General features: G+C 40.3%; 4 protein-coding genes across 5 annotated transcripts; 3 read left to right on the plus strand and 1 right to left on the minus strand.

The window, feature by feature from the left end:
• Positions 1-33,655: 33,655 nt before the first annotated feature.
• On the minus strand, positions 33,656-47,007 carry LOC121970288 (F-box protein At1g78280-like). Its single transcript, XM_042520895.1, has 16 exons — positions 46,784-47,007; positions 46,250-46,357; positions 46,055-46,107; positions 45,810-45,952; positions 44,461-44,658; positions 44,182-44,381; positions 42,004-42,103; positions 41,334-41,924; positions 41,061-41,183; positions 40,760-40,840; positions 40,370-40,674; positions 40,043-40,276; positions 38,667-38,751; positions 38,353-38,572; positions 37,208-37,388; positions 33,656-33,997 (listed from the first exon to the last, which is right to left on the minus strand). Exons 1-16 carry the CDS (start codon positions 46,915-46,917, stop codon positions 33,859-33,861), a joined length of 2,895 nt encoding a protein of 964 aa, XP_042376829.1. The 5' UTR covers positions 46,918-47,007; the 3' UTR covers positions 33,656-33,858.
• Positions 47,008-47,128: 121 nt separating this feature from the next.
• Positions 47,129-50,654, plus strand: LOC121970290 (polyadenylate-binding protein 3-like). Of its 2 annotated transcripts, none has more exons than XM_042520896.1 (6): positions 47,129-47,376; positions 47,445-47,547; positions 47,867-47,937; positions 49,919-50,110; positions 50,199-50,326; positions 50,418-50,654. In XM_042520896.1, the coding sequence occupies exons 1-6, from the start codon at positions 47,275-47,277 to the stop codon at positions 50,461-50,463; spliced, it is 642 nt and encodes a 213-aa protein (XP_042376830.1). In that variant the 5' UTR covers positions 47,129-47,274; the 3' UTR covers positions 50,464-50,654. The 2 variants fall into 2 exon arrangements, with proteins under 2 accessions (XP_042376830.1, XP_042376831.1); XM_042520897.1 differs by lacking the exon at positions 47,129-47,376 and adding an exon at positions 48,844-49,371 and having other exon boundaries at positions 47,476-47,547.
• Positions 50,655-52,959: 2,305 nt separating this feature from the next.
• On the plus strand, positions 52,960-54,161 carry LOC121973470 (copper-transporting ATPase PAA1, chloroplastic-like). The gene is made up of 3 exons (XM_042524890.1): positions 52,960-53,416; positions 53,499-53,552; positions 53,731-54,161. Exons 1-3 carry the CDS (start codon positions 53,000-53,002, stop codon positions 53,890-53,892), a joined length of 633 nt encoding a protein of 210 aa, XP_042380824.1. The 5' UTR covers positions 52,960-52,999; the 3' UTR covers positions 53,893-54,161.
• Positions 54,162-60,689: 6,528 nt separating this feature from the next.
• LOC121973472 (NDR1/HIN1-like protein 13) lies at positions 60,690-61,753 on the plus strand. Its single transcript, XM_042524891.1, has one exon. It carries the CDS (start codon positions 61,008-61,010, stop codon positions 61,716-61,718), a length of 711 nt encoding a protein of 236 aa, XP_042380825.1. The 5' UTR covers positions 60,690-61,007; the 3' UTR covers positions 61,719-61,753.
• The last annotated feature ends 9,965 nt before the right edge of the window (positions 61,754-71,718 follow it).

Here is a 71,718-nt window from a genome sequence, read left to right on the forward strand (position 1 = left end):
TCGGGAGGTCAAAATCAATTTCTCCTCTAGGTCCCTGTCGTAGCCTCATTAATGCCTCAAGTCCACTTATGAAAAGCCCTTCTTAGTATCCAAGAGGGGGCCGACCCATGGCTTGGTGACCAAGCCATAAGGGCCGACCAATTCCTTCTCAAAGGGGTCGACCCTTTGCTTGGTGTCCAAGCAAAGAGGGGTCGACCACAATAATTCATAATAGGAGGGGTGTTTTGAATTTTTAAAATATTCTCTTTGTAGATATCTACAAGTTTTAAAAGAGAGATTTTAAATTTAAAACTTTCCTTATTTGAATTAGGTCACATGGTTTAAAAGAGAGTTTTAAAAATTTTAAAACTTTCCTTATTTAACCATCCTCATGGTTTTTTAAAAGAGAGTTTTAAATTTAAAACTTTCCTTTTTTGTAACCATGTTAAAAAAGGAAATTTTAGAAGAGAAGTTTTAAATTTTAAAACTTGGTTTTAATTTTTAAAAACTTTCCTTTTTTAACATCCACTTTATGTAATTAAAAGAGAGCTTATAATAAACTTGTTTGTAGGACTATTTAAGGTAAGTTCTTTTTATACTGACTTAATAAAAGAACAAGACCTTAGTTATTATGGAAGTGTGTGATCTTAATCCTAATATAATAACAAGCACATATATATAGTATTTATTTCATTTACTTATCAAAAGATGAGATTTAGCTTGATAAATCAATAGGCCCGATAAGTTGGGAAATGATATTACTTATAGTGTGTGTTGTTGATTATAGAAGGAAACTGTGTCCTAGTCATCTAGGTTGAGAATGCCCCCAAGAGGAGCTCATAAGGATTGTCATGTTAAATCCTGCAGGTGGACTTAGTCCGACACGACAATGAGGTTGAGTGGTACTACTCTTGGACTAAGACATTAATTAAAATGAGTTGTCAGTAACTCAATTAATTAGTGGACATTCGATATCTTAAACATAGGGAGACTAACACACTCATGATGAGAAGGAGCCCATAATGTAATTTGGGATTGGTGCGGTAGTGCAATAATAACTCTCTAGTGGAATGAGTTATTGTTGATAAACTTGAGTTGTGTGTTCGGGGCGAACACGGGATACTCAAGCTCGTCGGGAAGCCAAAATCAATTTCTCCTCTAGGTTCCTGTCGTAGCCTCATTAATGCCTCAAGTCCACTTATGAAAAGCCCTTTTTAGTATCCAAGAGGGGGCCGGCCCATGGCTTGGTGACCAAGCCATAAGGGCCGACCAATTCCTTCTCAAAGGTATAACTAGTAATTGTTTTCCGCATCATGTTAGTTATTTTTCTTTGTATAAATTCCAAACACAAGAGACATTAGATTCTAGTTTTTCGAATTTGTAATTCGAGTTGTGTTTTTTTGTTTTTCGAATTTGTGATTCGATTGTTCTTTTCGGTTAAACCTAATGTTATTTTAGGAAATTAAATATTGAATTTCTATTAAAGGGTTTGTTGAGGCAGTGGTGGATGATCTCATTCCCAAGAAGGCCTACTGCCTCGCCATGTTTGACCTGGGAGCCGATTTTAGAAATAAATATTTAATTAACTTTATAACATAGGTTGATTTGGATCAATAGTGTTAAGTTTCGCTTGCGATCCAAATCTAAACTATTAAGAACAGATAAGTTAAATTTAGAATCAATAATGTTAAGTTCCATTTGCGATTCCTAATTTAACTTCTAAAGAACACAATAGGTTGTTTAGGAAAGGTTCGACACTTGTACAAAATTTTTGTACAGTGGAACCGGTACGATCTTCCTAGGACCAACCAACAATAATCAATTTCCTAGTCTTTTCTGAGCTTTTCATAGATTGTAAGAGGCTTCTCCGCCTATACGAAGGAGAAATTTCTAGTGGAGCTTTGCAACCGCCTTAGATTAACAACCACCTAGGTTGTAACCAAGTTAAACCTGTTAGTCTCTTTTAATTGTATTAGTTATTCATTTGAGTTTATAATTATTGTGATAGTGCTACTAATCTTAGTTGGAAAAACAGAGAAAGATTTTATTTTTTTTAACAGACGCTACGCCAACAAGTGGTATTAGAGCTCAACCGCCTCAGAAGGACTAACCGCCGACTGAAGCATCAAGATCAAGACGATGGTCGGTACAAGCATTCACCCACCAAAGTTCGAGGGAGACTTCACACAATAGAAACTCAAGATGGAGGTATTCTTCAAAACAGATTTTGAAATTCTATTAATAATGAAATATGGTTTTATAGTGTCAAAAGACAAAGAAAAATATCAGTGAACGAAGAAGGAACAAGCAGACTTCGTGGTGAATGGTAAAGTAGAATTCCATCTGCTCAACGTTCTTTCGCCCCAGGAGGTCAATCGAATCGGCAGTTGTGACTCCGCCAAAGACCTCTGGGAGAAGTTTCTAGAACTTCACGAATGCACCTCAGAAGCAAAGTTAGCAAGGTGAAACATTCTCCGAACCCAGCTAACAAACTGGAGGATGAACAATGGAGAAAAGGTAGTGCAACTCCAAGCACGAATCAAGGAACTGATTACTCAGTTAAACAATCTCGGAGAATCGGTAACAAATCGAGATTCAATCTGGTATACGCTCAACGCCTTCCCGAGAACTTTAGAATGGGCATCCATAGTTGATGCATACTATATCTCTAAGGATCTTGAGGTAAGTACGCTAGAGAATTTGTTTTCCACTTTCGAACTTCATGAATCTTGAATTGCAGATCCTAAAGAAATAGAAAAAACAAATCTCAATGTTTCCCTAAAAGCAAAGACGGAAGATCAAGACTCCAAAGCATTCATCGATGAAGTCGAAGAGGCTTATATGGTAAGAAAGTTCAATAAATTTATTAAATCTAATAAATTTAAATCGCAGATGAGAAAGCATCTTCAAAATAGAAGGGTCGCTCGATGCTACAATTGCAACGAAGAAGGGTACATCAAAGATGACTGCCCAAAACTGAAGAACAAAGATAAGGAAAAGAATAAGAAGTCAGCTCGCCCCAAACATAATCTCAAAGCCACGTGGGATGAGTCGTTGTCCTCCAAATTTGAAATCCAAGCGTACGCCGGACTAGCCCTAACGACAATTAATCAAGAAGAAGATGAGAACAGCTCAGAGATGAGCATAGATGAAGGGGGAGAATCATCAGAAGAAAGCAGTGATGAAGGTGTTGGTGCAATATTCCCTAGGTCAAGGTTGACCTGGTTAACCAAGCCTGAGTCTTGGTTTGGGTTTCGATGTTTGACAATATATTAGGTTTAGATGATATGGACAATGCAGGTGCAGTTGTTAATTTGGGGAGATTGTTGATACAATTCTCGTTTGGTCAAAGTTGACCAGTTAAGATTGTGAAGGAAAGTCAAGTAGGTCAAGGGTGACTGAATACTTGACTGAAAGTCCTGGTGAGTGAAGTCAGGCAGAAGGAAGTCCCGGTGAGTGAAGCCAGGCAGAAGAAAGTCCTAGTGAGTGAAGCTAGGCAGAAGGAAAATCCTAGTGAGTGAAGCTAGGTGAAAGTCCTGGTGAGTGAAGCTAGGCAGGAGGAAAATCCTGGTAAGTGAAGCCAGGTGAAAGACCTAGTGAGTGAAGCTAGGCAATTGGGAAAATCCTGGTGAGTGAAGCCAGGTGAAAGACCTAGTGAGTGAAGCTAGGCAATTGGGAAAGTCCTGGTGAGTGAAGCCAGGCAGGAGAAGTCCAGATGGGTCAAGGTTGACCAGACATCTGGTGAGAGTCCAAGTAGGTCAAAGGAATTGACCGGATACTTGGCACGAGGAAGAAAAGTCCAAGTAGGTCAGAGGGATTGACCGGATACTTGGCAAGAAGAGAAAAGTCCAAGTGGGTCAAAGGGATTGACCAGACACTTGGTGAGAGAGTCCTAGCTGGTCAAGGGTGACAGGATGCTAGGTCTTATGTACCAACAAGTCATGGTTGACTAGATGTTGGTTTAGGAGGCTTGGGACTTGGTCTTGGGCAAAAACCAAGAGTTGGATCGATCAGTGGATCGATCAGTGGATCGATCCAGGCTTTTCCCCAGCGAACAGAGAGCCTCTGGATCGATCAGTGGATCGATCCAGAGGTCCCAATCGATCAGCCGATCGATTGGGATGCTACTGGTTCGCGCGATAAGCGCTGGATCGATCCGTGGATCGATCCAGGCATTTTCCCAGAGCACAGAGACGCTCTGGATCGATCCGTGGATCGATCCAAAGCCTCCCCGATCGATTGGGAGCTTTCGAATCGATCAGGATCCGACCGTTGCATCGTATTTGAGCTGCAAGCGTGCGATGGCTGCGGCACAACTTCACCGATTCATCTCATATCACTTCAGCGCTTCCACAGCTTCTCCACAAAGATCAGATCGCCAGTTCTTGAAGGTTCTTGGAGGTTTTCCAAGTCAAGAGGTGGATCTACAGCTAAAGAAGAAAGCTAGGGTTAGGGTTTCTATACTCATTGTAAGCTTTTGCTTGTATTTGTGTATCCTTTCCCTTTCTTCTTGTAGTGTGAACTTGTAGGGCTTCTCTGCCTTCGGTAGTTACCGAAAAGGAGTGTTTATTAGTGGAGGTGTGTGTGCGTACGTGGATCCTTGGACTAGTCACCTCTTGTGAGGTGGATACCAAGTAAATGCTCTTGTTAGCATTGCGTATTTTGTTTCTTTGTATTTCTGCTGCACATCCTTGAAGAAACAAGCAACGAAGAGCACACGAAGATCGCCACGAGCTATTCACCCCCCTCACCTCTAGCTACTTTTCGGTCCCAACAAGTGGTATCAGAGCGAGGTTGCTCTTCACCGGAATCATCGCCGGAAGGGGCAAACAAAACAAGCAAAGCTAGAGGGTGAAGAAGTTGAAGCAAATTCATCAAAAGTCAAAGATTTCAAGAAGCTCAACTTCAAGATGCAATTCTAAGATGGACTTGGATTTGACACAAGAGTGGCTCCACCATACACATCCACAAGCTTCGATTCTTGGAAATCAAGAATCGAAAATTTTCTTATGATGGAGATAGAGCAATGATTTGCTCTAATGGAAGGCTTCAAAGCTCCAACAAACTCCAAGGGCAAGCTTCTCAAGAAAAGCAAATGGAGCTTGGAGTAAATTCAAAGGAGCGAGGCAAATGATAAAGTGACCAAGCTTTTGGTCAACTTATTGCCTAGCCACATTTTGGCTCAAATCGGAGAATTCAACGATGCCAAGGAGCTTTGGAGCAAATTGACAACAATCCATGAAGAACCCTCCACTGTACCGAATCAAGAGGAATCCAAAGAGGGCGACTCATTGGAGCAAGATCAAGAGGAGGACTCCAAAGTTGAGAGATGCTCAACTTCCGAAGAAGAGGAAGTCCAAGAAGCTTCATCCTCAAAGGAGTGCAATCAAAAGAGCAAGGAAGGAGCATATTCCTTGTTTCATGTACAAGAGGATGAAGAAGAAGGTGAAGCCTCCACCTCTAGGATTGAGGGGGAGCAATCTTCATTGACACCGGATCAAGAGCAAGAAGAATCCTCCAGATCCGGGTCAAGAGAAGATGAGGATGAAGAAGCTTCCACCTCCGCAAGTCAAGCAAAATCGAATGGAGGAATATCTTCGGATCAAGAGGAAGCTTCTACCTCCGGATCAAAAGGAGAAGATGCCACCCCTACAAGCAAAGGTATAACAATTTCAATTACTAATAAAAATCATATTATATGCTTTGAATGTAGGGAAAAAGGGCATTACAAAAGTAAATGCCCTAAATTGGCCAAGAAGAAGGGCCAAGTGGCACAAAAGGGCAAGGAGAAGCCCAAGGAGGCCATCCCCAATACAAAGAAGAGCAAGGAGCACATTGTGTGTTTCTCTTGCAATCAAAAGGGGCATTACCGAAGTCAATGCCCTAAGGGGAAGAAGAAGGTGGTCAAGGCTCTTGGAGGAAGCTCAACTCAAGGGGAAGCCTCCAAGGTAAAAAAGAAGGTATCTTTTATTGAGCCTACCCCTTTAAATTATGGTAAAGAGCATGATAGTACTAACTTATATCATTTTAGTGCTATTTACCATGAAAATAGGAGGCATGATAAAATTAAGGAAAATCATATAGCTTATCATGCTAAAACCTCTCAACCTAGGGCTAGAAATGTAGATAAAAAACTAGGCAAGAACACTAAGGTCAATAACTATAAGCCTAGAAAAAAAAATGCTCATGGATTTAATGGAAAACCAAAAACTAAGGACTTAGTGATGGAAAATCAAGTCTTGAGGTCAAGACTTGACAAACTAGAAAAGACCCTAAAAAGGATGGAAAATATCCTTAAAGGGCAAAATGAGCAAAATCTAGGTTTAGGACAACAAGGGTCATCCAAGGGCCATAGAGGTTTGGGATACAAACCTAAAATCAAAAAGGATGTACCTACTTACCATAGGGTTCTATGTAGCTATGGAACCAACCCTAAGTCTAGAAGTCAAGTCAAGGATACAAGAGAAGTCATCCCTAGAAGTATCTTTGCAACAACAAATGTGACTAAGACTTCTAAGAAGTCTAAGAAAGTCACTAACAAGGTCACAAGGGAGGCTATCCCTAGAGTTGACCTAGAAAAAGTGACCAAGGCTTCTAAGAAGCCAAACAAGGTCACTAGGAAGGTATCTAGGGAAGTTATCCCTAGTGAATACCTAGAGCATCCAAGGAGCACCAATAGGTTTTGGGTTCCTAGGAGCATCTTCTCTACCCCATAAAAGGGTTAGAGAGTATCAACTCTAAGAAGAAGGGTAGTTAACCCAACTTTGAAGAAATTGACACTCAAGGAGCATTTTCAAGGTTATTATTAACCTTTGAAAATGAAATGGATTTATGTTTACTCTTGGGAAGAGTAAAATGTGTCACAATTTGATAAATTGGATGATATTTTAAGTGACACAAATTGGGAGAATCATAGGAACTGCCAAGTTGGGATTTTGGTATGTTCTTAGGAAATTTAAGGTCAATCTAAGCCTTAATTTAAAGTGCTACCCTTGTGGAAAAATGAAATTTGCCAATATTTGAGGAATACACTTAATTTCAATTGGCAAAAATTAATCAAGAGAATTAGAAATGCCAATATAGGTTTTGGCATTTTCTTAAAGCACTTTTGGGCAATCTAGGTTTAATTTTTAAGTTAGCTAAGATTAAGGATACTTAGATAGGTAATCTAGGCAATTTTATTTATGCTAAACCTTGCCATGTTATGTTTGCCCATCACATGCCATAACACCATATTTAGTTTTATATTTTTCATTCATGACTTATTATGAAAAATACAAAAATACCATGTCATGTCATACATACATCATGTAATTATAGGAATCTTTCTTTTGAAAGCTATTTCATTTTGATGTATGTCATAACATTATCATGTATTATGTTTAATTCCTTAAAAGCAAGGACAAATGGTATTTATCAACAAGTGTTTTCAACAAGTGTTGTCAACAAGTGGTATTAACAAGTAACATCCTAAGTGGATGTTCAATATCCACAAAATGCCTAGATAGATATGCATGATCCCTAGATTAGGACAAAACCAAACGTTATATCTCACAAAGACCAATAAGATGACTTGTATGTGTTTTAGTGCATATTAGATACAAGTGAGATGTTAGGATGATGAACAAAACTCAAGATGTTGATTTAGTGCATTCTTTTGAGTTTTAAGTTCATCAAAACATATAGCTATGTGCTTTCCCATCATTGGGAAAGCTAATGTACAAGTAATGTGTATTAAGCCCAAGGAATATGGTGGGATATTGGTTTTGAAAATATTTTTAAAATAATTTTTGGAAAACCTTGGTGAAGGCTATCTTTTGAGAGTAATCACCATTGAATAGTTAGACACAAACTTGAAGAAAACACTAAAGCTTTTGCAAGGTTTCAAGTTTGTGTCAATCTTTGAAAATATGAAGTATTTTCTTAGAAAACTATTTTTCCTTGATAGTATATATCCTAAATAATGTCTACACAAATTTTTACGATTTTTGGAATTTTGTAGATTTTTCTAGGGGCTTCTGAAATTCACAGAAAGTGAATTTCAGCAACTATCAGACCTCAATCGATCACCCGATCGATTGAAGGGTCTCAATCGATCGGGCGATCGATTGAGAGCAAGCTTCCCGTGAACAGAAGCTTTCTGGATCGATCCATCGATCGATCCAGCCCTCCTGAATCGATCAGTGGATCGATTCAGCAAGGTTCAATCGATTGGAACCCAACTCCAATCGATCCAAGTTGCTGATTTTGGCTGGGAAGGCCTGATTTCAGCATCTTTGAACCTATTTTATTCTAGGTAACCATTCCAAACCCCTGAAAATATATTTGTATACATAAAAAGGGTGTTTTCATGTGGAAAACAAGGATGGATTGGTTAAGGAAGGCTAAGTTGAAGTTTAGGTTGAGGTTTGTTTCAAATTTTGAATATTTGAACCTCAAAACTTCTAAAATTGGGTTTCCTAAAGTTTTAGGGATTCCAAGTCATTGTTGGTGCAATGACAGAACTTACCACCATGTCTTCAGGGGGAGAGACTCTTTAAATACATGACAATTATTTTTCATGAACCTTGGAAGGTGTTTAACCTTCCGTCAAGAACATGCTCAAGGTTGAGCGTTTGAACCTTAATGGGGAGTGAATATCCTCATTGTGCAAGTGGTTTCAAGTGGATAATGCTCAAGGATGGGCATTTGCCTACATTGGGGGAGAATGTAGGGTTAAGGATAATGAAGGGTATGTGATCTTCATTATCGTGTTGATCACAACGAGTGAAGTTGTGAACAACGATGAGTAACTCTTCAGGGGGAGAGTTTTCAACAAGTGAATTTGTTGATATGTGCCCAAAATGGGGCATGGTTTGATGTGTGCCAATAGGGGGAGAATGAAAGGGAGTAAGTTAGGATTTCATTACCTAGAGGGAGTTTGTCCTCTTAGGGGGAGAATGAAGGGCTTAACTTATGGATTCATATATTGGCATGAAGGGAGTTGAGGCTATGGGAGTAGCCTAATTTCCTAACTTAACAAGAGGTATTGTCAAACATCAAAAAGAGGGAGATTGTTGGTGCAATATTCCCTAGGTCAAGGTTGACCTGGTTAACCAAGCCTGAGTCTTGGTTTGGGTTTCGATGTTTGACAATATATTGGGTTTAGATGATATGGACAATGCAGGTGCAGTTGTTCATTTGGGGAGATTGTTGATACAATTCCCGTTTGGTCAAAGTTGACTAGTTAAGATTGTGAAGGAAAGTCAAGTAGGTCAAGTTTGACTGAATACTTGACTGAAAGTCCTGGTGAGTGAAGCCAGGCAGAAGGAAGTCCTGGTGAGTGAAGCCAGGCAGAAGAAAGTTCTAGTGAGTGAAGCTAGGCAGAAGGAAAATCTTAGTGAGTGAAGCTAGGTGAAAGTCCTGGTGAGTGAAGCTAGGTAGGAGAAAAATCCTAGTGAGTGAAGCCAGGTGAAAGACCTAGTGAGTGAAGCTAGGCAATTGGGAAAATCCTGGTGAGTGAAACCAGGTGAAAGACCTAGTGAGTGAAGCTAGGCAATTGGGAAAGTCCTGGTGAGTGAAGCCAGGCAGGAGAAGTCCAGATGGGTCAAGGTTGACCAGACATCTGGTGAGAGTCCAAGTAGGTCAAAGGAATTGACCGGATTCTTGGAACGAGGAAGAAAAGTCCAAGTAGGTCAGAGGGATTGACCGGATACTTGGCAAGAAGAGAAAAGTCCAAGTGGGTCAAAGGGATTGACCAGACACTTGGTGAGAGAGTTCTAGCTGGTCAAGGGTGACCGGATGCTAGGTCTTATGTACCAACAAGTCATGGTTGACTAGATGTTGGTTTAGGAGGCTTGGGACTTGGTTTTGGGCAAAAACCAAGAGTTGGATCGATCAGTGGATCGATCAGTGGATCGATCCAGGCTTTTCCCCAGCGAACAGAGAGCCTCTGGATCGATCAGTGGATCGATCCAGAGGTCCCAATCGATCAGCCGATCGATTGGGACGCTACTGGTTCGCGCGATAAGCGCTGGATCGATCCGTGGATCAGAGGCGCTCTGGATCGATCCGTGGATCGATCCAAAGCCTCCCCGATCGATTGGGAGCTTTCGAATCGATCGAGATCCGACCGTTGCATCGTATTTGAGTTGCAGGCGTGCGATGGCTGCGGCACAACTTCACCGATTCATCTCATATCACTTCAGCGCTTCCACAGCTTCTCCACAAAGATCAGATCGCCAGTTCTTGAAGGTTCTTGGAGGTTTTCCAAGTCAAGAGGCGGATCTACAGCTAAAGAAGAAAGCTAGGGTTAGGGTTTCTATACTCATTGTAAGCTTTTGCTTATATTTGTGTATCCTTTCCCTTTCTTCTTGTAGTGTGAACTTGTAGGGCTTCTCCGCCTTCGGTAGTTACCGAAAAGGAGTATTTATTAGTGGAGGTGTGTGTGCGTGCGTGGATCCTTGGACTAGTCACCTCTTGTGAGGTGGATACCAAGTAAATCCTCTTGTTAGCGTTGTGTATTTTGTTTCTTTGTATTTCCGCTGCACATCCTTGAAGAAACAAGCAACGAAGAGCACACGAAGATCGCTACGAGCTATTCACCCCCCCCCCCTCTAGCTACTTTTCGGTCCCAACAGAAGGGGGAGCATCAGAAATTGAGGTATGTGAGGTACGCGCTTTATCTCCCAAGCAGTTCTTTAATTTTATTAAAATTCTTACTAAAGATCTAGTGAAATTAGAAAAGGAAAATGCTGAGTTAAAATTGAACTTAGTAAAGACATGCCCTCTAGAATTGTATGATAATCTAAAATTAGAAAATGAAAAATAGAAAATAGAAATTGAAAAATTGAAAAATTACCATGCATGCTTGAAACCAAATAACTTTCAAAAATCAAAACTTAGAATTTACGGTAGACTAAATTGGTATATTAGACATCACTAGGGACAAATAAGGAGAGTTCCAAAAAATATCTCCCCCCCCCCCCCCCTCCCAATTTTTAGTTAATCCAGTAGGAAGGAACCTATATTAGGTTCCAAAATCATACTTAGATTAAAATATTTTTTTTATAAGGCTTTCAGAAAAGTTAAATGTTTAAATTCTTTAAAAAACTTTGTCTAGAAGTGGTTGATGATCCAATAATCAAGAAGGTCTAGTACCTTGCTACAACCTGAAAGCCGATTATTGAATTAAATATTTAATTGACAAACTGATAAGCATGTTGATCCTGTCCGAATGCTGAATCAATGGACGCTGGGCACGTGGCGCTCTCCGAACTGATGACGTGGATCTCCGACCGGTCGTAGGGATCTCCGACGAACCTGCAAGGAAGTCGGGTCGGGAAGGAGTTCCCAGCGACGACCCTCCGACGCTCAAGTCAGGCAAGAGGAAACTATGAAGTGGCTTCGAATATCAGAGAATGCGTACCTCCGGCGAAGTGTGAGGACCCTTATATAGAGCTGTGAAGAGGCTTATGCACACATACCGAGGTGAATACGTGTCCTCTTACCATACCTCAGTATGGGCCTGTCAGAGGAGCTTGCCTGACACCATACTACTACAGTTCGAGCACCTCTCTGATGGCACGGCAGAACCTTTCTGTCGTAAGGTTCAGCGTATGACTTGGTCGCTGTTCCCGCGCCGAGCGTCCGGCCGCTCGGCGGGCACATCGCGCCCGACCAGACGTAGGTGATGGTTTGACCGGGAAGATTCCCTGTCATGTGCTCGGCTAACTGTTCACAGCATTGCCGCTCTAGGCCTTGGTCCGAGCAGGCTGCCCACTCGGCCTGACTACCCTATTCCCTATGAGCGTCGGAAACCCGAGTCCCCGTCAGGTTGTCTTTGATTCCGCTTAGACCCCGTTCGGCCGGTCGGTCCCCCTTTTCCGGTCGGCCGTTTGACCTTTGACCTCGACATGACGTTGACTTCCCTCAAAGGGGGTCCCGCGTCCGTACCGCCGGATCACTTGCCTCCCTTCAAGTCTAGTCGAAGGATGCGATTAGTCCGACTGACTGGACCATCAGTCACCCCGAGCGGCGTTTATATGCAACTACCCTCTGCTCGGCCCCCACGGGGGTAGCTATAACGTCAGTCAACGCCAACATTCCTCGGATCTCTTCGAAGTTTGCGTCAATCTCCATCATTAAGGTCGAGCACGCGCTCATTAAATGCGCTCCAGTAGCTGCATGCCATGTGGCGATGCTGCCGTCATCGTACGGCGGCGGCGTGGTGTCCGACGGGATTGAGGCGGTTTGAAATGGATGGTGCGATGCGTGCTCCGGTTCTCGCGACCTGCATCCGACGGTGGAGGCCGCTCGGGCTCAACCTTATAAAGCCTTCGCTTTCTTCCTTCGCCGCATTTCTGCTTCCGCGTGCCCAGAAGCTTCCTTCGGCGTTCCAGTGCTCCGGCGGCTTCGATTCTCCTTTTTCCAGCGATTCAGTGTTCTTCTTCGATCCTCATTCTTCTCTGTAAGGCTCTTCTTCTTTATTTCTTTGTTAGCCTTGTGTTTCTTGTCGTGTTTTCGTCCTCTGGTCGCTGTCTTGTTCCTCCTCTTCTTCCCTCTGTCATTGACCTTTTTTTCGCCTTTCGCTTGCTCTGTCATTCGGACAATGGCCAGTTCTTCTCAGCCTTAAGACCAAGCCCTCGACCCATGGTATACTACCATGGAGCCGCGCTTCGATCGGCGCGACGCCGATATTCTGATGGACTCTTTCGAAATTCCCTCTGATTTTGAAATTATCCTACCCTCCCCCTCCGCTCGGCCACACAAGCCGCCGCGCGGAGCTTTCTGCGTTTTCCGTTACCAGTTCGTAGTCGGTCTGCGCTTTCCAATCCATCTCTTCATCGTTGAAGTTTGCAACTTTTTCGGCATTCCGCTCGGAAGCCTAGTCCCTAACACTTTCCGCCTTCTATGTGGCGTCGTCGTCTTGTTCAAAATCCACAATATCTCCCTCCGACCGGAGGTTTTCTATTATTTTTATTACCCTAAACAGTCCGAGATGGGCACATACATGTTCCAGGCTCGGCTCGGTTTAGTTTTCTTCAATAAACTGCCCTCTTCTAATAAACATTGGAAAGAGTTCTACTTCTACTTTCGTCTTCCCGAGCAGGCCGCTTTCCGAACCCACTGGCAGGTCGGACCACCAATCTCCCCAGAGCTCAAAAGTTTGACATCAATAAGTTCCTGCCTGAAGGGGTGATGTACATATTCGGCCTGAGTCCGATCAGGACCCCCCTTCCGAGCGGCTTCGGTAAGAATTTTACTTGCGCATTTGTTTTAATTGCTAACTGATTTTCTCCTTTTTCCTTTGCAGCGGACATCGTCATGGAGTCCGTGATGGCCGGCATTTTGAAAAGGAAAGCGGCGGCGCTCGAGGCCGCGGTTGCCAAAGAGATGGAGGCGCTTGGTATTGAGCCGGTCGGCTCACACGAAGAAGAGAGCGACACTAATGCGGGGGAGTCGGCCGCTCAGGCTTCTCTCCCGGAGCCGACGGTTGGCATAACTTCCAGCCGAGGGCCTTCCGCTCGGGAGGAAGGCTCCGCTCAAGAGGAGGAGCGCCCTCTTCGACAAAAAAGGCGCCGAGCGGAGACACCCCTTAGATCGGCTACTTCCGCGGTCCAACCGTCCGAGCGGACCACCGCCGATTCCCGCGGCAAAGCCCCAGCGGTGGAGGCCATCTCGTTCGATCGGACCCCGTCCCAATTGGACGCGTCCGCGGACCCCCTCGAGGTCGTTCCAGTCAGCGCCCTTCCGCCTTCTTCCCGCCGAGTCCACCGCTCGGCCATTTTGTCCCAGATGTCTGCACTGACCTCCGATCCTTCCCCGGCTTCCCCCCAGACAACTCCCAGTCGGCATCGTACCATCCGGGTCTCCTTGCATCTCCCCACCGAAGAGCTGATGCCTGAATCCGATCGGCCCACCGCGCCCGAGCACATGATCACGATAAAGGGGCCCCTAGCCGAGATGTGGGCTGACGCTCAGGCGCGTGTGGCGATGATTCCGCTCAGCAATCTGGCCAACAGCCACATGCAGCAGACCACTGGGGTAAGCGTGTTTTTTTAAAGTCCTTTTAGCATTCTTTCCGATCGGCTATTAACAACCTTGTTTATGCCAGAGATGGGTGGAGGAGATCGCTGTCTCCAATCGGCTCGCCATGGTGGACGAGGAGCTAAAAAGATTAAGGAGTTCGGGCAGCGCGCCTTCCCAGGGTCCATCATATGCCGAGCTGTTGGTTGCTACTCGGAAAACCTATAGGTTCCACTGTACAAAAATTTTGTACAAAGGTCTGAACCTTTTCCTAGCTACCATGTGTTCTTTTAAATTAAATTTTGGATCGCCTGCGGAACTTAACACGTTTGATCCAAAACTTAATCTATTTGTTCTTTTAGGTTTTGACTTGGATCTCCTGCGGAACTTAACACGTTCGATCCAAGTCTCCTTAAGTTATTAATTCCATTAAATATTAATTTCCATAATTGGTTCCCAGTACTGACGTGGCGAGGCACATGGCCTTCTTGGATATGGGAGCAACCACCACCGACTAGACAAAACCTTTTATAGAAAGCTAATATTTAATTTCCTAAAATAACTTTAGGTTAACCAAAGAAAACAATCAAATCACAAGGAAAAGAAAGAAACAAAAGAACACAACTTCGAAAAAACATATTCGAAATTCTAGAACGTAAGCCTCTTGTATTTGGTATTATTTCCATAAATAACTAGCATGATGCGGAAATAAAAATTACTAGTTATACCTTGTAGAAAAACCTCTTGATCTTCTACCGTATTCCTCTTCTAACCTCGGACGTTGTGTGGGCAACGATCTACCGAGATGAGAAACCACCAACCACCTTCTTCTCCTCCAAGCAAGGTTCGGCCACAAAAGGAAAACTTCACCAAGGAGAAAAACCAAAATAGTAACCAAGCTCCAAGAGATCCTAGCTTTCTCTCCTTCTTCTTCTTCTTCTCCAAGTAGTATCCGGCCACCACAAGAGCTCCAAGGAAGGGAGAGAGGTTCGGCCACCACAAGAGGAAGAGAGAGAGAGGATGGCCGGCCACACCAAGGAACAAAAGAGGGAGAGAAAATAATAGAGGTTGTGTCCCATAAAGGCACCCTCACCCCTTCTTTTATATTCCTTGGCCTAGGCAAATTAGGAAATTTAATTACAATAAAATTTTCTCAATTTCCTTGACATGATTTAATTTAGAAAAATAAAATAAATTTTCCAAATCAAACTTCAATGGCCGGCCACATCATTGGAGAGCAAATTGGACAAGTTTTAATCAACAATTAAAACTTCCTAATTTGTTTCCGGAAATTTTAAAAAATAAAATTTCTCTTTAAAATCTCTTCATGGTTGATAAAAGGAAATTTCTATAATTTTAATTTTATCAACATGTGAATAATTTTTAAAGAGAAAATAAAACATCTCTCCAATCTACAAATAAGGAAAGAGATCTAATCTCTTTCTTTAATCTTTTATAGATCTTTTACAAGAGAGATATTTTAATTTTAATTCTCTTTAAATTATATCTTCCACATAATAATAAAAATTAAAATTAAAATCCCTTTTTAATTTAATTTGGCCGGCCCCCACTAGCTTGGTTCCCAAGCTAGCTTGGCCGGCCCCTTATTGGTGGGTATAGAAGGTGGGTATAGGTGGGTATAGAACTCTACAAATAAGAGGCTACGATAGGGACCGAGAGGAGGAATTGGTTTTGGTCTCCGATAAAATTAAGTGTTCGCCCCGAACACACAACTTAATTTTATCAATGATAATTCATTCCACTAGAGAACTATCATTGAACTACCGCACCAATCCCAAATTACATTTTTGGGCTCCTTCTTATTATGAGTGTGTTAGTCTCCCTGTGTTTAAGATATCGAATGTCCACTAATTAAGTGAGTTACTGACAACTCATTTAATTAATATCTAAGTCCAAGAGTAGTACCACTCAACCTTATTATCATATCGGACTAAGTCCACCTGCAGGGTTTAACATGACAATCTTTATGAGCTCCTCTTGAGGACATTCTCAACCTAGTATCTCTAGGACACAGTTTCCTTCTATAATCAACAACACACACTATAAGTGATACCATTTCCCAACTTATCGGGTTTATTGATTCATCGAACTAAATCTCACCCATTGATAAATTAAAGAAATAAATATCAAATATATGTGCTTATTATTATATCCGGATTAAGAGCACACACTTCCATAATAACCGAGGTCTTTGTTTCTTTATAAAATCAGTATAAAAGAAACGACCTCAAATGGTCCTACTCAATACACTCTAAGTGTACTAGTGTAATTATACAGTCAAGATAAACTGATACCTAATTACACTACGACATTCTAATGGTTTGTTCCTTTCCATTTTAGTCGTGAGCTACTGTTTATAATTTATAAGGTACTGATAACATTATCTTCTGCATATGACACCACATGCTATGTTATCTACAATATAAATTAATTGAACAACTACAAACAAATGTAGATAAATTGACCAAATGTGATTCTTTATTCATAATGAATGTTTACAAAGCTTACGCTTTCAGTATACACTCCAACAATCTCCCACTTATACTAATGACTAAGCTGCCATATCTTTTACCATACATCCGATTCCCATTCCCTCCACATGCCGATCGAAAGCTTCGTAGTAAGGGCCTTAGTGAAAGGATCGCCGGGTTGCTGATGCAATCTTGGCGATGACAACTTCTCCTCGCTTCACAATATCTCACGTGGTACTTGCGCTCTATATGTTTACTTGCCTTATGGGCTCGTGGTTCCTTGAAGTTTGCAATCGCTATTATCACAATAAATTGTGATGATTTTGGGCAAACCAGAATCACATCTAATTCCATTAGAAAGTTCTGAGCCATACTGCTTCTTTGCCTCGAGGTGCTACATACTCGACTTCCATGGTTGAGTCCGAAATGCATTAACACTCCTCCATGAAATGGCTCCACCTCCTAAAGTAAACACATAGCCTGATGTAGACTTCCTGTTATCCCTATCGATTGGAAATCTTGTAACCCACAGGGAGCAGATCGTCTGCTTGGTAAACTAGCATATAATCTCTAGTCCTTCTCAGGTACTTCAATATATGCTTTACCGCAGTCCAATGTCCTTGTCCAGGGTTACTCTGATATCTGCTGACCATGCCCACGACAAAACAGATATCAGGTCTCGTATATAACATCACATACATTAGGCTTCCTATAGCCGAAGCATAAGGAACTGCTTTCATGTCCTCTATCTCTTTCGACGTCTTTGGAGACATCTCTTTAGATAGAGCTACTCCATGTCTAAAAGGTAAGAAACCTTTCTTGGAATCCTGCATGCTAAAATGAGCAAGGATTGTATCTATATATGAAGCTTGGGACAGACACAACATTCTTTTCTTACGATCCCTTATAACTTTGATCCCCAGAATGTGTGCACAATCTCCTAAGTCCTTCATATCAAATTGTTTGGACAACCATACCCTTACGTCTGATAATACCTTGACATTGTTGCTAATTAACAAAATATCATCTACATATAGTACAAGAAATACCACCACGTTTCCGTTACACTTCTTATATACACAAGACTCATCCGGACTTTGAATAAATCCATATGACTGGATTACTTCATTAAACCGGATGTTCCAAGATCTTGAAGCTTGCTTTAGTCCATATATGGACCGATTGAGCTTGCACACAAGATGCTCTTTGCGTTTTTCAATGAACCCTTCTGGTTGCTTCATATGGATGTTCTCTTCAAGACTTCCATTAAGGAAAGCTGTCTTGACATCCATTTGCCAAATCTCATAATCCATATGAGCAGCAATGGATAAGAGTATCCGGATAGACTTAAGCATGGCTACCGGTGAAAAGGTTTCCTCATAATCGATTCCCTCTTTACGAGTGTACTTTCGCAAAAAGCCTAGCTTTGAATGATTTTACCGTCCATCCCTCTTTTCCTTTTGTAGATCCACTTACATCCAACTTTTACACCATCGGTGGTTCTACAAGCTCCAGACCTTATTAGAGTACATAGACTCTATTTGAATTCATCGCCTTTTGCCAAGATGTTGCATCTATATCTTGGAGTGCTTAGTCATATGTCCGGGATCAGGTTCATGTTTACCAGGATCAAATCGAAGACTCTCCCAAAAACATGAATCTTCAGGTTGCCTTACAACCTCCCACTACGACGAGTCTCGTGGTTGTGTATCATGTGTGACACGTGTTGCGGTCTCTTGTGGTACTTCATCTTGTCTTGTTGATGCTGAAGTAGACGTGTCCTCTCTAAGTTCTTCTAAAACAACTTTGCTCGGGCTTGTGATCCATTATATAGTCTTCTTCTAAAAACTTGGCATTGGTGCTAACAATGACCTTCGGTCTTTAGGACTATAAAATAAACCACCTTTCGTTCCTTTGGGATATCCTACAAACACGCGAACTTCTGTACGAGATTCTAACTTATCAGGTTTGTGCTGGACTACCCCAAATCGAATATGTCTTAGACTAGGCTTTCGCCCATTCCACAATTCTATAGGAGTAGAAGAAGATTTAGAAGGTACTAAGTTGAGAATCTACGTTGTCGTATCCCAAAACGAATTTGGTAATTTCAATAACTCATCATTGATCTAACCATCTCCATAAGAGTCCTATTCCTTCGTTCTGCTACACCATTCATTCGATCGGTCGACAATTGGGATTGAATCGGCCTCGATAAATAATTCCTAAACTCTCTAGAGGTATTCGCCACCACGATCGTAGTAGTGTCTTGATACTTTTACCTAGTCGTTTCTCCACATCAGCCTTGTATTCTTTGAACTTATCAAAGCACTCGGACTTGCGGTGCATTAGGTAAATGTATCCATATCTTGAATAATCGTCTATGAAAGAGACAAAATATTCAAAACCTCCTCTTGCCTGGACAGACATAGGACCACACAAATCAGAATGAACCAATTCTAATACTTCTTTGGCTCTATACCCCTTGGCCTTGAACGGCCTCTTGGTCATTTTACCTTCCAGGCAAGATTCACAAGTTGGAAAATTTTCCAACTCAAATGAACTCAAAAGTCCATCGGCTATAAGCCTCTGAATCCTACTTAAGTTAATATGACCAAGCCTTAGATGCCAAAGATATGCTTGGTTCATCTCCAAAGGTTCTTTTCTCTTATTAGAGTTAGAAGATGAGTTATAAATTTTCATGTTTTGCTTTGTGGAAGAAATTGGATTTAAAGTATACAAATTGCCAACTAATGCACCAGAACAGATAATCACTTTATTTCTTTTAATAACTACATCGTTACTGAAAGAAACTGAATATCCATCTAAAAACAGTTTAGAAACTGAAATTAAATTCTTTCTAAAACTGGGTACATAAAGACAATTTCTTAAAATCAAATTTCTATTTCTACTAAAAGATAAGTAGACGTCTCCCACTGCAACAGCTGCCACCTTAGTAGCATTGCCCATGTAGACGGTAATTTCTCCTTCAGATAGTCATCGGGTTTCCTGGAACCCTTGCAAGGAATTGCATGATCAGTGGCTCCCGTATCTACACACCAGGTTTTGGTAGATAACACCACTAAACATGTTTCAACAACTAGAGTATGAGATATACCTTTGTTTTGGTTCCCACGAGGAATGTCCTGACTGCTTGCAGATGAAGCACTTGCCCTTGGCTTCATTCCACTTTAAATCCCGTACTGAGATTTATTCACTTTCTTTCTTGCCCTTGTTTCTTCTTCTTCTTTCCTTCGGTTTAGAAGTAGAACCATTCTCAGCATAGTGAATTTGAGCATTGTGACGAAATAATCCTGCTGCTGTCAATAGTTCCGCTAATGAATAAACCCTCTTATTCATATTATAGTTCGGGCGGTGCTCAAAACTTCTAGGTAGCGTTTGGAGGATCATATCGATCCGGGTTTCCCATCAATTTCTCCTCCAAGGTTTGTATCTCATTCGGATAAGCCATCATCTTTAGGATATGATCCCTTACGAGTACCCTCTTGCATGGTGGTTGTCATTATCTTTCTCATGGCTTCTTGCCTAGAAGCCCTATCCTGATGACCAAAGAGTTCCTTGAGATTGTTCATAATATCATAAGTTGTTGGTAAATCTTGATGCTGATGTTGCAATACATTTGACATTGAAGCCAAAATGTAACACCGCACCATCTCATCTGCTTTTACCCATTTCCTATGATATTCAATCTCCTCTTGGGTAGATTCACCAGTGAGTGCATCAGGACAAGGCTCAGTCAGTACAAACTTATAGCTTTCAGCAGTAAGAACAATGTCCAGGTTCCTTTTCCAATCTATGTAGTTAGGACCAGTAAGTCTATTCTGTTGTAGTATGATGGACAGTGGGTTGAAAGTCATCCTAAGAATCACAAATAACTTTTGGTCAGAACTCTAAATTTAGAATAATATTGATTCCTCAAACAATACTATTTTAAATTAACCAACACCTCAAAACACCGCGAATATTGTATGCCACGATAGTGTGGACGTATACAAATTCAGCATTTGTAAAAGGAGGGTTTTAACCCATTAATTTTATTATCTTGTCAACCTAACTTTTTGACAAATAAAATTAATAGTTGGTATACTTTGATCACACAAATAATAGTAGTGACTCCGATAGGGAGGATACTATTAGATGTGCCTAAGTGTATACCATTACTTGACACTAAGTCCATTAATAAGATTATGCCCCTTCCGTTGGGGAAGATCACACGCTCTTAATTAACTTCCTATAGTCATCCAAAAATGGAAGTCTGTTCTAGTGATCCGCAAACAAGCTCATCCGTTATGGAGGAAGGCACTCAGAGCCAACGCGCAAGCTTGTTTGCATCACTTACAAACCAGTAATGGAGACCATGGGATTTATTTAAAAATCCCTCTCCCACTTAGTTATTTATAAATGAGGAATTTTAACTATGCTAGCCTACTTTACTTGTAAACTAACATGTACACACAGCATAATATAAAAGCAATAGAGAAACTAATTTTCAACTATTATGGCTTTTATCTCTAGTTGTCATCCGTGTGTTGTCATCCAAAGCTGCTGCCATATTTGGCCACCGCCACCGGGTCTAGCTGTTGCATCCATCTTGCTCCTTGTTCCGCTGCGCCTCTGGTCCTTAGAAGGTTTCACGCTTTGCAAGATTCGATCCGCGACATAAATAGAATTTTACATTTTGATCCTATATTCCATAAAAGGAATGTACATGTATCTAGATCAAAAATAAAATCCTAATAAAAATAAATACAGCTCCTGCTGTATTTGAATACAATCATGCACACACATTTAAATGCCCTTGACATGTCCAAGGGTCCAATCACACACATAATAACTAAAAGCCATAATAGTTGGATCCTGCATCCACAAAGTTAGCATACTATTAACCCGCCTAAATTATGTATGACATGCATAATTAAACTAAATACCAAATACACAGAGGCAAAACCTAGCTCCGATACCAATTGTTGGTTGCTACTCGGAAAACCTATAGGTTCCTGTACAAAAATTTTGTACAAAGTCCGAACCTTTCCTAGCTACCATGTGTTCTTTTAAATTAAATTTTGGATCGCTGGAACTTAACACGTTTGATCCAAAACTTAATCTATTTATTCTTTTAGGTTTTGACTTGGATCTCCTGCGGAACTTAACACGTTCGATCCAAGTCTCCTTAAGTTATTAATTCCATTAAATATTAATTTCCATAATTGGTTCCCAGTATTGACGTGGCGAGGCACATGACCTTCTTGGATATGGGAGCAACCACCACCGACTAGACAAAACCTTTTATAGAAAGCTAATATTTAATTTCCTAAAATAACTTTAGGTTAACCAAAGAGAACAATCAAATCACAAGGAAAAGAAAGAAACAAAAGAACACAACTTCGAAAAACATATTCGAAATTCTAGAACGTAAGCCTCTTGTATTTGGTATTATTTCCATAAATAACTAGCATGATGCGGAAATAAAAATTACTAGTTATACCTTGTAGAAAAACCTCTTGATCTTCTACCGTATTCCTCTTCTAACCTCGGACGTTGTGTGGGCAACGATCTACTGAGATGAGAAACCACCAACCACCTTCTTCTCCTCCAAGCAAGGTTCGGCCACAAAAGGAAAACTTCACTAAGGAGAAAAACCAAAATACTAACCAAGCTCCAAGAGATCCTAGCTTTCTCTCCTTCTTCTTCTTCTTCTCCAAGTAGTATCCGGCCACCACAAGAGCTCCAAGGAAGGGAGAGAGGTTCGGCCACCACAAGAGGAAGAGAGAGAGAGGATGGCCGGCCACACCAAGGAACAAAAGAGGGAGAGAAAATAATAGAGGTTGTGTCCCATAAAGGCACCCTCACCCCTTCTTTTATATTCCTTGGCCTAGGCAAATTAGGAAATTTAATTACAATAAAATTTTCTCAATTTCCTTGACATGATTTAATTTAGAAAAATAAAATAAATTTTCCAAATCAAACTTCAATGGCCGGCCACATCATTGGAGAGCAAATTGGACAAGTTTTAATCAACAATTAAAACTTCCTAATTTGTTTCCGGAAATTTTAAAAAATAAAATTTCTCTTTAAAATCTCTTCATGGTTGATAAAAGGAAATTTCTATAATTTTAATTTTATCAACATGTGAATAATTTTTAAAGAGAAAATAAAACATCTCTCCAATCTACAAATAAGGAAAGAGATCTAATCTCTTTCTTTAATCTTTTGTAGATCTTTTACAAGAGAGATATTTTAATTTTAATTCTCTTTAAATTATATCTTCCACATAATAATAAAAATTAAAATTAAATTTCTTTTTTAATTTAATTTGGCCGGCCCTACTAGCTTGGGTTCAAGCTAGGGCCAGCCACCCAATCTTATACCTAGGCCGGCCCTAGCTTGTTCCCAAGCTAGCTTGGCCGGCCCCTATTGGGTGGGTATAGAAGGTGGGTATAGGTGGGTATAGAACTCTATAAATAAGAGGCTACGATAGGGACCGAGAGGAGGAATTGGTTTTGGTCTCCCGATAAAATTAAGCATCCCGTGTTCGCCCCGAACACACAACTTAATTTTATCAATAATAATTCATTCCACTAGAGAACTATTATTGAACTACCGCACCAATCCCAAATTACATTTTGGGCTCCTTCTTATTATGAGTGTGTTAGTCTCCCTGTGTTTAAGATATCGAATGTCCACTAATTAAGTGAGTTACTGACAACTCATTTAATTAATATCTAAGTCCAAGAGTAGTACCACTCAACCTTATTATCATATCGGACTAAGTCCACCTGCAGGGTTTAACATGACAATCTTTATGAGCTCCTCTTGAGGACATTCTCAACCTAGTATCTCTAGGACACAGTTTCCTTCTATAATCAACAACACACACTATAAGTGATGTCATTTCCCAACTTATCGGGCTTATTGATTCATCGAACTAAATCTCACCCATTGATAAATTAAAGAAATAAATATCAAATATATGTGCTTGTTATTATATCAGGATTAAGAGCACACACTTCCATAATAACCGAGGTCTTTGTTTCTTTATAAAATCAGTATAAAAGAAACGACCTCAAATGGTCCTACTCAATACACTCTAAGTGTACTAGTGTAATTATACAATCAAGATAAACTGATACCTAATTACACTACGACCTTCTAATGGTTTGTTCCTTTCCATTTTGGTCGTGAGCTACTGTTTATAATTTATAAGGTACTGATAACATTATCTTCTGCATATGACACCACATGCTATGTTATCTACAATATAAATTAATTGAACAACTATAAACAAATGTAGATAAATTGACCAAATGTGATTCTTTATTCATAATGAATGTTTACAAAGCTTAGGCTTTCAGTATACACTCCAACACGAGCTGCAGAGGGAGCTCAAGAAGAGCCAAAATCTATTGGAGGCTGAGCGGAAGAAGACGGCCGACCAAGCTCACACTCTGGCCGAACTTGATCGCCAGAACAAATCACTGGATCGTAAAATAAGCCTGGCCACCGAGCGGAAGAAAATGGCTATCTCCGATCTGGAGAAGAAGAATGGCGAGGCTCGGGGTCTGGAGTAACGGGTTAAGGAGCTGATGGATCAGCTGGACGGCGAGAAGGCGGGCCGCTCGGCCGAGGTGATTAAGCATAAGGATGAACTGAAAACTCTGCGAGAGTCCCTCGTAGCCTCCCAAGCGGCCTTCAAGGAATATCAAGAGACTGAGCCTGGCCGAGTCGCAGCCCTGAGGCTGAATTACATCCGTTCGGATGAATTCTCGGAGAAAGTCTGCGAACGGATGTACACTGCCTTCGAGCTTGCTATGACTGCGACCACAACTTATTTGAAGTCCAAGGGTCATCTGGCCGACTCCGTCCTCATCCCAACCCAAGACCAAGCGGCGCTCCTCGGCACCATCCCCCAGGACATTTATGATTTTCTTGAGTAGAAGTTTTTAATGTAATTCGGCTGCTCGGCCAAAAACTATCCTTGTTTTGTAATTCGGTTGCTCGGCCTTAGTTTCTCTAATGATATGCTATCCTTTCGCTTGCTTTTTCTTTTGCTAATCAATACGCGTGCTGTCCGCTCGGCTCATCAACTACCGTTGCTCATAGCTAGTTCGCTCGGCTGAATATATCCTGTTTCGCAAATGGACTTTTCGCTAGATGTTCATGAAGTATTTTTGGTTACTTGGTCGATCGGCCAAACAACTCACAACTCTGACTTCTCTATTGTCTTATTCCGACCGGAGGGTTTATAGTCGCCGGCGCGACTCTCGATTTTTAACGTCGGAGCTCGACGGTCTTCCGGCCGGAGGATTTATAGTCGTCGACGCGACTCTCGATTTTTAACGTCGGAGCTCGACGGTCTTCCGGCCGGAGAGTTTATAATCGCCGGCGCGACTCTCGATTTTTAACGTCGGAGCTCGACGGTCTTCCGGCCGGAGGGTTTATAGTCGCCGGCGCGACTCTTGATTTTTAACGTCGGATCTCGATGGTCTTCCGGCCAGAGGGTTTATAGTCACCGGCGTGACTCTTGATTTTTAACGTCGGAGCTCGATGGTTCTTCTGACCGGAGGGTTTATAGTCACCGGCGCGACTCTCGATTTTTAACGTCGGAGCTCGACGGTCTTCTGATTCGGCTGATGATGCCCTATACTTGTGCTAATTTCCTGATTTTTTACTCCTGCATTTCAAATATACAGCCGAACGGAAAATATACAATATACATTACATTGACGCACCTTTCACCCCGCCCGGTAAGGCTGGAGGTGGTTCGCGCTCCATGGTCGATCCAGTTGTCGTCCGTCTTCATCCTCCAGATAATAGGCACCCGAGTGGAGCTTTTCGATGACTTTGAAGGGGCCCGCCCAAGGAGCCTCCAGCTTGCCAACGTCCCCGACCGGCTTTACTTTCTTCCACACTAGGTAGCCGACCTGGAACGCTCTAGGGATCACGCGCCGGTTGTAATTCTGCTTCATCCTCTGCCGGTACGCCATCAGTCGGACGGACGCCTTGGCTCGCTCTTCGTCGATTAAGTCCAGCTCCATGTTCCTCCGCTCGGCATTGTCATCATCATAGTTCTGGATCTGGACGGACTCTACGCCGACTTCAACTGGGATAACTGCTTCGCCGCCGTACACTAAATGGAATGACGTGACTCCCGTTCCCTCCTTTGGGGCCGTGCGGATAGCCCATAAGACGCCTAGCAGCTCATCCACCCAACTTCCTCCTATGTGGTCAAGTCGAGCCCGAAGAATTCTAAGTATTTCGCTGTTGGTTACCTCCGCTTGGCCGTTGCTTTCGGGATACGCCACGGAAGTAAAGTGCTGTTCAATGCCATAACTTTTGCACCATTCTTCGAGCTGCTTCCCGACGAACTGTCGCCCGTTATCAGATATGAGTCGGCGAGGAACGTCGAGCCGACAGATTATATGCTGCCAGATAAACTTTTTGACCATCTGCTCGGTGATCTTGGCCAGTGGCTCGGCCTCCACCCATTTGGAAAAGTAGTCGACCGCCACCAGTAGAAACTTCCGCTGACCGGTCGCCATGGGGAACGGACCCACGATATCCATTCCCCACTGATCGAACGGACAGGATACCGCAGACGCTTTCATCTCCTCTGTCGGTCGGTGGGAGAAGTTGTGGTACTTTTGGCAGGAGCGGCACGTCGCGACGGTCCGAGCGGCGTCTGCCTGCAGGGTTGGCCAGAAGTACCCGGCCAGCAGGATCTTCCTAGCCAGCGATCGACCGCCCGGATGTCCCCCGCACGATCCTTGGTGCACTTCATGGAGGATGTACTCCGCGTCCTCCGAGCTCACACACTTCAACAGTGGGCGGGAGAAAGCCTTCTTATAGAGTTGGTCTCCAACGAGCGTGAACCGGCCGGCTCTCCTCCTCAATAGCTGGGCTTCCTCCCGATCGGACGGTGTCGCACCCGAGCGCAGAAACTCCATGATGGATGTCCTCCAATCGCTCGGGAATGCGAGGCCCTCCATTCGATCGATGTCCGCCACCAAGGATATTTGCTCAATTGGCTGTTGGATGACGACCGGTGATATTGAACTCGCGAGCTTGGCTAACTCATCTGTCGCCTGGTTCTTTGCTCGGGGTATCTTCTGAATAATGACTTCTTTGAAGTGGGTCTTGAGCTTTTCGAAGGCTTCAGCGTAGAGCTTGAGCCGAGCGTTGTTAATCTCAAAAGTGCTTGAGAGCTGCTGAGCGGCCAACTGGGAGTCTGAATGGAGTGTCACCCGACCGGCTCCTACATGCCGAGCTGCCTGCAAACCGGCTATGAGAGCCTCATACTCCGCTTCATTATTTGTGGCCTTGTAATCCAGCCGGACGGATAGGTGCATCCTTTCTTCTTGGGGAGAGAGTAATAGCACACCAATCCCGCTCCTGAGCCGAGTGGACGATCTATCCACAAATATTTTCCACATGGCTTCGGGCTCGGGATTTTGCACTTCAGTAACAAAATCTGCTAAGGACTGCGCCTTTATTACCGAACGGGGTTGATACTGGATGTCAAATTCACTCAACTCCGTTGTCCATTTAATGAGCCGGCCGAACGCTTCTGGGTTCAGCAGCACTCTTCCCAATGGGCTATTTGTCCGGACTATGATGGTATGTGCTAGGAAATAAGGGCGAAGTCTCCGAGCGGCGAGGACCAAAGCAAAAGCCAACTTCTTGAGCCCAGTATAGCGAGATTCAGCATCTTTTAAAATATGGCTCAAGAAGTACACGGGTTGTTCTTCTCCGCTCGTCCTTACTAATGCCGAGCCTACTGCCTGCTCAGTTGAAGATAAATAAATACAGAGCGGCTCACCCACAGCTGGCTTGGCTAGCACGGGCAAAGAGTTCAGGTATGTCTTCAGCTCTTCGAACGCTCGATCGCACTCCTCGTCCCAATGAAACTTGGTAGCTTTGCGTAGGATCTTGAAAAAAGGGAGACTCCGATCGGCATTCTTCGAGATGAATCTTGACAATGCTGTTATTCGACCGGTCAAGCGCTGTACTTCCCTCAGATTTCTTGGGGGCGGCATATCTTGTAACGCTTTCACCTTGCTGGGATTTGCCTCGATGCCCCGCTCGGTCACTATATAGCCCAAGAAACGCCCGCTTTTTGCTCCGAAAACAAACATTTCTGAGGATTCAGCTTGACTTCATACTTCCTCAACGTTCGGAAGGTCTCCTCCATGTCCGTAAAAAGATCAGCCGCTCGGACGGACTTGATGAGAATATCATCCACGTACACTTCTAGATTGCGTCCGATCTGCTCCTTGAATACTTTGTTCATTAAGCGCTGGTAAGTTGCTCCCGCGTTCTTCAGTCCGAACGACATTACATTGTAACAGTAAGTGTCGTCGGCTGTGATGAAGCTGACCTTCTCTTGATCTTCTCGAACGAGCGGCACTTGATGGTAGCCTTGATAGGCGTCTAGCATGCATATCAGCTCGCAGCTGGCTGTGGAGTCCACCAGTTGATCGATCCGGGGCAGAGGGTAAAAATCCTTTGGGCATGCTTTGTTGAGGTCCCTAAAATCGATGCAAACCCTCCACTTGTTGCCCAGCTTGGAGACTAGCACGACATTTGCGAGCCAGCTCGGGAACTGGACCTCCCTTATATGGCCGGCCTCCAGGAGCTTCTCGACCTCCGCTCAGATGATGACATTTTTTTCGGCGCTGAAGTCCCTCTTCCTTTGCTTCAACGGCCGAGCGTCCGGTCGGACGTGGAGCTCATGCTGCGCTATACTTGGCGAAATTCCCGGCAGCTCATGCGTTGACCAAACGAAGACGTCGCAGTTCCTCTGGAGACATTTGATCACCTCCTCTTTCTGGCTTGCCTCCAGATCGGCCGCAATGAATGTGGTGGCCTCCGATCAGGTGGGGTGGATCTGCACCTCCTCTTTTTCTTCATAAACCAAAGAGGGTGGTTTTTCAGTTATGGCGTTCACCTCAATCCGTGGCGTCTTCCGCGCGAAATTAGCTTCGGCTCGGACCATCTCGACGTAGCATCGCCGAGTCGCCAGCTGGTCTCCTCGTACTTCTCCAACTTTATCTTCAACCGGGAACTTGATTTTTTGGTAAAAGGTGGAGACGGCCGCTCGGAACTCACTGAGCGCCGGTCGTCCCAAGATAACATTATATGCTGAAGGAGAGTCGACCACTACGAAGTTGGCAGTCCGCGTCCTTCTGAACGGTTCCTCTCCCAGCGAAATAGCCAGTCTGATCTGTCCGACCGGCATAACTTCATTGCCCGTAAACCTGTAGAGGGGGGTTGTCATGGGTAGCAACTCGGCTCGATCAATTTGCAGCTGGTCAAAGGCCTTTTTGAATATAATGTTGACCAAGCTTCCTGTATCGATGAAAATGCGGTGAATAGTATAATTAGCTATTACCGCTTTAATGAGGAGGGCATCGTCATGTGGCACTTCGACTCCCTCAAGATCCTTGGGTCCGAAACTGATTTTGGGCCCGCTCGCCCGCTCTTGACTGCAGCCGACCGCATGGATCTGCAGCTGCCTGACACTTGCCTTCCTTGCTCTGTTGGAGTCACCTCCGGTCGGCCCGCCAGCGATGATGTTGATTTCGCCGCGGGACGTGTTGCTTCTGTTTTCTTCCTCCCATGCGGACGGCCTAGACCGCTCCTTAGATACCTGGGGATTGTCCTCGTGCCTCTAAGGATGATACTGCTCGGGAGACTGTCGTCGATCGGCTTCACGGTGTCGCTGTCGCCTGTCGGATGATGGCGATCGACGGTGGCCACTCCGGGGAACGGGGTGGGCGATCAGGGGAAGGCTCCGGCAATCTCTTGTGTTATGTGTGTCAGTCCGGTGGAACGAGCAAAACATAGGGGTCCAAACCTTCTTCTTTAGTTTGGGCCGCTCGGCAGCTACCTCTTGGATGCCATGGGACCTCGCATGGTGAGAGCAGACTGCTTCGGTCCGCGGTCCTCTGGGCGGCTCCTGTCGAGTGACAGCCTTCCGCTCGGCAGGGGCTAGCCGCTCAGTTGGAACTTCTTTTCTTCTGGCCGCATGTGCTTCCTCCACATTAATGTATTCATTGGCCCGGTGTAACATATGATCGTAGTCTCGGGGTGACTTTCGAATGAGTGAACGGAAGAAGTCACCGTCCACGAGGCCTTGTGTGAACGCATTCATCATGGTTTCTGAGGTGGCAGTTGGAATATCCATGGCCACTCGGTTGAATCGCTGAATGTATGCTCTAAGCGACTCCCTGGGCTCTTGCTTGATGGCGAATAGGCTGACACTAGTCTTCTGGTAACGCCGACTGCTTGCAAAATGATGGAGGAAGACTGTGCGGAACTCCTTGAAACTTGTAATGGATCCGTCCGGCAGCCTCCGAAACCACCGTTGCGACAATCCCGAGAGGGTGGTAAGGAACACCCGGCACTTTACTCCATCTGTGTATTGATGTAGGGTAGCCGTGTTGTCGAACTTACCAAGATGATCGTCCGGATCGGTGGTTCCGTTGTATTCCCCGATCGCCGGGGGCACATAATGTTTTGGAAGAGGGTCCCGCAGGATGGCCTCTGAAAATTGCCGGTTGATCTGTTCGGGGGAGGCGTCCGTTCGGGGAGCCTTGCCTTTTCTGTTGTCTCGCATAGGCGCCTGGCCGGATGAAGATCCTCGGTCACGATTAACTGTTGCGGCTTCAGGAGGCGTACGAAATAGGGCCCGATGAAATGGAACCGTGGCCGGTGGTGCTTCCGCTCGGCCTCCCGACGCGGACGTTGCTTGTTGCTCCATCCGCTCGGCTTGCGCCTTCTGTTTCTGTTGTTCCACAAGCTTAGCTGCTCTTGTCTCGATCAGAGCGTCGAGCTCCTCCGTGGAGAGCATCACCGTATACGATCGTCCAGCTTCGTCCATTGCTTCCGCTCGGATGCAGGTGCGTTCCCACAGACGACGCCAATTTGATCCTGTCCGAACGCTGAATCAATGGACGCTGGGCACGTGGCGCTCTCCGAACTGATGACGTGGATCTCCTGCCGATCGTAGGGATCTCCGGCGAACCTGCAAGGAAGTCGGGTCGGGAAGGGGTTCCAGGCGACGACCCTCCGACGCTCAAGTCAGGCAAGAGGAAACTATGAAGTGGCTTCAAATATCAGAGAATGCGTACCTCCGGCAAAGTGTGAGGACCCTTATATAGAGCTGTGAAGAGGCTTATGTACACATACCGAGGCGAATACGTGTCCTCTTACCATACCTCAGTATGGGTCTGTCAGAGGAGCTTGCCTGACACCATACTGCTACAGTCCGAGCACCTATCTGATGGGACGGCAGAACCTTTCTGTCGTAAGGTTCAGCGTATGACTTGGTCATTGGACATGCTTGTTGTCAGAAGATGTTTCCCGATGTTTCCCTTGTCCTTTTGTCTCTTCTGTTCTTGCGCCGAGCGTCCGGCCGCTCGGCGGGCACGTCGCGTCCGACCGGACGTAGGTGATGGTTTGACCGGGAAGATTCCCTGTCATGTGCTCGGCTAACTGTTCACAGCATTGCCGCTCTAGGCCTTGGTTTGAGCAGGCTGCCCACTCAGCCTGGCTACCCTGTTCCCTATGAGCGTCGGAAACCCGAGTCCCTGTCGGGTTGTCTTTGATTCCGCTTAGACCCCGTTCGGCCGGTCGGTCCCCCTTTTCCGGTCGGTCGTTTGACCTTTGACCTCCACGTGACGTTGACTTCCCTCAAAGGGGGTCCCGCGTCCGTACCGCCGGATCACATGTGAAATTAATTAAAATAATACTTTCAATGTTTGTCAATTTTTGGGAAAACTCTATAACTTATAACTTAGAAATTATTTTAAATTTCTTTTACTTGTTTTATTAAATCAAGTTTTTTTCTAAACTTAAATTTCCATATTTTTTTTCTATTTTTTTTATGTGATAAAAGGGGAGGAATATGTACAAGTTTAGGAGGAGAACGGGGAGTTAGAGATAAAATTCTAACTCTGAATTTTGATAAATCAATTTATTCATACTTAGTGTTGCAATTTCTTTTATTGCAAACTTTATACTTAAAATGTTTTATTTACAAATTCTTTTATTACTACTTGTTTGTTATTACCCTAACTTGAATTTGATTTGATGCACATCAAAAAGGGGAAGATTGTTGGACCTCGTGATTGTTTTGATGTGATCAACCAAGTTAGGTTAGATCCTGTTTGGTTTTGATTCATGTGTCTAAGTGTGCAGGAGCTTAAAAGCACATGAAGTTGAGCAAAAAACGCAGCTAGCGAGAAGGATGACACAGGAAGGGAGCCGACGAGCATAGTGCATCCGAGGGACGAAAGGGCTGCAGAAGAGTACGCCGGTGGACGAGAAGAACGTATGCGACGTTCGAGGGACGAGAAGCCGGAACAGAAGCCTGCTCGAGAAGAAGACCAGAAATTGGGTTCGGGTGAGCTCTATTTCGGTTGGTTGCAATCACCCAGGCGATCGGAGCAGCAGGAGAGCGAAAGGAGCTGAGCAAACCTGCTGAAAGCGCCCTCAATAGAGGTTAAAGACGCCTCCGAGGCGCCACATGTGCCTCCGCCATCTTCAGGTGGAGGGCGCCCTCCATAAGCATGGAGGGCACACTCTATAAGCAAGGGAGGCATCCTCCATGCCTATGGAGGGCGCCCTCGACTTGGCCAAAGTAGCCGTTGGCAGCGGATAAAGCTTTATCCGCTACTGCCTTGCTGGAGGCGCCCTCCATCCACCTTGGAGGCGCCCTCAAGCTATGGATAGAATTTCCAGGAGCTATAAAAAATCCCCTAGAGCTAGGAAATAAAATAACAGCTGCTGTAATCAATTTTCTAGTCTTTTATGAGGTTTTCATAAATTGTAAGAGGTATTTAGACCTATACGAAAGAGAAATTTCTAGTAGAGCTTTGCAACCGCCTTGGATTAATAACTGCCTTGGCTGTAACCAAGTTAAACATGTTAGCCTCTTTTAATTGTATTAGTTGTTCATTTGAGTTTATAATTATTGTGATAGTGCTACTAATTTTAGTTGGAAAACAAAAAAAGGTTTTGTTTTTTTTTAACCGACACTATGCCAACATGGTGAGCCCTAGCGAGCGGAGCCGGAGCAAAAGACCCAGACGAAAAGTCAACTAGATGTTGACTTTGGTCTGGGTGCTCGGATCACCTAGGTGCCCCCAGGCACCTCTCCTAGCGGGGGAGTATCGACATTGTCTGAGTGCCCAAAATCCTTCCGGGCACTCAGACTAGAAATTTTATCGAAACTTAATGTGTCACGATCCGTTGCGACTTGGATAAAATTTTATCCACGTCCAAATGCCTGAAACCCTTCCAGGCGCCCCGATCAGAATTATAAATATAGCCCTAATCCCAGAAGTTAAATATAATACTTGTAAACAATTCCATTTGATTTTACTTTTGTAATTGTGAGCTTTAACTACTGTAAGAGGCCACTTCGCCCAAAGGAGATTTTTAGTGAGCTTTCAACATCTTGGATTAGCAATCCGCTGATTGCAAACCAAGTAAACCTCGGTACCTTTTTTTCTCTTTAATTATTTTCTTAATTCTTTTTATGTAAATATTAGTTTTAATCAAGTTGTAAAGATCAAGAAGGGTGTTCATTTTTTTAGGATAATTCACCCTCTCTTACCGACCTCAAAGGGACCATAGTTATAATAATTATAATTTTATAACTACTATATATTATAATAGTTATAATTTAATAATTACTATCTGTGTTTATAATAATTACCGTTTCTAATTTCTATAAAATAAATATTATTAAATAATATAAGTCTATATTACAGTAATTATAACTATTAAATAAAATATATCAGCCGATTCATAATTTAATGTGTACATTAAAAATAATAATAATAATAATAATAATAATAATAGTAGTATTTTAACGAGAGTCGATGGAGTGGAATGCCGTTTTTATAGAAAAAAAAAATTGAAAGAGACGCCCTTCTAAAAAACAGAGACGCTGTTTTTTATTTGTCTTTGAGTTTAGCGTTATAGCCGTTCCACTTTGACTCGTCATGCTTGAATTGACTTTTCTATGCGCTCTGGTTTCACAAGTGGTAAGACAATTTTAGTCATGGCCGCCTAAATATATATTTTTTAAAAAATGATCCATATATGAAATATATCTACCTGGAAACAAAATAAATACAATACATAAATGTTCATATCAAAGATAATTGCGAATTTTATTTTTTTAGGAAATTATGCTCCTCACAATGCCTAACAATCAAATAAGAGATTTCACAAAAAGAATAATATACAAACCATGATCTAATACTGGTAGCGCAGTCAAAGTATCGATTCCTGTGGTTAGTTAGAATCTATCATAATTGTTAATTCAGTGGTATAATTGGCAGCAATTCTTGTTTCAACGAGGGCATTGGTATTTGTTTAGTTCACCCCAAACGGTCTCTTCCACTTCCTCCCAAGTCTCCGCAGTCCTCAATTCTTTCCACATACTGAAAATGGCTCCTAGAACATTCTCATCATGTAAAATGCAATAGCACCTGAAAATAAAAGGCAAAACCATAATAACTGATGACACAATGATTAGACCGAATAACTTAATGGATTCTTGGTTGAAACTTGAAAGCAACAATAACATGCATCAGAAATCATTAATACCATATACAGTTTGATTATTGTTAACTTGATCATTTAACTAGATAATATTGAAGTGTATGAATAGCTTGGTATCACGAACTGACTTAGATTATCTAATTCACTAATCTGATTATGCAACTAGCTGATTCCATTTTTTCAAAGAGAAAAAAAAGAAGGATTAACTAGTTTGAACTTTATGCATTAGTTCAACTATGTTTAACCAACATGGTGAGATGTACTCGAATCGATCACAAGTAATTATCACAGAGAATGGAAAGCGGGTTTCATGTGCAATCTATGCTAATCAGGTGAAGTTAAATAAAACATAAGACGGTCAGAATTATGTAGGCCGAAGAAAAGAAAGTGATCTTGGCTTGAGGGACTTGAAGGCATGGAACCTTGCGTTGTTGGCAAAGGTTCTATGGCGTATAATGGACAAGCAACACTCACTATGGTTACGATGGGTACACCACACATATTCAGAGCAAGTGGAGACATGAGAGATGTAAATTAAGCGTACAGACTCCCCCACTCATTAAGAATGTGCTACACATTAGAGATAGTACATTAGAGATAGTATTCTGATAGCTGCAAGCAGCCCAGAGAGACTACAAGACAAACCCTAGTTGTTTGGTTTAGTCAGAGAAAGGGGGGGTGTTTCGAGGGCCTATATTTTAGAAAAGCTAGACCTAGGAAACCATGGGTAAAGATAATTTGGTAGAAATACATTCAACCAAGCCACACTTTCACACTATGACTATTAGCGCATGGGAGGCTCCCTGCACGAACTAGACAAGAGTATTTGGAGGATAGGTGATGTACTTTTTGCCAGAAGGAGGAGGAGATACTTGACCATGTGTCCTTTCGATGTGGGACGATCAACCAACTTTGGGGGAGGATCAGAGCATGGCTACAAATGCGACTTGAGATGGGTACATACTGGTGCATGCTGCAGACATTCAGGCTCCAGTGTCGGGGGATTTCCACACTGATGAGGGCATGCCACCTAGCCATGTCAGCACTCGTGCATCATGTTCGAAGGGAAAAGAACAACAGTATGTTTGAGGGGATGCATTTCAATGGGAAGTTTTCAAGAAGATACAGATCCATGTTAACAGGACGCTTGACGTATACTCAGATCAGGCACTTAGGCAAGGTTGACATATTTTGCGGACATGCAGTTTTTTTGTTATTACCCCATTACAAACTCATCATACTTTTACACATTCATTCCTCCGCTTGGGAGCTTGAACTCTACTACACATATAAGTTAACTAGGATTGTGAGGGCATACATTTTTGGTCGGGCCATGAATGAGAGGTACATTTTGGTAGCAGTCATATAGACAACGAGCATGCATCTTAGAGTTGATAGAGAACATGTATATAGTTAGGCCTCAGTTTCAACCCCTAGACGATTTTGGGAGATTGCATCCTGCATACGCATGGAGCTTTGTCGTGTTCAAGTGGTCTACTAGACCTCGGTCACCTACTCGGCTGGCGTGTGGATAAACATGAGTAGTTGCCCTAGGTTGGAGTAGACATTTTTGTTACCTCACATAGGGGTCTGGAGGGCATATATTTTTTGTTACACATTGTATGGAACTAGGGACATTATTGAGGGCTAGCGTCGTGTCAAGTCCAAGTAACTGCCATGGTCAAAAAAAAAAAACCTTGTTTAGTACCTAATTTGGAGGATTATGAGACATGGATTCATATAAAGTAGTAGACCACCAGCTAACACTTCGATGAGGTGGACAACAATACGGCCTATGAGAGATACCCCTTAGATACATGTAGACTCTTTATACACATGGATTTAGACACATGAAGACATCTTGAGGAGAGGACTGATTTGGATGCAGTGTTCTTCCGGGGGCATCTCGTCAGTATGGATGGAGCTTCATTAGCTTTAGGTGAACACATTTTTGGGAGTTGTGCAAACATCGAAGTGAGATTGTGTACATCTTGGGTTGGTGAGTGAGAGCATATGTGAGTATGTACATCTCGAGCCGGTGAGAAGTGGAAGCTTCCACCGTGTTCGAGAGAGAGTGCATTGTGGGATTGTCTTATGGGTGAGAGCATATACACTATTGGTGAGAATGTATAGGTGAATAGATCCACCTTGGATGATCTATCTAGTCCGCAACAAACGCCTAACGGTAAAGACATTCCAAATCTGTTTATGGTTGGAGTTTTGCCAAAAAGCCTAAGAGGGTGAATATCCACCTGAAAGATCTATTTAGTCCGTAGCAAATGACTCACAGTAAAGACACACCAAATCCGTTAATAGCTGATCACTTGCTAAAAGTGACTAGGGGATGGTGGCACGTACAAGTTGGATGATGAGGCTCTAGATGATGTTGTAAGCAGATGAAGACTAGGACTGAGGCTGACAACGGGCTATTAGCATATCCACATATTTTTAGTTACACTGCACTGGAGATTAGAGGAGCCGAGCCCCTAGAGGATGGAGATTGACAGAGATGATGGTGGGCTACATGCAGATAGAGGCACCTACAGGAGGCGAATGTTTTGATAGTGACGATAGCTTTGGGTTGATACTTGATCTCCCATGTCCCAAATGACAGATGAGTAGTTGACCGAAGGATGATACATAGAGAGAGTGATGGCACCTGTGAGCACATGTACGTCATACCTTAGTTCCCTTTTCAGATCTGACATTTGTAAGACATGACATGAGAGGCGATCCTTGGTTGTTATTGTATGGTTGTGTAGTTTTTGATGATATAGATTTACCTTTTCATAAAAAAAAAAAATCAAACAAAAGATGTAAGATACTGAAAAATTATTCAACTGGCTGTAGTGAAGCAGTTTGATGACTGATTAAGTTTACATTCCTGAGTGTGATACTGATATTGAATCTAGATGACTTATATTTAAGTGACTGACAATGGCAACTGACTATTTTCCATCCTAAACCAACTCATTGAAACTTGGTGGTTTCAGTTAGACCCAATTCTATTTGAAGCATTTTCTGAATTTAATTGCTGCCCTCTTGTTGATGAACAATATAAACAGTTGTGACAATGAGACCAAAATGTAAAAAATACGAGTAGAGAAACATAATCTACAAGTTTCATGCTTACATACATGGTACGATAGGATGTTCTTTTATATCTCTCCAGATTCTCAGATACCGTGCAAGGGAGCCAACCATTCATTGATGCCTTTGATAGGGGAAGTCCATAACTTTCCAGAAATTGTTTAAACAAAACTAGTTCTCCTCTGAAAACATCGAGGTATATTGGAATCAAGTCGTATAAAGGATCACCTGAACAACAAATAGCACAATATCAGTTTTCTACTGATTTAAAAAACACACCCAAAAAACTGTTTCTCATAGGAAGAATAAAATGTACACTAGTAAATAGTTATACAATTCATGGTCAGAAATGAACCTAAATTTCAATGATCTTAATTTACTACTTGCGTTTATGCTCACTCATGTATGTATATACTGCTGTCTGTTCAACCAATTGATTATGCCGAAGTCAAATATCTGCATTTTATTGTGTTCCATAATGTTTGCATTAAAGAAAAATATGAAATAATATATTGATAATGCTAAAGTCACAGGAAGCTTGCCACGCCTTTTGAGGAAGAGTGTTAGTACAAAGCAGGATAGATTACAATAAGAGGAATAATAATATTTACACCTAAGATATTCTGAACCAGAAAGCATCCTGAAAATATGGAATATAAAATGCATCAAATATAAGTTAAAAAAATAGATATAGAGCTCCAGCAAAAAGAAAACTAAAAAACAGGCCAGTTGAAAAGAAACACATAAGAGGTCAATGGTGGTATTAAAAAAATGGCATGTTTATTATTTAAGTTTTCATAAATTGTCATACATCACATAAATTTGCTACATTTGCATCCACGTTTAATTATGTTTACGAGCAGAGAATGCTCTTTCACATGCAGATAACACCCCAGATATCCTTTCTCGCCAACAAATATGATAAAGATACTGAAACTTATTTTCTTCCACTTGACCAGAGTGAAAAAGTTTCACAGATTTTAAACACTACTGACAATCACTTATACATGAATGTCTCTAATTTATTATGATATAACTTCCTTAATATACTAATTTTTAAATATTTCCCAATACCTCTATTTTCAATGTTAATCCAAGAGTCAAATATCAACTTTCTAATGCTCAAAAGGATTGGTAACAAACTTGAAAAATAACATTGTTTTTGGTGCAACTGATACGAGCAGTTACCTACCTATTGACAGATCACTGAAATCAATAATGTGAGTGGCCTGCAACTTCGATATATTTTGCTCTGCATCAAGAGCAATTAATTCCCCATTAGCCGTTGAAGGTGAACATGAAGGATGCCCAAAACTAGGAATAGGCTGACAGTATTCCATGAGAATGTTATCATCCATTATATCTGAGTGTATCCAAGTAGGAGTACTGACTGTATATAAGCCATTATCGTCCTGCTTTAACCAACAAGATATTCTAGTTAAAAATGAATACTAGTAAACAGATATTCTAAAGAAACATTGGAAAATATGAGAATCCAAGTATCACCTTTATGAAATCAAGCAACATTCTGAGGTCATTGGGAAGGTATGCATCAGCCTTCTCTATCAGATGCCTTGGAATAGGATCACCCCTGTGAAAATTATATAACAATCACAAAATTGATCTTGACACTAATTTTCTATATTAGTCTATTAACTTGGACATTATGTAAAAGGTGTAATAGCTAGAATAGTCTAGTGGAGGAAACGAACAACAAATTGAGTGACTGGATTAAGGATGCCTAGTCAACTTTAGGATATGGAATGTGAAAATAACTGAAAAATTCACTAAACATTCCATTAGAGCAAAGGGAAGAAGATGATTTCTATTAGGTAAAGAAGACTTCTAAAATATCTAAAACATCCCTAAGGAATTAAGACACTTTATACTGGATAAACCACTTGTTCAGATCCTCTGGCCTGCAGTCCCTAGTCGCTTCCGCAATTTGCACGTGGGATCGCGGCCAGAATCCGGCCAAAATTGGCTGCAACCTCCCCTGGGTTCACCTTCCCACTTAGGTTGTAGTTTGGGTCGAGGTAGGCGGTCCGAGGCCGCTAATGGTGGGCGGACTATATGGCATCGAGCAGGGGGCGGCCCGCCCACCGTCGCTTGCCTTGACCCAAACTACAATCTGGGTGGGAAGGTGAACCCCCAAGGGAGATTGCAGCCAATTTTGGCAAGATTCTGATCGTCATCCGACGTGCAAATTGCGAAAAGGACCAGAAGAGGACCAGAGATTGTGGACCAGAGGATATGAACCTAATAAACCACATATTCTCCCTTGGTATTTGTCAGTATTTTCATTTGTCCCTTCCAACTTCAAATTGGCTACATCAATCCCATAATTCCATGTGGAAAATTAATGCGGACACAAAAATATATAAATGTAATAAAAATATCCTTATTTTCATTCTTCATTTTCCTTTTTTCAGTAACATCTTATGAATTGTATTTATTAATATTTACCGGATTGTTTATATATGTTACCATCCTTACAAGGATTGGAGCCACTATCATGAAATTGGTAGTACAATCAAGAATGAACTATGATCTTTATAGGCACTAGCTAAGATGGGGAAATCCCAACATCTGCAGTAGTAGTACAATCAAGAATGAATTGTCTTTATAAGCACCATCTAAGATGTAGACTAAGATGGGGAAATCTCAATGTCTGCAGGAGTTCATGCTGGCATCTCAATGGAAAGCATTTCTAAGCATTTTGATAATTATGCTAACTGATCCATGCGATTTGGTCTTCATGTAGCAGTACGAAATAACATAATTCTACATGCATCTAAACTTTCAAATGGTAAAATGAATCACAAGGATAAACCTAACCTAATAGGCATGCCATTCACACTGTTTTAACATCAAGCACTCACCACACACTTAAACGTTTTCGAACATCCCTTCTTCTTCTATTCAGAGTCATGATAATTAGTTCCCAGGCTACAGGAATATTAATCTCACTATGAACCGCCTGTAAAGAATCATTTTTGATCGATAATCTGTAGTTTTCGCAGAACTCAGGTAAGGGTAAGCTGTGAAGGTTTCGTAGTTGATTTCCCAAAAATGAAGCCAGATGTAAAGCATCATTCATAGAGAGTCCTTCCCGTCTGCGAAAGAGAGAAATCATATTCAGGTGATTGTGCAGGCAAGTAAATAGAGTGATCAACTATTGAAAATAAGTACTGAGAAATTCAACTCACAAATTAGCAAAAATGTCCCCTTTGCATCGTTTTGTCACTATGTAAGGCCATATATTTCTGGGCTCACTGGTTACTTGATCAGTAAGTTCAGTTTTTATCTTGCTCCATATACCAAATGGAAAAGAATTTGTCATGCAATCTCCAATAAGTTTGCAATTGGCAATCACATTTGGTATTTCTTTTCCATCCCATGGATATATTCTGAGGAAGCCATTTTCATTGGCAAGAATACCACTTGCTAAAACATCAGGAATATGATCTTTCAATGGTGAAGTAGTACTTCGAAGAAAATGGTAGAACTCAAGCTGGCAAAACACATAAAACATCAGTTGAGGGAATCCTACTACATAGTTAAAAAGAAATGCAGATGGCAATCATAGCAAGTGATACCTCAGTGCCAAGACCATGGATAGAAGAATCAAGGTTCCCTTCTACGTAGATTTTTATTACAAAGTCTGAAACAAGAAAAACCTACAGAAGCAGATGGAACAGTCTATGTTAAATGCAGAACCTGCTAGAACAATAAATTAACAAAGAAATGAAAAAGTGACTTAGCTATGGCCAAAGTGTAACATAATAACACATCTTCAAGACAAAGCCAATTCCAAGCAACAGATAAAAACAAACGACTCCTTTAATGTTTGTTAAGTTAGCACATGCTTCTAAAGAGAATACAGAAGAAGCCACTTACAGGATTGCTACCCGTGCCGACAGGAAATTTCTCATCATCCAAAGGAGGAGGCAAATTATGGCATGCACAAACTTCAACCAAACATGCATACCACTTATCAATATTTAAAGCTAGTTGTGCTCCCTATAAGCAACCAGAATTAAAAACACAAGAATTATAAATCAAATGTAATTGATAAAAACATCTTCCTTTATTTACAAAAAAGTAAAATGTCATTTTCTTGAATGTGTAAATTGTTAAACTTCAGTACCAAAATTACATAACAACTAGTACCTTCCATATCAATTCTCTTATATCTTGTTTTGAGATCCAGAGCTTACGCAACCATTCCCGCATCTCCCTTTGTCCAATAGAGTTGTCAGGACTCCAAGCAGAATTGTAGTGATCCCTATTTTCCTCCAAAAACTTAGATAAGAAGCTTATGTCATAAGAAAATTTTTCCATCTGCGTCATGCTAAGAGGCTGTGCATGCACATTTCCAGCATGCCATTGAGCATTAGGCTGAAATGGTTTGGTCAAAATATCAGAACCTTTCAACCTTTTCGCTTTTCTTAATAAGTCTGAGTCATCCAATAGCTTCATTTTAGAAAATTCATGATCTCTAGCATCTCCAGGAATACTTTCTCCAACAGCCAGCAATCCAGCGCGACATACACCCTTATGACAATGACCAGGAGTCATGTCCAGACATACAAACTCAAAATTTGATTTATTCACAAAGTTCTGTGTGACAGCAATAGTTGTCTCTAAATTTAGCACACAATGCCACCAACCACTTGGCACAAAGATTGTCTCGCCCGGCAATTGAGTGCACTCTATAGGCTTATCATGGTCAGAAAGCTGAGGATAGATGTCCAGCCACCACTACAAAATGCGAAATGTACTTTATAAAAAAAATTATGCCTATTGTATATTGGTTTAATATTTCAATTATTATGCTTACCTGTAAGGATGATGGGCTCTCTATGTTAACATCACCATCTTCTTCATTCACATGTACAGTCACACCTGCAGGTACTCTTCCAGGCGGATACAATGCCCATCTAAAGAGAAAGTTGCATTAGCCAATATCAGTTCAACTGGAGGACAAAAAAAGAAATTCACAGCTGCAGTGGCATAAAAATGGTGATGTTAAATATGGCTATCACTTATCCTGATCTACTTCATAAAAAAGAACAGCTAATTTTCAAGAATGCCTCAATAGTTGAGTTTCATAACAAATATCAACCAAAATCAACAATTGTGTAAGTATGTACATCAATATTTAACAATTATAATATTCATAGTCATTTATTAACTTGTCATCCAAAATGCTCAATAATATGTATAAGTTATATGCTCGTGATTTAATTTGACCCAAATAACACATAAAAAGGGCAACTCGACATACGAAGCTCCCGCTAAGGCGGGTGCCGGGGAAGAGTCTATTGTATGCAGCCTTACCTACTTTTGCAAAAGGGTCACAAAGCAACAATTTTACCATTGCTCCAAGGCATAACAAATATCAATCAAAATCAACAATTGTGATAATTATGTACATCAATATTTAACAATTATAATATTCATAGTCATTTATTAACTTGTCATCCAAAATGCTCAATAATATGTATAAGTTATATGCTCGTGATTCAATTTGACCCAAATAACACATAGGACTACAAATTAACAATTAAAATGACTTAAAATTTGTGCAACTAATCCATAAGGTATTCTCAATAGTAAATAGGAAGACCTGTGACATCCGATTGTGAAATAAAGCTACTTTGACATGCCACGTCTACAAGCTGATAACTATTTTGGATAAATAAATTGATGATCATGGATTTGGAAAGCTTCTGTCTAGACTATATATGCCGTCGCCTAGGCAAATTTGGAGGGGGATCACATAGAGGTGATATATTGTATATGTGGGCCACTTTTGAATCGATTTAGACTAATTAAATGACTTAAAAGGCTTACCTACCCTAGTTGTAAACTTACAACTTGTTAGTGTTAACTCAAACATTTGCAAGTGATCAACACTTTAGGAATTCACTATATGCAAGTTACTTAAATGCATATCCTATATTTAATATTGTTGACCAATATTATTTGTTATATTTCATGTGTTTCATGGTAAGCTTGGCATATATGTATTTTTCTAAGTGAAATATAAATTGTGTTGATTAATATACATTATCGGATTACTATTTTGGATAAAGAAGTTGATGACTATAGTTTTAAAAAGCTTTTGCCTATACTAGGTATGCAGCAGCCAAGGCAAATTTGGAGGGGAATCACATAGAGGCCATAAGCACTATATACGAGCCACCTTTGAATCGATTTAGACTAATTAAATGACTTAAAATCCTAAATTACCTATTTCTAAACTTGTAAATTGTGAGTGTTAAATCAAACACTTCTTTTGTAAGTGATGAATACTTTAGAAATAGTTATATGCATGTTACTTAAATGTGTATCCTATATTCAATATTGTTGATTAATATTCCACGTGTGTTGCTTGGTAAGATTGACATATATATATTCCCAAGTGAAGTATAAATTAAGTGCGTTGATTAATATCCTTTATTGTATATATGTCAGTTTTTTTATCAATATAAATATTTTAAAATATTTTTTAATGTTGATTGCATATTGCCCTCACTGCATAAGCACTATGCACAATACAGTAGGTCGATCACATACTGATACACTTTTTGTACCTAGCTATAAGTGCAACAATTTTAGTAATCGATTTATATAAATGTTATAGTTCTTGATATTGCCTATATTTGTTAAACACCTTTCAGCAATATGTAACAAATAACTAAACAAATAAGCATGGGAGAGGTACCATAGAGAACAAACCCCAAATAGATATATGCTTTCTTTACTGGAGGTGGAGCAGTGGTATACTTAAAAACAATTCAAAAGAAGTTTCAGTTAACACTCGTTTGAATTTGCAACTGCATGCAATTTTTTCCTTCTATGCTCTCCTAAAAAGTATAACTGAAAAGGAAAATCTCCATATGTGACTATTTGTTTGATATAATGAATTGATTCTTGAGGCAGCATAAAGTTGAATGATCAGTTAATCAGGCATTAAGCTAGATTACTATAATACAGCCAAGAATAAAGTGACCTCTTCCTCCCAACAAGAAGTGTGTTCCAAGCACTGGTCAAAGCTGGATCAACATGCCAAGATGCACCAGACCTTTGTGGTCCAATAATTAGCCATCTAAAAGGAGGCCGTTTTTCTAAGTCTAAGACTTCAAAAAAATCTTCACGGAACAAATATGGAACACTATAATCATCCAAGAGAGGTGAAGCAGATTCTCCGAACTGACAAAGAAATATTCAAATGTTACTAGCAATTCGACTCAACATAATTTACAAACTTTCCAATGGAATATTAGATAACCTTATCATCAAAAATGTAGAGAGGATCCTCATCGTGCTGGCCTTCCATGTAAGAGACATAATCCCTAAGCTTCATTTTGATCTTCTGAGAGCTCCTTTGAGATATCCTAAATGTAATGTCCCCATAATCTAAAGATAGCTGCTTAATAGTCCATTTGGTTCTTGCCGGCCAAGTATTAGCTAATTCTGTAAGTAAAACCTGAAAAGATAGTATGAATAGCCGAATAGGTAAGTTCATTATTAATGTAGAATGTATTCAAACATCCAAACTTGTTCAAGATTAGTCCACTCTTTCATGAGACGAGAAGTACTCCTAATATTAGACACAAGGCTTTAATAATATGGATAATTGTTAAATCTAGAATGAGTTTTTGATATTTCAATGAATATAGAATGACCTTTCAATTTTAATTAATCTACTTGTATTTTTAATTTTATAATAAATTTAGAATATTATCCAACATAATATTTTTGAATTTTTTCCAGCAATTAACTTATTACTGGATGATTATTTTGATCATTAGCGTTAAAAAATCTTTTTTAATCAACTAATTAATGTATTTTTTTATTGGTTAAAATTTCATGAAAATATTATGTAATGCGTTGTAAAAAAAATTTACATTATGTGTCAAACTAACAAGATGCAAGATTTGTCACAAAATTTAAAGTATATGCATAGATATATTAAATTGAAAGTTCATTCTAGATTTATTACTACATCAAAAATTCGGACTTGATTTAGCAATTAACACTTAACAATATGTACCAACGATTTAGCATTATCCACTAACAATTTATACCAATTAGACAGCAGCGAAATGATGTTAAATTTTTTGCACATGATTCAACCAACTTTAGTAACTGAAAAAAATAGAATAGCTGTGTCTACATTCTACAGAAATGTTACTAGTAGAACATGATTAAAAGAAACAGGACAATAATTATGATAATTAAGCTGAAAATTTTCAATGTGAGCCACAAGTTCTAAAATTGAGAAAGCCTAGTGCAAGAAGATTAGCATGGTCCATGTGCAAGAATCACACTCATAAATCAAGAAATGGTCCAAAATTTTTGCCCCCGGGCAATGGTGCAGCAGCAGAGCACCTTCTCAGTTTCCCAGATATCTAAGGATCGAGTCTCAATTTTGGCGAATTACTATCTCTTAATGGGTGGTTGACCTAAGAACGATGGCTGATGGGTCGTCTGCTGCAAGTGCTTCCCGAATTACCATGGTGGCTAGTAGGAAACCTCTGCGGGGCTGGCCGGCCACCCTAGGATTAGTCGGCATAAGCTAAATAGCTGGTGCCAACTAAAAAAAACAAAGAAGAGAAAGCCTAGTGCAAAACTTACCGGCTTTTTACAATCATATTCAGAATGAAACTCCTCCATAGTAACACTCTTATGTCTTTCCATATCTCCACTGTCCAATGTAAATGCATCCAGAGTCGTAAAGCACCTATACCACCTCTTGTATAAAAACCAAGAGTTGAATCCTAAAAAAAAAGAAATGTAACTCGATGTTTAGTCAGGATGAGTATTTCTCTGATAAGAGAGTGCTCAGATACAATAAGAGATATAGTAGAAATATCTATTACCATCAAACTGCAGAGGTTTCTCACAAACTTCAACTTTGGTGCACAGATTTTTTCTGAAGAATTAGCAATGATGAGAACAAATCAGGTCAGTGGTGCTTAGGCAGCAAACAGAGATACTGACTTTCTTCATTCCCAGAATTTTTCAAACTAAGGAAAGAACGAAATGTTACAGTTGAGAAAACCAAACGACTTAACCTGTGTAGTGTCGTTTTCTTCCAAGTGTCTTTGAATTCAAGCTGACCTCCGTCTCTGAGACACTGACTCATCCACAGTGGCTCCTCGTTGCAGAGTATGTACATTACACTAAATAAGGTTCGAGGGCAAGTCATTTCAGCAAGTTGCTAAAAAATGGAAAACAAAGAGAAGACAATGAACTCAATCGATAACTTAGATTCACATTAAGACACACGATTAAGCAAGGCAATCCCAGCCAATCCTCCAATTCAATGGTGTATATTTTGTAAGGTCACAAACTGACATTGCTGAATCATGGGAAACCACACACACGCACACAAAGATACATCGATAACACAGTGAAAGAAGCAAGCTTATCATGAGATTGAAACCCTTCTACAATCCTTGTCATTCTAACAATTCTATCTCACAAATTTCGAGTAATCAAGCATCCAAAAAGAAGAAAAACGAGTCGGAAATTTTCCATTTTGACTATCAATCAGAATCGGCAAATAGAGAAAGCAACCCGAATGGAATGTGGGGAATAACGAAGACCTGCTGACGCAAGACAAGCGAGCGAGATCGCGAGGCGTGAGGAGATCGAGGACGTCGCATAGAATCTCATCTGGGAGGACGCGTAGGTCGCCGAGGGCGTCGGGGCGCCGATCCCTAATCGCCGGCGGCTCCATGGGCGGATCGCGTGGGGTTGAGGGAAGCAGCGACGACGGTTCAATGGTAGTGGATCGGAGGGAATGGAATAATATATAGGCGCGTTGGCTCGACGCGAATGCTACGCGCACTACGCGGAAAGAAAAAGAAAACCCACAACGCGAAGGAAGCAGGATTTTTTGTTTCCTACTAAAAGGTCACAAATTTACTGAGGGCGGCCTTTCGGATGGCTTCTGCCAATCCGCGCCGAGGGTAGTTCAGTAATTTGAGAGATTGAATTGGGTAAAACTCCGTGGACCAGCAGCCTCCTGCCTACCGTACACTTGAATCTCATTCCGAATAGATCTACAGAAGAGAGGAAGGGGGGCGCGGCGGTGATGGAGGAGGAAGAGCACGAGGTCTACGGAGGAGAGATCCCCGACGTGGCTGATATGGACGCCGACGTAGATATGTCTAATCCTGGGGACACTGACATCAAGGTACTCCTTTCTCTTCTCTGGTCATCGTCTCCTCGATTTCTTATCCCCTTTTGCGGATCCCGTTTCAGGAGTTGGACGAAATGAAGAAGCGGCTCAAGGAGATGGAGGAGGAGGCCGCTGCTCTGCGGGAGATGCAGACCAAGGTCGAGAAGGAGATGGGAGCCTCCCAAGGTCTTCTTCTATTTTCTTCTCCAACTTCAATCTGGAAAATCTAGAGATCTCATTCGATTCATTTTCCTACTTACCAAAAATTTTAATGCTAGAGGAGTTTTTGTAGCTAAAGATCTGTTGATTTCCCGGAGAGTTTCTAAATTTCTGTTGCTACCAAAGCAATCGATACCGAACTATAATATATACAATGGGATGGCCGTGCATTTGCATGATCTTAGAAAATTCTCATTTTTTCGAGTAGATTATTGATTTTTCCTAACCTCATCTCATTCAGATGCATAAACATAATAGTCATTTCCTCCATCTCTTTCATTTGTAGACTCTGAAGGTGCAGCTACAAGTCAAGCAAGTAAAGAGGAGGTTGATGCTCGGTCTATATACGTTGGAAATGTAAGCTCCAAAGTTCCTTCGTCATGTCCAAAGACTTTCTAATTCAAACATAATGGTTATTATGCGCTAGCCTAGACAATACAATTCTCACATAATGGTTATTATTATCTAGCCTAGATAATACAATTTGTGTTTTTAGGCTTTTGAATCATCAGTTGAATACAATCCTCACATAATGGCTATGCCCAGAGAATTTTTAGTCTCACATAATGGTTATTTTGTGCTAGCCTAGATAATGCTGTGATTTTAGCCTTTTGGTATATCAGTTGTAGATATGTACTTATCTTTTTTGTTCAAGTAACTTATATTGTGGATGAATTTGTGACTCAGCACTACTAGTTCATTTGTTTGATATACCTTGATGAAAGTTGGTAATATGTACTCGTGATGACAATAGTGACTATCCTTGAGAATGGTAAATTTGTCTGGGATTGGTTCTTCATCCATATTATGATCCCTTCAATATAAAGCATTGGGAAGTTCCAGCAGTTTAGATTGTAGCAAACTGTGCTAGTCATCCCACATAGCTGAGTTATTTAGCACAATCTTTTTCCAAAGTTATAAAATTATACGTCGCCATTCATTCACGTGAGATATTAAGGCTCTCTACTTTCTTATAGGGTATTCATATTACTCCATCCTCCATAGAGCTAGATGCTCAAACATCTTTAACACATTTTAAAAGCAGCTGCTTTCTAACTCCTACAGTTTTATTATTATAAATGTTTTTGTAATCTTACCTTACAGTATCGATTTCTTCTTATGAATTTGTAAGAAGGTTGCTTTAAATGTGCTAGAATTACTAACACCATTTGTTTTTTCGTTTTAATCATCAATAAATTTATTGTGATGATTTTTTGGCAAATTCAGTTAATACTTTAACTGTACATTTAACAATGGTTGCAGGTACCAATATTCTGTTTATGAGTTATCTGATATCCTATTTTTTGTGGTGCCTGAACCTCTTATGTAGATAGCCTTGTAGTGGGAAAAAAAACAGAAAGATTGTATATCATGATTGATTGAAAAAAGAGTATAAAATGAAAAAAAAAAAAAAAAAAAAGAAATAAAAGAAGGCAAAATATTGAAGGAGTAAAAGAAAAGAAAATTATAGGTTTGCAGAGTACAGTGAACTGAAAATGAAAAAAAGAAAGGTTGGAAAAGAAAAAGGATAGTAGTAGCTACTGATGTCGATTTCGAAGCTAGGAAAGACATAGTGGCCTTTTGGTATTTTGGCAAGATGAATGCAGATCCAATAGGCTATGGGCTAGATAGCTAACAGCCTGATGTTAACATAAAAGCTAAGCAGGTGGAAGTTTGAAGACACCTATTTTGTCAGCTTACCTAATTCCATTATGGCGCATATGCAACTTTAGATGTTGGAGCCAACTTATTCTTGGAGTTTCTCAAAGCATCTTATTGCATCGCGATATGGTGAGAGGTCCTTGATCTCTTGCGCATGACCTTTTAAACTTCTTTGTTGCTTTGGTCTACACACTATATACTCCTGTATGCAAGAAAACATCTCATTATGTGCCATATTTCCAGAGTACGGTTATATCTTAGCAAACAAAAGTACTATAAATTGTTTCTTTCTCGTGGTCACCTCCATTTTGTGGATAGGTTAAAATTCTCTACATTGATCTTTAATTCCACATGCATATGAAAAGTTTGTTCTGCAGTGATTAGAATGTCTAGAAAAAGATTAAAGAAAAAAAAATAGTGTTTGATGCTAAAATATAAGAGAAAATTAGTTAAGAAGGAAGATGATATCAACACAAAGATGATTGGTATACAAGTTCTATCAATGATGCAGTAAATGAAGATAAAAGAACACAGTAAAACTATTGTCCTGCAAAAGTTCCCTTCTAAGTTCGAGGTTCTCTTGAAATATCTAGGAAGAATTATTGTGATAACAAAACTTTCCAGAATTTCATTCAAGTTAATCCACTCATCTGAAAGCCTCCATTTAAATTTGCAGGTGGACTATGGCTGCACGCCTGAAGAAGTGCAGCAGCATTTCCAGTCATGCGGCACAGTCAACAGGGTTACCATCCTGACGGACAAATTTGGCCAGCCAAAGGGTTTTGCCTATGTCGAATTTCTGGAGACCGAGGCTGTTCAAGAAGCTCTGCAGTTGAACGAATCGGAGCTGCATGGCCGTCAAATTAAAGTAAAGCCAATGATCACTTGTCGACGATGTTGCACTCAAATGCAATTTAATGTAATGGCTGTTTTCCCTTTGTTCAAACGATGTGCAGGTAGCCGCTAAGCGGACTAACGTCCCAGGCCTGAAGCAGTTCCATCCACGGCGGTTCAACCCCTACATGGGATATCCCACGAGGAGGCCTTACATGCCACCTTATTTCCCTCCACCTTATGCTTATGGGTAAGCCCATTTTTCTTCCTCTCTGTGTTGCATTGTTATTGTGCAAGTAGACGAGATGATATTCAATTTTTCTCCTTGATCTTCCTTCCAGGAAGGTGCCCAGGTTCAGAAGGCCAATGCGGTACCGGCCCTTCTGATTGTGGATGTGCATCGAAAAGCCACTGCCGTGCATTTGCTGTTGGTTCATCCTTTTCTTACTGAGTGGCACATACTGAGTTTTATTGTGGCGATTTAAAGTTTCAAGTACCATTTGCTGTTTGCGTAAACCTCGCAATTGTGACTTAATTGGATCCATAATGACCATAATTATGCCTCAAGTTAATCATCATCCATTGTTTGTGTACTACTCGAATCAAGTTGATGTTTCAATTTTTAACCGAAATGATTGTGTAGTGTTAGTGGTAAATTGAATGAAGAAAAAAAAGATAACTACATAATTTAGGTCAATATTTGTTTTTCATTTGAAATGCTAGGTATTGAGGGTGTTGATATGAAATGATACTCATGATATATAATTAAAAGGTATTAGCTAGAGTCCTAGAGTCAATCATTTGATGATTGTATTATGGACTTGTTGTATCATATTTTATATAAATAAAGCATTTGGTTTTTGGTTATTATACTTACTTGTATTGGTGTCAAATAAACTAAGTATAATAACGTCCTTGAGTAGAAGGTTCTTACTTATATCAATCGATTGGTTGAATCGATAGTGAGATGATATAGGGAATACTACTCTTAATCATTTCTAGTTGAATATTAACATTCAGGGACAATGTTAATGCAATAAGACTAGCATGTAGGTCAATTTGATGACTTGATCTCACAAGTCATGAATATAGAGATATCAAGTTGACACATAGGTATGCATTGGAGAATGTATACTGAATGACCCGCCATGAGAAAGTATCATGGATCGTTATATGAGTGTCATATATTTTTTCATGTGGCTATTAGTATGACTACTAGTCTTTAGACCTGAAGTCACCATGGTTCCCTACATAAGGAGTTATGTACTTTGGTTTCGTCAAACGTCACCCGTAACTGGGTGGACTATAAAGGCGATTACTGGGTATTTAACAAATTATGCGGAGGGATGTGAGTGATGTAGATGGGATCTATCCCTCCTATATGACGGGAGCGACATCGATATTCTTGATAGAGTGAGACCACGAAGTGCATGGTCATACCCAAATGAGTCAATATAGGATATTGACCTCATTTGATTGAGTGAGTCTACTTGGAGTTCAAGATTTAGATTGATTAGAGGATGACACGGTCTATGCCTCACATTGATCAATCTAGATGTCTAGGATAGAAGGACACTTGTCATATATTGTGAGGAGTCACAATTAGTAGTCACAAGGTGATGTTGGATCTCAACATTCTTGTAACTTGGGTAGTAATGATGTGTTGCTAGATACCGCTCATTACTTATGCTCCTAAATGGGTTTAGGGGCATTGCCAACGTTACAAGAACCTATAGGGTCACACACTAAGGACAATTAAATGGAAATTAGGTTCATATGATGAACCAAGAGGATTAGATTCATTTGATGAATCAAATTGAATTAAGAGTAATCCTAATTGGGCTAATTGAGTTAGACTCAAGTTGATTCATGTGTTCAATGAGTCTAATTTAGATTATGACTCATTGAATCAATTTAATTAAATGAATTAGATTCATTATATTAAGTTGGCTTGAATCAAATAGTTGGATTAGATCAACCATGGGAGAGATTTGGTCAAGTTTGACTTGACTTGAGAGGAAGAGGAAGAGGAAGAGTCAAGTTTGACTTGACTATTTATCACATCATTAGTGATTTGGCATTAGGAGGACTAATGATGATGTGCCACATCATCAAAGTGTTCCACCTCATGGAGGTTACAAAGTCATTCTCTTTAGTGGCTACATTTAATGAGAATGGGGGTTACATTTTGGAAATGTGGCCGGCCACAATTTTGAATGAATTGGATTCATTTTCATTCAAGTGGTATTATTCCATCTTCTTCCTCAAGTGCTCTTCTCCTTTCTCCCTCTCCTCCTTCTTGGCCGAATCATCAAAAGGTGCTAGCATATCTTTTGTGTGATTTTCCATCTACGTATTCGTGTGGATACATATAGAGAGTTGTCTACGTTGACAACTTCGAGATCCGGCACCATTTGGACGAGCGGGAACGCGAAAGGCTTCGCTTCAAAGGTATAACCTTTTCTTTTGTAGATCTAAGTGTAGATCTAGGTAGAAACTCGTATTCGTATGTGTTTCAAAATTTTTTCTTTACACGGATCCGTTGGCTAGGGGCTTTCGGGATTTCCGTGACGCGAAAAAATAATTTTTACGGTCCTAAAAACCCAACAAAAGGACAGTTCAGTATTAAGTTTGATATAAAACAGTTTAAGTTTTGATAATTTATTGGACATGGTACGAGATTTTTTAAAAGTTTTTTGAAATTGAACTTCCTAGATGTTTTGGGAGTTTGCATTTGTTCCTACATGACAAAACCCATAACGGTACGTTATAATTAGCATCGAGTGATCGAGGCGTAGTATTTGTATAACGGGCGCTCCAAACTCATCGTAGCGGATTTGACCAATTGTGTCGTTTTTGTCTCCCTGGTTCAAATATACACGCCAGCCTTCCGACGTAACAAACCTCGAGGCCTCCTCGTCCAATGGCGACGGCGTCCGCGTTATCTTCTCTTCTTCCCAAATCCCCGTCGTCTTTCGAGAGTTTCGGCTTCCTACTTCGTTTCCCCGTCTGTTCCAGCTCCCACATAGCTCGTTGCTTCCTAAGCTCTCACGGCAGGGACCGCTACCTCACAGCTACCTCCCTGGGTTTACTTCCAGCCAACGGAATCTACCTATCGGCATATCCATCAGATACTCCGCGGTGCAGGCTTGCTTCGGTTTTCGCGTCCTTGTCTGGTGGCGGTGGCGTGGATGGCGTTGATGGAGGCGGCGGCGGAGGAGGAGGAGGAGGAGGAGGCGACGGCGGGTCGAGCTCGGGGGAAACCGAGGCGAAACCCGTAGCCAGAGATTCGGAGGACTCCACTGCGTTCGGTTCCGATGCGATTGTCCTCCATGTCGGAGTAATTCACCTCCTTCCTCTTTGCTTTATCTCGGTATTTTGAAAAGGGGGGAATTTTTAGGGTTTGTGATGGTTTCTGGCAGGGCATGAGCTGCGGCGGTTGTGCTGCAAGCGTTAAACGCATCTTGGAGAGCCTAGTAAGCCATCATACAATTCTTCGCTTGAAATGATCAGATGTGCTCCATTTCGTCAAAATTTGAGTCTTTTTGAAGAAAAAAAAATCTTCGATCTTTTAATTTCCTTGCTATGTAACCAAAATATTCTACGACTTGTGTGAGAATTGGGGCCTCTTATCAAGTTTCATATCTAATGCAGCCTCAGGTATATTCTGCCATAGTTAACCTTGAAAAAGAGACGGCATTTGTTTGGGCTGTACCTGAAGTCAAGGATTCGGAGGATTGGCAGCAAGATCTTGGACAGCAACTTGCAAAGCACTTGACTACTTGTGGATTTGAATCCAACATTCAAGGTAACTAACAATCATGTATTCCTCCATAGAAAAAATAAGAAAAGAAAAAGGATTTGGAGTTCATACTTCTTGGGCTTTGGACTCTGTAGCGGACTATAATAAAAACATATGAAAAGGCAAGACATGGACTGAAGAATGGACATAGTTTAATATAGAGCTCATTCTTGTTTTACCAATTAGGATACTTATATATAGTGGAGGTAATAGACATTTGGAGGTTACTGTGCTGTTGTAGAACAAAGCTCGTTCAATTTTTCAACTTGTTTTCCTTTCTCTAGTATTTATATTTAAACTAATGAGTCGTGCCGTGAAATTAAAAAAAAATAATAGAAAAAAGATTAAGGAAGGAGATCATAATAATTGAAAATCAATTTAGGTTCATGCATAAAAGGTCAATAATATAAATTATACATTTTCTCAAATAACTAATTAAAAAATATCAGAAGCGAAAACAAGATTACACATGATATTAATTGACTTAGAAAAAGTTTATGACAAAATCCTAAAAAAAAATTATGTGAAAATTTTTTTAAAAGAGAGATGTTACCATATCATATATTGAATTAATTAAAGATATATATGAAAATGTAATGATCAGAATGCGAATTAACTGAAATATTTCTAATAAAGATAGTATTACATTAAAGATCAATTTTAAGCCTTTATTTTTTTATACTAATTGTGGATGGACTCACTACATAGTATCTTGGTGTATGTTATTTGTAGATAATTTTACTTTGGTAGATGAGACACATAAAAGAGTAAATACTAAATTAGTATCTTGACAAGAAATATTAAAAGTGAAAGATTTTAGGTTTAGTAAAGTAAAGATAAAATATATAAAATTTCAATTTAGTCATCGCAGACATAATGAAACAATTGTTAAAATAGGAGATGATGAATTGTTTGGAATTGAGAATTTTAAGTATTTAGGATCATTTTTATAAAACGCTGGAGAGACTAAGAGTAGAGTCGTCAATTTGAGTTTGGTCTGTCGGGTTGACCCGTCTCGCTTGTTGAACCAGTTAGGGCCAGCAAGAGAGGGTGAATTGCCTGAAAAAAAAAATCTTGTTCTTTCAATTCTAATTAAAAGCAACTATAATAATAAATAAAAACAACAACTTAAAGACGAGACACCAAATTTATTTGGTTACAACCTAGGTGGTTGTTAATCCAAGATCAATGAAAGCACTAAAAGAAAATCACCTTCATTGAAGGTGGAGAAGACTCTTACACTCATTGAAAAGCTCAGACAGTTGTTAGGGAATGATTACAAGAGTTGTTATCTATTTCCTAGGTCCAGGGGTCTTTTTATAGCTCCGGGAAAATCTTATCCGTGTCTTGAAGGCGCCTCCAGCGAGGCGCCAAAGGATAAAGTTGTATCCTTTGGCAACGGCTAAAATCAGCCTGGTTGAAGGCGTCTTCCATAGGGCTGGAAGACGTCTTTATACTATTCATCGAATGCGCCTTCCATCCAATGAATGCACCTTCCATCCATGGAAGGCACCTTCCACAGTGAAAGTGCGGAGGCGCCTTTGATTCACTTTGAAGGCGCCTCCAGCAGCAATTTCAGCTTCCTTTCGCTCTTCTACTACTCCGATCGCCTGGGTGATTACGACCATCCTAGATAGGGCTCACCCGAACCTATTTCTCGGTTTTCTCCTCGAGTAGGCTTCCGCTCCGACTTCTCCTCCCTCGAAATGTCGCGCACGTCCTTCTCATTCACCAGTGTACTTTTCCGTAGCACCTCATCCATGAGATGCACCGAGCCCGTCGGCTCTCTTCCCATGTCATCCTTCTCGTTAGCTGCGTCTTTTGCTCAACTTCTTGTGTTCCTAAGCTCCTGCACACTTAGACACAAGGTTCAAACATAACAGGACTTAACTTTAATTTTGGTTAATCACATCAAAACTACCACGAGATTCCAACAATCTCCTCCTTTTTGATGTGCATCAAGTCAAACTCAAGTTAGGGGAAAAAAAACAAACAAATAAATTACAATAACATAAGTTTTGTAAAGAAATTACAAAATTAAGTTAAGCATTAACATGCATAAAGTTGCAAAGATAAATTAGGCAATAAAATGCAAAAAAATAGTATCCTTTATCCCCCCCCCTCTAAACTTGTACTTGTTCCTCCCTCTTTGTTCACATAAAAAAAAAGAAAAAAATATAAGAAGTTAGAAATTAATTGTTAGGATTACGTGAAAATAGTAACCAGTAACATATAACAGACTTTGTATTTGACAAGTAATAAAAGGGTTAAAAACACTTTTAAAAAATATCGACTAAGTTTAAAAAAAAAAAAATAACTTGTTAAAAGATTATAATAGTAAATCATTTAACATTTAGTTAATTAAATATTTATTTCGATAATTGACTTTCAGGTTGTGACGAGACACTAGACCTTCTTAGATATTGGAGCAACAACCACTTTCTTAGACAAAGTCTTTTAAAGAAATTAATATTCAATTTAACTCTTTTATAATTAAAAGAATTTTAGTCTAAGTATGATCTTGGAATCCAATATAAGTTCTTACCTATTGGATTAATTATAAATTTTGGAGACACATAATTTTTAGAAATATTCCTAATTTGTCTTTGGTGATATCTAATATATCAGTTCAAATTATTATATCTCCTAATATTTTGATTTTTTTAAGCATGCACGATTTTTTAAATATTATATTTCTATTTTTAGTTTATTATTTTCTATTTTTAAATTATTAAACAAATCTAATGGCCATGATTTTGCTAATTATCTTTTCAAATCATTATTTTCTTTTTCTAATTTTATTAAATCTTTAGAAAGAACTTTAATGAACTGAAAAGATTGTTTGGGTGAAAGAGTGCGTACCTCACTTATCTTAAATTCTGATGCTCCCCTTTCATCACAGCTTTCCTCTGATGATCCTCTTCCTTCGTTGATGCTCATCTCTGAGTTGGTTTCGTCGTCCTTTCGATGGTCTGCTATTAGAGCTTGTCCAACGTAGGTTTCAATTTCAGATTTGGAGGACAACGATTCATCCCATGTGGCTTTTAGATTATGTTTGGGTTAGGTTGGTTTCTTATTCTTTTCCTTTTCTTTGTTCTTCAGTTTTGGGCAATCATCCTTGATGTGTCATTCTTTGTTGCAGTTGTAGTATTGGACAATCCTATTGTTTCGATAATGCTTTCTCGTTTGCGATTTAAATTGATTAGATTTAATAAATCTATTAAATTTTCTTACTAGTAGCATTGCTTCGTCTTCGTCGATCGACGCTTCGGAGTCAGGACCTTCCTTCTTGTCTCTCAAGGTAAGATTGTTGCTCGACTTTTCAATTTCTTTAGAATCTGCACATCGAGTTTCGTGAAGTTCAAAAGTGAAAAACAAATTCTCTAGTATATTTATCTTGAAATTCTTAGAGATGTAGTATGCATTACTAAGGATGACCATTCTGGAGTTCTTAGGAAGACGTTGCGCGCATATCGGATTGAATCTCGGTTCGTTATTGATTCTGCGAAATTGTTGAGCTGAGTGATGAGTTCTTTGATTCGCGCTTGGAGTTGCGTTACCTTTTCTCTATTATTCATCCGCGAGTTTGTTAGCTGGGTTCGGAGGATGTCTCGCCTTGCTAACTTTGCTTCCGAAGTGCATTCATGGAGTTCTAGGAACTTCTCCCAGAGCTCTTTGGCGGAATTGTAACTGCCGATTCGATTGACTTCCTGGGGCGGAAGGACGCTGAGCGGATAGAATTTTGCTTTACCATTTACCATGAAATTGACTTGCTCCTTCTTCGTCCACTAGTATTCTTCTTTGTCTTTCGGAACTACAAAATCATATTTTATAACTAACAGAATCTCAAAATTTGTTTTAAAGAATATCTCCATCCAACGTTTCCATTGCGCGAAGTCTCCCTCGAATTTTGGTTGGTGAATGCTTGCATCGATCATCGTCTCGTTGCTTCAGTTTGCGGTTAGTCCTTCTGAGGTGTCCTAGCTCTAATGCCACTTGTTGGACCAGTTAGGGCTGACAAAAGGGGATGAATTGCCTGAAAAAAATAAAAAACCTTTCCCGTTCTTTCAACTATAATTAAATGTCACTATAATAATAAATGAAAATAACAACTTAAAGACGAGACACTAGATTTATTTGGTTACAACCTCGGTGGTTGTTAATCCAAGATTAATGAAAGCACTAAAAGAAAATTTCCTTCATTGAAGACGGAGAAGCCTTTTACACTCGTTGAAAAGCTCAGACAGTTGGTAGGGAATGATTACAAGAGTTGTTATCTATTTCCTACGTCCAGAGGTCTTTTTATAATCCCGGAAAAATCTTATCCGTGCCTTGAAGGCGCCTTCCATAGGAAGGCGCCTCCAGCGAGGCACCAAAGGATAAAGCTTTATCCTTTGGCAACGACTAAAATCAGCCTGGTCGAAGGCGCCTTCCATAGGACTGGAAGGCGCTTTCGTACTGTTCATCGAAGGCGCTATGGAAGGTGCCTTTCACAGTGAAGGTGCGGAGACGCTTTCGATTCACTTTGAAGGCGTCTCCAGCAGCAATTCCAACCTCCTTTTGCTCTTCTACTATTCCAATCGTCTGGGTGATCGCGACCATCCGGGATAGGACTCACCCGAACCCAATTCCCGGTCTTCTCCTCGAGCAGACTTTCGCTCCGGCTTCTCATCCCTCGAAACGTTGCACACATCCTTCTCGTCCACCGGTGTACTTTTTCGCAGCACTTCGTCCCTCGGATGCACCGAGCCTGTCGACTCCCTTCCTGTGCCATCCTTCTCGCTAGCTGCGTCTTCTGCTCGACTTTTTGTGTTCCTAAGCTCCCGCATATTAGACACAAGGTTCAAACATAACAGGACCTAATTTTAACTTTGGTTGATCACATCAAAATTATCACGAGTTTCAACATTGACAAATAATTTAAACAAGTTGAGTTAAAATTTTATCTAACTCATTTAAATATGAATCTAGGTGGGTGACCCACTTGGGCCCATGACCCGCATGGGTTGGCCCGTAGTAGATTTGGGTTAGCTTGGTTGAGGAAAAAATCTCCTAAACTTAAAACTAAAGTGGAATGTTTTTTTAGGCATACTAGACTAGTCACAAGTTTTTAACTCTTTTTTTTTTACTTGTGGTTGCCCGACCCTCTTTTCTCATATAACTCAACCTGATTCAAACCCTAACCTTTGAGAGATAGTGGTGTCTTTGCATCTCTTGACTATGCCAAGGCATGAACATGTTACAAATTGGAGGTGTGGTTATTATTATTATTATTATTATTATTATTTTATAAAAACTAATGGAACAAATACCATTTTAATCCACCTAATTGTCCATCAGTTCAAGTAAACAAAGGAAGATATGGAATATTTAAATGACTCATTGTCTCATTGATACATTTGTCTACTTATGAAAAAAGATTCCTAAAGGTAATAATTTTAGGAACTCAAAATTTATAAAGACATGCTTTTCCCACCTCACTGACACTTTAAAATTTACTCTTATTCCCTTTTATCAATTTTATTTTTTATCAGGTAGCGTTAAAAAAATTAAAAAAAAAACAGGAAGATTATATTTTTAATATTTTTATTATATATTTGTATTTTTTTTAATAGTAGATTATATATATGAAATTAATACAAATAATATACAATTTAAAATTAAATCAAAATAAAAACAAAATTGATTAAATCTAAAATAAAAATAAAAATTTATATATATGAAAATTTGATGAAAAATCATAAATAAAATTGTATAATAAAAAATAAAAAAAAGGTATAAAGGTCATTTGAAAGGAGATGTACGGTCAGACAGGGGAAGAAGTAATTAGAGTCAGATTCTCTGTCCTTAATTTTTTCTGCCCTCGTGTCCCACTCATCGCCTCCAGCCCACCATCGGCGACCTCCGGTCGGCGTCTCAATCATGACTATATCCTATGGGGAAGGTGAACTCAGGGGGTCACCACTGGCGCGATCGACGTAGAAATCTGACCGAATCTGAACAGGGACTCAGATCGACGACAGATGAAAATTTGCTCACATCCAACAAGATTTCGGTGTCGATCACGTTGGTGTGCGACCTCCTGCGTTCATCTTTCCCTTAGGATATAGTTTTGATCGGAACGATGACTGGAGGTCGCTGGCGATGGGCTGGGGCGACGAGTGGAACACAAGGATAGGTGATATTGGGGATAGAGGATTCCATCTCTTGTAATCTTTTATTTTTTTTAATAAGTAGATTTTAGGAAAAATTATTTGTAAAAATTTTAAAAGTCTAAAAATTATATATCAAAATAAAAATTATAAAAGATAAAAAACATTGATTAAAAAAATAAAATTAAAGAAAAGGGTAAATAAAATTTTTAAAAAATAAAAGTTAAGGAGTTAGAATAAAATAACTTATTATTTTAAAGAAAGGGGTAAAAACGTTATTTAACGGGTGAGGCTGCGAGGGGTGGGAAAAGCAATTTATGATCTATAACCGTCTATTTCAAAATTCAATAACTGCTATGAGTTTCAATAACTCAAAAATAAAAACATTATGTATATATATAATTGGATTGGGTTAAGGATTTTTTAATCTGGGTTTGTTCTGCACCACTTTATCAAATGGCTGACCCGTTCCATTATAAATTGGTCCGTTTAATCGTTCTAATTGAGAAAAATGTTTTATCTAAAATATAAGTAAAATAGTTAAAATGGAGGAGAGTAATATTTTATTATACTTAATTTTATCTTATATTACAAAAATTATTTTCTGAGCCCATAATTACAAAGTCATAATAATAATTTTACGAGGTCCGGCTAAAAATATAAGAAAATAATTATAAAAACAAGAAATAAAATCAAACCGGTAATAAATTTTTATTGGTTTGACAAATTTAATTCTTTTCATAACTAAAAAAAAAGAAAAAAGAAAAAAGAAAAAAGCTTGGCTCAAATTAATTACTAAAAATAGCCAACTCCTCCACTCCATTGGAGCTGTCCTTTTACTTGTTTGCGGTAATTTCCTCCCCGCGTCTCTTTCCCCTCCATGGCGCAATGCACTGCCCTCTCCCTCGTCTTTTCTCGCCCATTCACCGCCACCTTTTCCTTCTCCTTGCCGCTCCGGATCCCTCCGCCCCCCTCCCATGGCGGAGCAGGCGGCGCCTCTCGAGCCCTGCAGGCCGCTTCCGCCCCCGCCCTGCGCCGACCACGAAACCTACGTCGTCCAAGTGCCCAAGGACCAAATCTACCGCGTCCCCCCGCCCGAGAACGCCGCCCTCGCCGACCACTACCGCAACCAGATCAAGCTCCGCCGCCAGAACCGCTGCCCCTGCTTCCACGTCCTCAGACGCCTCCTCCTCCCCGTCTTCCTCCCCCTCCTCCTCCTCACCGTCGCCGCCATCATCTTCTTCGCCTGCGTCAGACCCACCGCCCCCACCTTCTCCGTCGAGTCCCTCACCGTCAAGAAAACCTCAAAATCAACAACAGAGTACGACTTCTCAGTGAGAGTCCTCAATCCAAGTAACAGAGTCGGCTTGTCCTACGCCGCCGGCGGCCATGCCGTCGCTTCCCACCACGGCGGCGGAGAGTTCGCCACCGGGTCGACGCTGGGGTTCTTCCAACCTCAGGGGAGCACGACCGACCTCAAATTGGTCCTTCGCTCCGGCAAAAGCCTGAAAGCGACCAGTAAAGCTCTTTGGATCAAGCTAACGGCCAAATTTTCGGTGAACACGAAGATCGGCGTGTTGCAGTTGTGGCGCATGAGCTTGGACGTGAGCTGTGACATGAAAGTTACAGGGATTGATAAGAAGGCACGTATCTCCTCGCAGGATTGTAACAGCAAGCTCCATTCCTGAGGAAGGAATTAAGATCGAAATTAAAAGAAGAAGAAGAATTGCTTGCTTCATTTGTGGGACCCGATATATTTTATATGGGTTGACATGTTAATGTTGCTCCATGCGTGACTATATTACGATTAACTCAAAATTTTCCTAATTAATTAAATAATTTTATTAGCCTTTTGGAATGAATTTTAAATGTCTTTTCGCCTTGAACATGTTACGTGTGGATGATTAATTAAAAGATGATCAAATGAAATTAAATTTTCAAATTAGAAAGTCGGGTTCGGTTAATTATATATATATATCAATTCAGTTTAAATTTTAAATTTCACAAATTAATTAAATTGAAACATTATTTTTATTATATTATAAGCAATTGATCTATATGTTCGAATCGAAGAACACCTATACAACTTAGACTGATAAATTAGAATGATTTAACTGTTCAATGAATCGACTAATAAAAAAATTAATAAATTTTATATTGGTTTGATTTGTTCAATTTGATTGTAAAATTTAGTTTGTTCGCTTTGAAATTTTTTTTATTTTAATCATTTTAGATTAATCGATGCGGTTTTGAATCAATTACTTTTCTTAATTATGAGACGGCTGTTAACTTATTTTACTTCCTCTTATCCTTGCTATTATTGGGTAGAAAAAAAATTGTCTTTTTGCCAACTTTACTTTTTAACTAAAAGGGTGTTGGTTCTCAATGTATATTTATCCTCTAACCCCTGGGTACAATTTTTATTATTATCTCTTATCTAAATTTCTCATTTAAATTTTGAATTAATTTGACACATCCTAGTAGCTACGAAATCGTGATTACTACAATATGAATAGTAGATGAATATGGTCGAATTTGTATTATAGTAATTACGAAATTGTATCTATTGCAACATGAATGATAGGTTAACATAGTTAAATTTGTATTGTACCATGTAACAGCTATCAAATCATAGCTAATATAACGTGTTTGTTCAATTTAGAATTTAGAGGAAGATTTAGATGAAATTAATAATAATAATAATAATAATAATAATAATAATAATAGAGGGTAAGAGGGTAACAAGGGCAGAGGTACCTTGAGTTTTGGGTCCCCAAACTTTGTTTTAGTATATATATTATATATATTTTTTTTAGTATCTATATTATATATGCTCCGACCCTAAAACTAAAACTGAAACATTATGTTTTAAAAATAAAATTTACAAACTAAAATATAAAAATAATATAAAATTATAAAACAAATATGAAGAAAGGCCTACTACCCACTCATTGTCTTCCCCGATCAGATGGTCAAATATAAAATTATATTTTTTTTTTCTTGAGTCGAGTGTCTCTCAAAGAGTAAATACAATCTCGGTCAGCACTCCGATCAGATGACCACAAGTTTGGCTCAATAAGATTGGAAGACCAAGAGATGTATACCTTTTTCCTGGTCAACACTCCAAGTAGACGATCATAGCTCTAGCTCAGTGAAATTGGAAGACCAAGTGATGCATACTAGATTGAGCACTTTTTTGACAACAAATGTAATCATGATCATCATCCTGATTAGATAACCGCAGTTTTAACTCGGTAAAATCAAAAGATTGAATTATGGAGACTTGCTTTTAAGTAAGATTGAGGCCCTTGAAGTGTTTTATAAATACTAGAAATGTGGTTGGAAAAATCATCTAAGCAAGATTATCCATGGTGATTAAGGGAGAGAATGTAGGATATTGCTCAAGGAATATTTCTCAAGGAAGAATAACATTCCAATAATTGACTATATCACATTCACCTCAATTCAACAATGGTGACTTAAACATTGAGAAGATGATAAAAGCTATGTTGATAAGTTTTTGATTTATCCTGAAAATTGTGGGGGAAATTATCCTCTCAGTAAACCAAAAGCCTTAGTGAGATAGAAATGAAAAATCTCTATAAGACATTGAAAAGTCATGAACCTTCTAATGTGAGGGTTAACCACTGTGCCAATATATATGACACATTATGGTATCTAAGAAATTATAAGAATGACACTAGTGTAAAATGGTAAGTTTTAAAATGACTTAATAGCATTAAAGTAGTAGATCTCTAGTGGTAAAATCTCCATTGAATATGAATAATTGTGTGGATCCACTAGGTCTACCAAGAGATCAATTATACTGAATGTCTAGGGGAGTGAGTCTAAAACTCAACATTTAAATCGAGTAGTGGTAGCCCAACCATGCTGACTGGAGATCCCAAGATTATGGTTCAAAAGGGACAACTAAGTTACAAGATTTGAGGTACCTAGGAGTAATTACTCTAACTCATTCCGGGAGACAAAAGGTGCAATCTATGAAATGAGTAAAGGATGAACAAAAGTTCTTAATGATTCCTATATTATACCATAAAGGGTATAATAGGTATTGCAGGATACTCTTAATAGGAGGTCACCTATATAAGTGTGAAGACGAACCACTTCAATGAAACACTTATGAATCACAAGCTTTGTCCATGGCCAAAACGGACACGACAGAGAACTAGTGAAAGCCTAGGGGCTATTGTGTTGATATGATTATCTTGGTTTACACCAACAACTGAACAATTCAAGACATAGTTCATTGGGCAGCCAAGTAAATCCAATCGTATTCCACTACGAAAGGTTCAAATCCAGCCACAAGCTACCTTTCCTGATGTAATAGTCTTCTGATGAAACTCTTGTTTGAGGTTTGAAACTTATCCATAATTTCCATTCATGTGGGAGATTGTTGGAAAATTGATTTGGTGACCTTTAGGGATAAGATGACTATTTCACGAGTAGACCGTCATAAATCAATTTCTCAAGTGAATGAGAGATTAATGGTTAATGAAGGGTTGCTCCGGTATGATCGGACGAAAATTTGATTCGCATACAAGTTGGATTCATGGATGAACGCTAACTCGAGTATGTGGAACTATTGAGGGGTATGAAATTATAATTAATTTCATTGATTAATTTATTGATTGACTAAAAGATTAATCATTGTGATATTAATTAATTGATTAATTAATATTTATAATAGATTAAGTAAATAGTTAATCATATTAATCAATTAAATTAATAATAATGAAAAGGTTTAAGTAAAAAGGTTTAAGGTAAAAGACACATCCCATATCCTTTCACCTCTTAGAAGAAACCTTTCACCTCTTGAGAGTAACTCTTCATCCCTATAAAACAAACCTCATTCCTTCCACTCAATTCTTACTTAATTCTCAAGTTGTGAATTCTCCTCTTGTGTTATATTCTCTCTCTCCTCTTTTAAGAGTTTCAAGGCTTCGAAAGTTCGGTAGGGCTCGAAATTTGGAGTGCTCCTATTTCAAGACGCAAGTCGTTGTATCTTGGGAGATGATTACCAATAAACTGTAAGCACCTGGGCGAGGCAATATCGTCTTATAGAAAGAATGTCTAGCCTTCACCTCGACCTTAATACTCTTATCCTTAGGGATGAGTTTACTCAAAGGGGTTGTGTCGATATCAGAAGAGATGATTCGACAACCGACAAGATTAGGTCGGTAGTAACGATACCAAGAAAGGTATGTCTCTTACCCGAAGGGGTACTTCGATAACCGAAAGGGGATGTCGAGAGTATAAATGGGACAAGGTCCACATCGCCATACCGACCTCCACCGATTAGAGTCATTGACTCATCGTCGAGATGACTAACTGAGCTCAATTGTTGGATCTCAACACTGAAGATCCATATACCCATATTTTTCATTGAGGAAAACATATCAAACACAAGCAACATGCGTGGTGAATGGAATGGATTGCAAGCTTCAATTTTAGATGAATGTCTTTACCCTTATTATGTTCATTGTTTTGCACATCGTTTGCAATTGATACTAGTTGTTGCGTCGAAGGAAGTTATCCCTGTCCATCATTTTTTTACCAAGTTAAGCTCTATTATTAATGTTGTTAGTGCCTCATGTATGCATAATGACCAATTAAAAGCCGCTTACGCCTCAAATATTATTGCTCATTTACTTAATATTAATGAGCTTGAAAGTGGGAAATGACTTAATCAAATTGGTTCTTTACAAAGGACAAGTGATATTCGTTAGAGTTCTCATTTGAAATCTATATCTAGTTTGATAAAGATGTTTAGTGCAACATGTGAACTTTTATTGAATATCATTGAGGATGGAACTATGTACACTTGCTCAGCGTGGAGACGTTGACGCAGCTTATCAGGTGCTAACTTTTTGTAACAACCCACCCTTCTTACTACTATTCTCTAAGGGCGACCGTTACCTAACTACTACTCTACTTACTAGTGTCACTGATGCTATTATTAGTAAGTACTTAGATTTGTCACGGTTCAGAGGAATTCCTACCGAAAAATTTCAGCAGAGTCTCCCCTGTACCGGTGACCAAATCCATAGTACATAAGAAATATACGCAGCCACAGGCGGCTGGAACTCATTTTTCACAACCACGCAGTTATAAAAATAACAGTAAAATAACCAACTATATCACTCCACAAATAATTAAAGTGACTAAATGCATATGCGAAAATAAACTCAATTACAATCTCACAAACTTCAAAACAGTGTTAAAGAAAAGAACTAAAGCATAAACTCTAATCAAATAGGTCCTGCAGGTTTGATAACACTCTCTGGATCTCTCCATAGTCGCAGTCATCACACACCTTCATCACCACCACCATCCTGTCGCCTCCCTTTCATATCTTAGCTTTTCCTTTATCTGCAGTAGGAGGAAAGAAAATAAAACTATAAGCGAAAACGCTTAGTAAGTACTAATCTATCTCACAAAAACTTCGAAGTGCATAAAAGTAATGCAATAATACGGAAACTGCAATGCTAAAGCAAAGCTGCATGTACTCATGGTATACAGGAATAAAACTGAATAATAAACATGCTCACTAACTGACAGGAAAGTAATGAAACAACTACTGTAAGCTTAGAATTAAAGAACTAAACTTTTATTGATTCTAAGCATAAACTTGTTTTATTTTCTTATATCCTTATACTAGAAATTAATCTTTTAATTTCTCTTTCACTTTCTTCTTCTTGTTCTTCTTTTCTTTTCTTCTCTGGTTTTCTTTTCTTTGGGCCCAGGCTTAGTACCATCTTTGTTTTACGCGCTCTCTAATAGTGACTAAGGTAGCGAGCCTCTAGTCCTATGAGGTAAAGACCTTGGTCTTACCAGGGCCAAGACCTTGGAATTGGTCACCTGGATTTATTTAACGACAACCTTGGAAGTCGGGTACTAGCCTCTTACTTTAATTTACTAGTTATCTCTTTTTAGCTAGTCTCTAGTCTTTTCTTTACTCTTTTATTTTCCTCATAATCTTTTACTAGAGTTTGTTGGAATCATTTAGATATACCTAACAAGTATAGGATTATAATTAACTAAACATGCTATATAAAACAACACAAGGGAAACCAATCTAAACTCTCTCTAAGCATGTTATCAAACAAGGCAAAAGAAAAGCAAAATCTGAACTTCTAACATGCTGTAAATAAAGGAAAAGAAAGCACATCTGAACTTACTAATCACGCTATAGAATAGGGCAAAAAAAAGAACTAGTTTGACCTTTTAAAACATGCTGTGATAAGAGCAAAGAAAGCTAATCTAATCTTACTGATCATGCTACAAAATAAAGCAAAAGGAAGCTAATTTTGGACTTTCTAAACATGCTGGATAGGGTAGCAAAAGAATGCGACTTTAAGCTTTCTAAACATGCTGTAAATAGAGCAAAAGAATACAACTTTAAGCTTCTTAAACATGCTGTCCAAAAACTAAATCCCTAATCAACTTTGATTCTGTACAACATGACCTGAAAGCAAGGAAGGAAACTATAACAGAATATAGAGCTCAGACTGTATACTAATGCTTGCAAGAACTAATCTAGGAACTAGCATAGATGGTTGGAAACTAAAATGAAACCCAATGAAAATCCATCTGATGCAAATTCGACATACTGTCAAGCTACACGATCCAGTTGCAACCCAATGTTAGGAAACAAAGGCATCATTAATCAAGGTTAAATCCACTACACCCTTTTTCCTTCCTAAAGGCCACGACAGGTTCAACAAGAACAAGGAGAAACAAAAACTTGATCTCCTGCAAGCTTAGATTCGGCACAAACAATACTACGTGCTCAATCAAACAAAAACTAGTTCTTGGAATCTCTGTGAAGCCCACGGCAGAACACCCAAAAGCCAAAATCTTCATAGCATGGTTCGGATTCAAGAAGAAAACAAGGTTGAAGCTACTCCTACCACAGGTGAGTAGTACTTACTTAGGGTTTCTTGCACTTACAACCGGAAAGGAGAGGAAGAAAGCTTCTAGGGTTCGGGTAGCTAACTTTTCCCGGCGATTCCTTCGTGCTCCCGAGTTCTCCTCTGTCGCGACAACCACCCGCGGATGAAGGATGGTCGGGAGAAACTTCGTCGGCGCCGGAGACCATGCCTGACTTCTTCTTCGTTGTCGCCCGAGCAGGAGCGCCGCGCGGAGTCGAGATCGGGGAGAAGGCGGGGTTTTCGGCTCGGGAAGGAAAAGAACTAGGTCCTTTAATAACTAGGGTTTTATTCCAAACTATACTATATCCTTAATTCTTTCTACATAGAGTTAACAAAAATCTCCTAGCTCAGTTGGTCAAGCCGGGTTTGGCTTGGGTCCGTCCGACCCGAGGTCGTGGGTTCGAACCTCGCTTCCAACGATTTTTGCCTAAACTTCCTTTGTTTCGTAAAAATACTAAACGACCTCCAAAAATTACGCAAAAATACTCTAAAAATTTCTAAAAATCTTTAGAATATTTTAAAAGCATTTCCAAATATTTTTATGGACTTTTAAAACTCGAAATAGGGAAAATTGGATCGTTACAATCCTCCATACCTTATAAAAAGTTCGTCCTCGAACTTAGAATAGCTCTGGATACTTCTGTCTCATACTGTCCTCCCGCTCCCAAGTGATTTCCTCGTGCTTCTGGTTCTGCCAGATGACCTTCACTAGTTGTACTTCTTTGTTTCTCAATCTCTTAACTGCTCTGTCCACTATCTGTGTAGGTCTGTTCTCATAACTAAGATCCTTTTGGATCTGCACTGACTGAGGCTGAACCACTTGGCTCGGGTCATGGAGACACTTCTTTAGCATGGAGACATGAAATACATTGTGGATTGCTGACATGTCTTGTGGTAAGTCCAGCCTGTAAGTTACTTTCTCAATCCTCTCTATGATCAGGTAAGGTCCTACATAGCGAGGACTTAATTTGCCCTTCTTGCCAAATCTCGTCACTCCCTTCATAGGAGCGACCTTGAGGAAAACTGAATCTCCTACTTGGAATTCCAATGGCCTACGGCGTGTGTCAGCATAACTCTTCTGTCTGCTCTGGGCAGTCTCAATTCTCTGTCTAATTTTCTGGATCGCCTGAGTGGTCTCGTCTATCAGCTCTGTCTGAATACCCAACTCTACTTCCATTTCTTTTCTCTCTCCTATTTCTTGCCATCATATGGGTGATCTGCATTTCCTGCCATATAGTGCCTCATAAGGTGCCATCTTGATGGTGGCCTGATAGCTATTGTTGTAGGCGAATTCAGCTAAGCACAAATACTTGCACCAACTTCCCTTGAAATCCAGCGCACAAGCTCTGAGCATATCCTCTAAAATCTGATTCACTCGCTCTGTCTGTCCATCAGTCTGTGGATGGAAAGCTGTGCTGAACTTGAGTTTGGTGCCTAGTGCATTCTGAACGCACTCCCAAAAGTGTGAGGTGAAGCGCCCATCTCTATCAGAAATGATAGATTTAGGAACTCCATGAAGTCTGACTACCTCTTTAACATATAGCCGGGCCAACTGCTCTATAGAGTGGGACACCTTGATGGCTAGGAAGTGAGCAGACTTGGTCAATCGGTCTACTATTACCCATATCGCATCATATCCATTGGTGGTTCTTGGAAGACCTGTTATGAAGTCTATGGATATATCTTCCCATTTCCATTCTGGTATTGGAAGAGGCTGAAGAACTCCTCCTGGTCTCTGGTGCTCTGCTTTGACTCTCTGGCATGTTAAGCAGGTACTGACATATTTAGCAACGTCTCTTTTGAGTCCTGACCACCAGAACCTCTGTTTCACATCTTGGTACATCTTGGAAGAACCAGGATGCATGGAGTATGGCGTACTATGAGCTTCTTCTAAGATATTCTTCCTCAGTTCTTCATTATGGGGCACGCAAATGCGACTCCCTTGATAAAGAATCCCGCTATCTGTTACTCGAAACTCTGATTTGTCTTCTTTCTGTAACCCTTGCTTGATTTTCTGGATGTCTGGATCTTCACTTTGCTTTCTCTGTACCTCCTCAAGCAATGTGGACTCTAAGGTTAATGCAGAGAGTTGCCCTTCAATAATTTCAAGTCCAAAATCCGACAACTCCTTCTGCAGTGGCAGAGCTAATGATGACAAAGACATCAGGGATGCACTGGATTTTCTGCTGAGTGCATCTGCCACTTTGTTAGCTTTGCCTGGGTGGTAGAGGATTTCACAGTCGTAATCTTTGACCAACTCCAGCCACCTGCGTTGTCTCATGTTTAAGTCCTTCTGAGTGAAGAAGTACTTAAGACTCTGATGATCTGTGAAGATTCTACACTGAACTCCATACAAATAATGTCGCCAGAGTTTAAGTGCAAAAACCACAGCTGCCAGCTCAAGATCATGAGTAGGGTAGTCCTTCTCATAATCTTTGAGTTGTCTGGAAGCATAAGCTATGACTTTTCCTTCTTGCATGAGTACAGCTCCTAAGCCCATCTTGGAAGCATCACTATAGATGTCGAAACTCTTGTCGCTCTGTGGAACAGTCAGAATGGGAGCACTGATCAATCTCTTCTTTAGCTCTTGGAAGCTCTGCTCACATTTATCTGACCATTCGAATCTCTTGTTCTTTCTGGTGAGGGATGTTAGTGGAGAAGCTATCCTGGAAAAATCCTCCACGAACTTCCTGTAGTACCCTGCTAAACCAAGGAAGCTTCTGATCTCTCTGACGTTCTTGGGTCTACTCTAGTTGTTGACCGCTTCCACCTTGGCTGGATCTACTTGAATACCTTCTTTAGAAATAATGTGACCTAAAAACGCCACCTGATTTAACCAGAACTCGCACTTTGAGAATTTAGCATAAAACTGCTTTTGCTGCAGAGTCTGCAGTACCATCCTCAAGTGCGTGTCATGCTCCTCTGGGGTCATCGAATAGACCAGAATGTCGTCGATGAATACGATGACAAATTTATCAAGATATTCTCTGAACACTCTGTTCATTAAGTCTTTGAAGACTGCAGGTGCATTAGTCACTCCAAAAGGCATGACCACAAACTCGTAGTGTCCATATCTGGTCCTGAATGCCGTTCTGGGTATATCTCTTTCTTTCACCTTCAGCTGATGGTACCCAGAGCGCAGGTCTATCTTTGAGAACACTGTTGCTCCTCTTAACTGATCAAATAAGTCATCGATCCTGGGAAGGGGATACTTGTTCTTGATTGTCACTTGATTCAAAGCTCTGTAGTCTATGCATATCCGCATTGATCCATCTTTCTTCTTGACAAACAACACAGGAGCTCCCCAAGGTGAGTGACTGGGGCGAATGAAGCCTTTGTTAAGTAACTCCTGTAGTTGCTCTTGTAACTCCTTCAGCTCTGCTGGATACATGCGATACGGAGCTTTTGAAATTGGACCGGTTCCAGGAACCAATTCAATCTCAAATTCCACCTCTATGTTGGGAGGTAGTCCAGGTAGTTCTTCTGGAAATACTTCTGGATACTCGCATACTACCCGAACCTCCTCCTGCTTGAGTCCTTTCTGTTCTTCTGCCTTTACTATGTATGAAAGAAAACCTGCACACCCTTTAGCTAACATCTGGTGAGCTGCTAGAGATGAGAGAAGTTTCTGGGTCTTCTTCCTTGGCACTCCTGTGAACTCAAAAGTTGGTTCACCTTCTGGACTAAAAATCACCTTCCTTCTGCGGCAGTCCACCGAAGCACTGTATTTGCTGAG

This window comes from Zingiber officinale, chromosome 4A (genome assembly GCF_018446385.1).
Source record: "Zingiber officinale cultivar Zhangliang chromosome 4A, Zo_v1.1, whole genome shotgun sequence".
Classification (NCBI taxonomy): Eukaryota; Viridiplantae; Streptophyta; class Magnoliopsida; order Zingiberales; family Zingiberaceae; genus Zingiber; species Zingiber officinale.

Coding starts and splice junctions, on each gene's coding strand:
- LOC121970288 (XM_042520895.1), bottom strand. CDS start 46,917: ATGGAGCCGCCGGCGATTAGGGATCGGCGCCCCGACGCCCTCGGCGAC. Junction 42,104..44,181: donor CTTCTTGTTGGGAGGAAGAG/GTCACTTTATTC, acceptor CTTTCTCTTTAG/ATGGGCATTGTATCCGCCTG. Junction 40,675..40,759: donor TCCATGGTCTTGGCACTGAG/GTATCACTTGCT, acceptor GTGTTTTGCCAG/CTTGAGTTCTACCATTTTCT.
- LOC121970290 (XM_042520896.1), top strand. CDS start 47,275: ATGGAGGAGGAAGAGCACGAGGTCTACGGAGGAGAGATCCCCGACGTG. Junction 47,377..47,444: donor CTGGGGACACTGACATCAAG/GTACTCCTTTCT, acceptor ATCCCGTTTCAG/GAGTTGGACGAAATGAAGAA. Junction 47,938..49,918: donor GGTCTATATACGTTGGAAAT/GTAAGCTCCAAA, acceptor TTAAATTTGCAG/GTGGACTATGGCTGCACGCC.
- LOC121973470 (XM_042524890.1), top strand. CDS start 53,000: ATGGCGACGGCGTCCGCGTTATCTTCTCTTCTTCCCAAATCCCCGTCG. Junction 53,417..53,498: donor CGATTGTCCTCCATGTCGGA/GTAATTCACCTC, acceptor GGTTTCTGGCAG/GGCATGAGCTGCGGCGGTTG. Junction 53,553..53,730: donor AACGCATCTTGGAGAGCCTA/GTAAGCCATCAT, acceptor TATCTAATGCAG/CCTCAGGTATATTCTGCCAT.
- LOC121973472 (XM_042524891.1), top strand. CDS start 61,008: ATGGCGGAGCAGGCGGCGCCTCTCGAGCCCTGCAGGCCGCTTCCGCCC.